The sequence below is a fragment of the Lissotriton vulgaris genome, unplaced genomic scaffold (genome assembly GCF_964263255.1).
Source record: "Lissotriton vulgaris unplaced genomic scaffold, aLisVul1.2 SCAFFOLD_4193, whole genome shotgun sequence".
NCBI classification, from domain to species: domain Eukaryota; kingdom Metazoa; phylum Chordata; class Amphibia; order Caudata; family Salamandridae; genus Lissotriton; species Lissotriton vulgaris.
Window position 1 is genome coordinate 75696 of NW_028244410.1, and position 72089 is coordinate 147784.

Sequence of the window (72089 nt, forward strand, 5' to 3'; positions counted from 1 at the left end):
AAGGATGCAATCCATGCCTATGCGGAATCGGATATGCCACAAGATCTCAGTCTGGCTAACAGGATGTTGTGTGAAATGGAATCAAAAGCGGCAGACAAGTCCAAAAGGATCAGGACTACCTTATTGGCATTATCCATTATAAATGTAATGGTATCTGATATTTTAAGTAACGCAGTCTCAGTTGAGTGTTTTGATTGAAAGCCTGATTGACGGGCATGGAAAATCTTTGATGACTCTGAATAGCTGGAAATTTCTACACCGACCCCAAGACCACACTCAGAGGCACCCTCCTCTACAGGCCACCAGGACCCCGTACAAAATTCAGCGAAGACATCACTGACTTCATCACCCCACACGCCCTCCCCTCGGAAGAATACATTCTACTGGGAGACCTCAATTTCCATCTGGAAAAGAGCAACAACAGTAACACTACCGCCCTTCTGGACAATCTCGCCAATCTTGGACTCAAACAACTTGTCAACACCCCCACACATTACGCAGGACACACACTCAACCCCATCTTCACTTCCAGCAAGCATATCTCCTTCACTCACACCACACCCCTCCACTGGACGGACCACAGTTGCGTCCACTTCATTTACAACAAGACCACGATCCACAACCACCCTCAACCAACTTTGCGAAGAAATTGGAACAAAATCACCATCGACCAGATCTCCTCATCGCTTCTTCAAAAATCCCCTGCCTATTCAACGAACCCTAACCAAGCCGCTATCAACCTCACACAATGGCTAACCCAAACCGCCGACAAACTAGCACCCCTGAAAAAACATCAAATCAAGCAAGGAAGCAAGAACGCCCCCTGGTTCAACGATGACCTTAAGAAATCCAAGAAGCTCTGTCGCTCCCTTGAGAAAATTTGGAAAAAAGACCCAAACACTATCACCCAAGCCGCCTTCAAAAACGCCACCCGCAAACACCACCAACTAATCCAGACAGCCAAGAAATCAGCACTCAAAGACCGACTAGACAGCAACGCTCGCAACAGCAAGGAACTTTTCAACATCATCAAAGAATTCACCAACCCCACCGCCAGCTCAAACGACATCACCCCCTCTCAAGTCCTCTGCGACTCCCTCGCCTCATTCTTCCATGACAAAATCACTGAGATACATAACCGCTTTGACAACCAACCCGTAAACCAGTCCACCCCACTCACCTCCGAACCTGTACCTCCTCCGAATAACCTTTTCGACTGGAACCCAATCACCACAGAAGACACCATTCACCTGATGAACCCCATGCACTCAGGATCCCCTACAGACCCATGCCCCCATCACATCTTCAACAAAGCAGACTCCATTATCGCACCCCATCTCCGAGATGTCATCAACTGCTCCCTCAACTCCGCCACTTTCCCAGAAAGCTGGAAACACGCCGAACTCAGCGCCCTCCTGAAGAAACCCACAGCTGACCCTACCGAACTCAGAAACTACCGCCCCATCTCGCTCCTCCCATTCCCTGCCAAAGTCATTGAGAAAGCAATCAACAATCAACTCACCGCCTTCCTCGAAAACAACAAATGACTCGACTCCTCACAGTCTGGCTTCCGAGCCAAACACAGCACCGAGACCGCCCTCATCGCAGCAACAGATGACATCCGAACTCTACTGGACAACTGAGACACAGTCACCCTCATCCTCCTTGACCTCTCTGCAGCCTTCGACACAGTGTACCATAGCACCCTGATACAACGCCTCAGAAACATCGGAATTCAAGAAAAAGCATTGGACTGGATCATCTCATTCCTCGCCGGAAGAACCCAGAGAGTCCACCTCCCCCCTTTTAAGTCAGAGGCCTCCGAAGTCATCTGCGGCGTCCCGCAAGGATCATCACTCAGCCCCACCCTCTTCAACGTCTACATGAGCCCCCTCGCAACCATCGCACATAAACACAACCTCAACATCATCTCCTACACTAATGACACTCAGCTGATCCTCTCACTCACCAAAGACCCAATCACCGCCAAAACCAACCTATGTGAAGGGATGAAAGAAGTAGCGGAGTGGATGAAGCGCAGCCGTCTGAAACTGAACTCGGACAAAATGGAAGTCCTCATCTTAGGTACATCCCCTTCTGCCTGGGACGACTCTTGGTGGCCAACGGCCCTAGGAAAAGCACCCATCCTGACTGACCACGCACGGAACCTGGGCATCATCCTGGACTCCTCACTCTCGATGACCAGACAAGTCAACGCCGTCTCATCACCAAGGGCATTTATTCCTGCACTATAGAATTAGACGCCACCAAATCTGCCTAGACTGGTGAGGGAGTCACCCATCTCTGTTGGTGGGAGCACAGATAGAGTGCACACAAGGTCCTGTAGATACAATCAGAGCCGTACTTTGATTAAAATTGAAGGTCACAGTCATGAGAGCAAGCAAGCGCTTTTACCGCTATTCAACACAAATGTAGGTAGCCTCTATTTAATTACAAACAGTATCTTGAACGTTGCAAACGAAAAATGGGCAAACAACCTAATCAGGCAGACAGCAAATTGCAGTGAAGACACAACCCCAGGACACTGAAAAGACACCTCAGTAAATGATGTGTGGAGTCAAGCAAGAAGTAACCCGTGTCCTCACACGGGACTTCCAGGGGCGAGAGGTCAGGCGATTGCTGCAGAGACAGAGTTTGACTGCGCCACCGGCAGTGGGCACACACAGGAGCAACTGCGTCGGGAAACGTTTCCGGACCCAGGACCTTGACTGGGGGCAATAAATGAAAGGAGAGAGGAATCTCAGTTTACAAGTATCTGTAAAAATAAAAAAAGAGGCCTCACACTTTCAGAACTCTTTCATTCGCAATCTTTGCTTCTCTCACAAGTGGCGAGCCAGGAATGAAATGTCGAATGGCGGGGTGGGATGAGATCTGGCGGGCTTACTTTAAGGAAGGATTGGCAGCAGTCCCAGCAGCAGTGTGCAAGTATAGTATGTGTGCAGTGCAGGACAGGTACGGTACAGTATAGCAAGTAGTATTTAGTAGTATCTTGTATGTATTTATAATTTATTATAATATATTAGCAGGAGTGGTGCAGGTCTTCTCTTACCTTAACGTACTCAACGAGGAGGACCGAACCGACTCTTACCCACGCGGCCCGATCCGAGTCCCGACTCCACCCTGCTCCTCACGTATGGCGTGCGTGCATGCTGCGTGTCACACACAGCAGAGCGGGGGCTGGCCAAAAATCATGTCCAGGGCCGTCATTGGTAGTGCTTTCGCGCGCTACCAGATTGACAGCCCTGGGACCCACTGTCACCCGCATGAATCAAGAAGCAAGGCCAGAAGGCCTGCCGCCCGCGTACTGCGCACGTCACCACCACTAAGCTAGGTGGTGGGGTGGGGTGCGTGTGTGCGCAGACTAGTGACGGACTAGTTCTCTTCCTGCCTCTGTCTTACTGCCCGGGGCCCTGCGCGAGTGCGAGAGTGCAGCACTGTGCTGTGCGCACGCAGCGCTTCTGTTTCCATTACCATTTATTCCCCGCAACTGCGGGGCTGGCGGCGGGGCCCCCTGAGCGCAAGACCCTGGGCAGCTGCCCATACCGCCCATGCCTAGGACCGGCCCTGTTGCTCAAGAGTGGTAACAAAGATATGGGCCTGTAGTTGGATAGATTATCAACATCGATGTTAGGCTTTTTCTTCAAAGGTTTCACTATAGCAAATTTCCATTCCTCCGGTACAATACCAGTAGAAAGTGATGAATTCACAATATTATTGATCACTGGGTTTGATGTAATAGGACCGGAGGACATGCGTCCAACGGGGAACCTGATTTGCAGGCCAGAATTGCCTCTTTGGTCTGAGAGAGGGTAGCCGCTTGAAAGGCATGAAGGCTAGGTCTGACATCTCCACTGTCCGACGTTTGACTGTCAATGAGCACTGAAGGTTTAAAAGTCTCGAAGTTCTTTTGAATGATCTTAATCTTGTTATCGAAATATATCGCAATTTCATTGCATAACTTCTGAGAAGGGGGAATTTCCATATGCAGACCTTTAGGGTCAGTAAAAGATTGTACAATTTTAAAGATTTCTTTTTGATTATGCTTTGCTGAGATTATTTTATTATGGAAATATTCTTTTTTCGCTAACCTAATGGTCCGATGATAGCGTTTCCTAAACGTTTTAAACACCTGTAGATTGAGGACACCATAGCCCTTTCTCCATCTCCGTTTCAACTGTTTAGACTGCAAGTGCAGTCCCTCCAGCTCTTTTGAGAACCAAGGGTCGTTATGAGTTTTTCTTTTACTATTTCTAGCCATGTGCTTCATCAGGGCTAATTCCTCGCCTATAGACAGGATCCAGTTATGAAATCGGCAAGAGTCCTCTCCGTGTTCGCCCGTAAGTGTAGGGACCTTGTTTTGGGCAATTGTAGGTAGAGAGGGATTTATGGCTAAATGATGCCATTGTCTCCTTGGGGCTCTTACATCATTCAACCTCCCTACATTGTCCTTAGTGGGAATCAGAAAAGCTATCGGAATAAAACAATGATCGGTCTAAACCTGTGGAATTGGATTGCCTGTCTGGAACGAACTAAAATTGGTGCAAACTGCATCCAAGGTGTGTCCAGCTCTGTGTGTTGGTCCCTGTACGGATTGTTTCATGCCCAACAAATTAACTGTTTCTAAAAAAGAATTCACCCCTGGACTATCATCACTTTCCAGGTGCAAGTTAACATCGCCCAATATTGTGAAGTTAGAGTATCTAAGCATGGCTTCGCTGAGACCATCTCCCAGCGAGTCCAGGAATGCCTTCCTATTGCCTGGGGGGAGATATAACAAAACTCCAGCAAAGAAAAAAGAGGTATTAACAGCACAGCAGAAGGCCATGTGTTCTGCTCCTCTAATCCCAGGTAAAGTAAAGATTCTCCATTGTACGGTATCCCTATGTAAGATGGCTACTCATCCCCCCTACCTCCTTCTCTGTCTTTCCTAGAGATTGTAAAATTTGGGGGTAATGCTATTGCAATATCTGGGTTAGAGTCTTCACTTAACCAGGATTCTGTAACCCATAAGAAATCTAAGTCATTATCCACAATCAATTCCTTAACATCAAAGGCATGTTGACCCAAGGAACGTGAGTTGATTAAGCCCTCCCAACACTCGCGTGGTGGCCAACTCCATTTACCCCTCCTTTCATGTTGGCAAACTCATAGAACGGTATCTGAGACTTACATTCGCGACATGTAATTGGGCCTTTAATTTTGTCAACTTCAATATAATGTTCACAATGTGTGTTAGGGTTCAATACATGCAGATAATTTGCTGAAAATGTGTTAGCTGGTAGAAGATGGACAGCATTGCTGGCACTGGTCGTGTATCGGGCATGGACGGGCTTGCCTTTGGCGTGCCATGGGCGTGCCGCCGGCGTTCCCGCTGCGGACGTCCGCTGCGCGTTAGCGCCGGTACCTCCAAAAATCCATTCCGCTCAAGAATTTGCAAATTTTCGGCAATTTTGCAAGATTTGCGGATTGCGAATTTGCCGGCGAAAATCCGCAAATTTCGCGAACAGAACGGATGTTTGGCCCGTGCTTGCAGCAAGGACATGCAGGCGGTCAATGCAGGCACCACTGAGTAAAGCAACCTGATGTAGCATACCTAGGCTCTTTGCCACAGACAGGCAAAGCATATCTAATTGTATGACTATGGAGCAAGCCACATAGCCCCAATTTTACATGAACTGCTGTCTGGACTCTGCCTGGCATAACAACAACACTACACAGCCTCGACCACTCCATACAACGAATAGACAGACATGTAGTTCTGCTGTAGTAGTTGTTGTAGACTGGTTTACCTGTTTGCCACTCACGAATTGGCCATAGTTCTTCCGTACACCGACGCTGATGATCCATCCATCCCAGTGAGTGACTGTAAAGAAAAAAGATATATTATTTAATCAATCATCATGGTATATTGGCAGTGAGTCCAAGGACATTTTGCATATTGGAAAATGCAACGTAGGGGCCCCTGTAGTGTAGTATCGGGTTCTCAAGGCCTACATGCTCCGAAGATAACCCACTTACATCGAAAGAACTGTTGACACGGAAACTGAAAAATTCAAAGAACAAGTTTATTAAGACCCCATGGGGTGGTGGTACATTCCTACAGCACCCTTCGGTAATGCAAGAAGTATCACCCCGAACATCGGTGTGACTCGCTCTTTTATACAATTTGCAGGTAATAAAACAATAGGCGGTACAAAGTTACAAAGCGTTATGTACATATATGGTCATCTTTGGAACACAGCCAGCTCATTGGAGGGGTTACAACTCCGCTGGTCAGTTTGGCAGCACATTCCTGAGGGGTGACTGGTCAGTGGGGACTGCGCATGTACGGGCTTGACCAGTACTAAAAATAGCCTGTTGCTGGGCAAACTCAAGTGGTCAGTGGCACGGACAACGGACTAAAGGCCATGCTGGCCACGAGGCCGCTTATGATCTAAGATGGCCGCCGTAACACACAAAATGGCGTTTCCGAGTATAGTCAAGTTAAGCGGGAAAACGTGTAGTTCAGCTAAGCGCTAACTCGGCCATCGCCAAATAACGACAGACGACCCTTTAAGCGTTTAGCTGAAGCTACCTCATAGTGAACATAATCAGGGTGTTCATCTTCAATATCGATTAGCATTATTTGGGTTACTTCTTTATGAAGCATCATTTTATCATGAGCAAGAGCTCGTCTTGATGGTATGCAAGCCGATAAGCACATAGAACATAAAGCAGGGCCACATTGAATACATAAGCATACACCAAACAGTATCCCCACAATGATGCATAAAATCGTTAACATTTTCCAACCCCAAGTGGTAAGCATTGACCAGAACCACCCTGAAAGAGTCCAAGTTCCATTATCCGGGTGTATTTCAGCAGCTATCTTATGCAATTTCGAAATGGCATCATAAACAGATGGTGAATTGTCAGGTACATATACACAACAGCTGCTTCCGATGATTCTACATGCCCCCCCACGGCCAGCTAGAACTACATCTAGAACCATTCGGTTCTGGAGCGTAACAATCCTAGAAATCTGAAGTTCTTCAGTAATATTCCCTAATGCCATGGCAGTATCATTTGCTACAGCCTCAACTACACGGGTCAGTCGTCGTATCTTTCGACTATTCAAAGCAGCCCCAACAAAGGAAAACAGTCCCATATTGAAGTCCACATACTGTTGCAAAGCAGTGTCCGTCTGGTCGATGTCGTCCAGAACAACAGCACGTTTAACACGATTCAGCACGAAATCATGATACAGAATATAGTCATTATGATACATTGGTGGGGCAATAAATACAGGGGGCAGTACAAAAGATACATAGCAAGTGCCTAACCATCCCAACGGGAGCTGATGATAACCTTTCGTTCCACAAATAAAATACGTATTTCGAGATGCTACAAACGATATACCATTCGGGCTGTCAAACGTGAGTTTAGTATTGCATTCGCTTTTCCCAACCGATACTGTGCCTTTATTGCGTATACACAAATCAGCTTTAGTGGCAATAACATTAATAACATGCGAGCTAGAAACATTTATGTTACGTTGGTTGCTGTAAACACGTGGGGCAGACACATTATCGGGGCGGTACTCCTCCCATTCAAATCGAGTACCCTCAGCTCGTGGATACCCATCCCGGTCATGGTAACATACTTTATTCAAACGAAAAGCACCCCCCCTTTTGTTGGCCATCTCAAAGTGAAGAGGAGAGTGTACCAGGCATTGCAGGATCCATTATGTGAGAACGGGAGTGGAATGAGTGGAGTGCCCCCTTTCTTCTGGTGCCCGGGCAACATCCCACACACCCAGCAATTAGACGTGTTTGTCATGTTATGTGTATGATGCAGGATTTGAATAAAGCTATTGTTCAAATAAGTCTGTCGGTGCCGTTCTTCATGGTAAGGCAAAGTGAAATGAAAATGTTCAGATGGAGCCGGGGTAGTCGGCAGCAAATGTTCACGTGCAGGCACCAAAAGTTCAACTACCCAAGCTATCACTGCTATTACCACAATCGTTAAGACAAAGAGGATAGCACCAAGTATTCTTTTGTCCCGTGATGCAGAAGACGCCATAGTTCAATTATTTTCCAAAGTCTTAAATAGTTCAGAAAGTTCACAAATTCTCAAATGTACATATGTGTGTATTACACCTAAAAAAGAAAAATACGGTGCTGAGCTCCGAGGTAGCCGTTGTTTTCTTCTCCGGGGTCAAGACGGGTGTCGCTACTCTTGGCAGAACTGATCCCCCCCCTTGAGATTCCCGGCTTCCGTTTCACAAACCCCAGAGCGGTAACCAAACAGTCTCGAAAACCCAAAAAATCTTCTTATCGTGGCCGCAGATTATAGCGCTCTCGTCCAGAAGCAGTGTGGTCCGGGAAGGCTCCCTCAACTTCGGCCGATGTCACAGCTGGGCTCTTTTCTTTCTCCAAAATCTCTTGGAAGTCGGTCAATACCGCAGGATTCACCAGATCAGGAGAGACACGACGGCAGTGTGTTGAATGTATCCACCGCTTCCTATTGGTCACTCGTACAGCTGTTCGAGTCGCCAGGAGGACCTGCTCGGGGCCTCTCCACCTCGGTTCCAAGCTGTTCGCCCTCTCAAACAATCTGATCATGACGTGGTCACCAGGGCGAAGATCATGGCCTTCTCCAGTAGAGTGGTCAGGGAGCGCTTCTCGAACCTGTTGATGAATAGAAAGCAAATCATTTGTTAATCGTGCCAAATAATCGTTCATCATTATACAAGGCACATCATGTATCAATCGCGGCTTAGGCACCCCCCAAATATTCATAGGCCTTCCAAACACCACTTCATATGGTGTGAGGCCTGTTCGAGAGTGGGGCACTGATCTGAGAGAGAGCAATGCTAGCGGTAAGGCATCCGGCCATTTCAATGACGTGGATGCCACAATCTTAGCCAGTTTTAGTTTCAACGTGGCATTATACCGCTCGACAAGACCTGCCGACTGAGGGTGGAACACAGCATGAAACTTCTGCTGGATCCCTAACCCCTTCAGCACATACTCCACAATTTTCCCGACAAAATGAGGCCCATTATCGCTCCATAAAAATTTGCAAACTCCGAAGCAAGGAAAATACTCCTTGAGCAAAACCTTAGCTGTTGTCAAAGCTGTATTATTTTTCGTGGGGAAGGCCTCAACCCATTTGCTAAAAGCACACACCACCACTAAGACATACTTAAGGTTATTGCAGCACTCAAGCTGGATGTAATCCATTTGAAGTACCTCGAATGGTGCAGAAGGTGGAACGAACCCTCCTTTCGGAGTATGGGTCCCCTTAGCAGGATTGTGCTGCAAACATATCAGGCAGGTCTGCACTACTCTCTTGGCAGTATTAGAAATCTCGGGATGCTCCCAAACTCGTGTTAACAGTGGAGTGATTGCAAGAGCCCCCACGTGCGCCAACCCATGTGTCATCTGGACCATCGTTTGCAAGTAAGCTGCAGGCAATTTCCATTTCTCCATGTCCTTGCTTCTCCAACACCCTTTATCGTCTAGCACCCCATCTGTTGCCCATGCCGCAAGTTCTGATTCAGTAGCTGATTTCTGAATATCTAATATTTCCGCTCTAGCATCATTCCATCGCTCTGCTTGGGATTTTGTCACGTACATGGGGGAGTCAGTTCGGGACATAGCCGTTTGTCTCGCTATGCTGTCCGCAAAGGCATTTCCCTGACCCACTTCATCGGTGATCTTTTTATGGGAGCTACATTTTATTATTGCTACTTTCTTTGGACAAAGCAACGCATTTAGGAGATCACGCACCAATTCTCCATGCATAATGTGTACTCCATGAGAAGTCAAAAACCCACGCTCTCTCCTGAGTAGACCGAAGTCATGTGCTATATATGTTCACACATAGGCCAGCACTCAATTCGCAGGCTCTTGTCAAAGCTATCAGCTCCGCTGCTTGAGCCGATTTCTGTGGTATTCTAGCTGTTTCCACCACTGTCTTAAGTGTCGTGATCGCATAGGCTGCGGAAGTCGTGCCATCTGGCAGCCTCAAACATGATCCATCAACCCACAGTTCCCCATCCACATCTGGAAGTGGCATATCCTGTAAGTCAACACGACCCTTTGTGTGTTCCTCGGTCAGGAAAACACAGTCATGATGTTTTTCTTCCTGACCCTCCTCGGCCGGATAGGGCAATAAAGTGGCAGGGTTCAGGGTAGCACATCTTTTCAGTGTGATATGTGGCGCCAACAGTGTAAGCTCATATCCTGTTAACCGTGCACTCGTGAGATATTGGGTCTTTGTTTGATTTAGCAGGGCATCTACCGCGTGGGGAACTAACACCAACAATTTATGCGATAACACTATTCCCTCACTCTGCCGTATCGCTACTGCTGTTGCTGCAACTGCTCGAAAACACCCAGGTAACCCTCGTGCTACAGGATCAAGGATGGCAGAAAAATACGCACATGGCCTCTGCTTGTCCCCGTGTGTCTGCACTAACACTGATAACGCGCACCCATCTTTCTCGTGTACGTACAATGTGAAAATCTTCGTGTAATCTGGTGTACCTAGTACGGGGGCAGAGCAAAGGGCCTGTCTCAATTGTTCAAAAGCATTTTGACATTCATCTGTCCATTCAAGAGGCATTGACGTAGCTTTGGACAGTAACGCTAGCAAGGGTTTTATAATGTGCGAAAACCCCATGATCCACTGCCTACAAAAGGACGTTAACCCTATGAAGGCACGTACATCTCTCTGTGTGCGGGGGACTGGTGTATCTAAAATCGCCTGAATTCGATCTGATGTTAATGCACGCCCCTCCTTAGACAAAAGATGACCGAGGTAGGTCACCTTGGGTCTACAGTATTGTAACTTTTTCTTAGAAACCTTGTGATTATTCTGTGCCAGAAAAGAAAGCAGCGCAATCGTACTCTCCTCACATTGTGCGTAAGAATCTGCAGCAAGCAGAAGGTCATCCACATATTGGATAAGGACAACCCCAGACTGTAGCTCAAAGGAATCAAGCTGTCTTTTCAAAGCCTGACTGTAGATACTCGGGCTCTCAGTGTAACCTTGAGGAACAAGACAAAATCTATACGATTTATTATTTAACGTGAAGCCAAACAGATATCTGCTATCGGGATGGACAGGGATGGAAAAGAAAGCATTTTTCAAGTCAATTACACTAAAGGTCGTTGCCGCTGGTGGTACCAGTGTGAGCAAGGTCGTAATGTCGGACACCACCGGGTATTGTGGGAATGACGATTTTGTTAATTTCTCTCAAGTCAATAATAAACCGATAGACTTTGTCATCAGTATCTCTCTTAAGGATCGGAAGAATAGGGCTGTTACAAACATTATAAGGAACCTCCTCCACCACTCCTGCAGTTATCAAATCTTGAACAATATGAGTCAGGGCAATTTCACCTTCCCTCGAAATCTTATACTGTGGCACCCGTGGCAGAGAGGCCCCCTCCTTAACAGTTATATGAATAGGTGGAATACGCATCTCCCCCACATCCGTGTCTGAGGTTGCCCATAACGTATGCGGGAGAGAGGCCAAAGCTGGAACGTCTAGTATAGTATAAAACCTATTTGGGTCAGGGTAATTGTCATTCAGAATGACCCGCACTCCCTCAGGAGCGCACCGTATCGTTGCTCGAAAATATTTAAGCAAATCAATGCCCAGGATATTATCTGGTGTATAGGGCGATAGCAAAAATTGACCAAAACTAAAAAATTTGTCAAGACAGAGTGCAAGGGGTTTTGACAATGGGCTAGGGGAGGGTGTGCCATCGAACCCTACACATGTTATCATTTCGCCAGACTGGGGAGCCCTCGGAACCAATTTCTTTGACAAAGCGCTACGAGTAGCTCCGGTGTCGACTAGGAATTGATCAGTAGAACCCCAAATGCCCGCTGTTACATATGGACCCTCCTGATCTACCGGCACTTCAATTGGTTCCGTACCCCATCCTACGCAGTCCTATGCATGCACATAATCCTGGTGCTCCACATTCTCACCCTCTGATATCTGATATTGGTTTCGTCTATCAAAAGTATTTCGTTCATCCTGGCCACGGCCCCTCTCCTCAGCCCTTCCACGATCACCTCCACCACCTCTCGCCCCCGTATAACCGCCCCGCGACCTACCACCTCCTCGACCACGCTGGCTACGTTGTTCACGAAGTACCGGACAATCCTCAGCCCAATGCCCAAACTCTTTACAATAAGCACATTGATCCTCCGCTATATCCGTACGACCATACGACGTATTTCCCCCACTTCGTCTACCTCTTTCATTCCCTCTACCTTGCGTTCCACGAACCTGTGCCAACATCACCTTCGTTTTCAATTCCTTCGCTTTTTTATCAACACTTTCTTTAGCCTCCAACTCCTGCCACTCATAATACTGAGCCATAGTCAACAAAGACGCAGGGGTTGCCGTGGCCCAGGAACTTTCACTCGATTTCAATCGCTTTGCAATCTCCGGCAGGAGATTAGCCACATACTTATCTACAAACAAATGCCGACCCGTATCGTCTGTTAAAGATTGACCACTGTAATCATGAAACGCCTCTTCGAAGCGTGTAAAGAAATCTGAAACCGTTTCATCTGGCTTTTGTTTGCACGAGGCTAACATAGTCCAATCGATCTTTTTAGAAGGTACGAGCGTTTTCAATTTAATTAAAATAGCTGCCGGGAGGTCTAAAATCAACTGGCAAGGCTTACATGCCGATTCCCTGTCTAAATCAGCTGCATTTATTTCTTTCCATGTACCCCCAAGTATTGTTTCATCATTATTTTTACGAATTTGTCTCCACATGTCAGGCGGAAGTATTAACCCAAAAAACAGGTCTATGTCAACAAGAGTCATCACACAAGACAAAATAGCCCCTTCCACCCCTTCATAGAACGCTGCCGGATTTTTACAAAGGTCAGGTAAAGAATTTTTCAACGCCATAACATCCGCTGTATTCCAAGGCGTATACACCCAGTTATATATAAAATACCCCTTCGCATCCTTTGACATTTTATCATCATCTGTACCTTCCCCTTTTGGTGGAAAATACAAAGGTGCGGCTTCATGCATAGGCATAACATGCATCGCAGAACTCTTATCTGAACCCCGGAGAGAACACTCCTTAGATTGCCCACTAGACTCCGGCCCGGACTCCTTATTCTTTTTCCGCTCCTCCCGCAATCTGGCAGTCTCATCTCGCAGCTGGATCAGTTGCTTGTAAAAGGCATCGACATCTGCAAAATCAAATAAACCTTTATCCAGATTCTCACGATGAACTGACACAGCCTTAGGTTCTAGCGTATCTGAAAATTGACGATATGCGGTAACAGCTTCATTTGCCAAAGTAGCCAAAAAATACAGTAATTCTTGTTCTGTCCAATTACCCCTTTCAATAACAAGTTCAGACTGAGAAACAAAATTCGTATTCACTCTATGAGCCCAACTACGTAAATGTGCGGATCTCTCCGCAGAAAACCTGACACCAGATACAGCCTTCTTTCCCGGCTTATCCTGTCCGTCCTCGTCCGAGTCTGCAGTTGGAGCCGTGGGCGAAACGTACGGAGGCGGTGATCGATCTAGCAATGAAAAATCATCAATTTCATTATTAAGGACAGCATAAAGCGGTCGACGAATAGGGAATTGACCAGTCGTTTGCAATTTGCGTTCCCGTTCCTCCCTCTCTTTCTTTTCCTGAGCCTCCTTTTCCTCAAGCTGTAAAGCCTTATCTCGAGCAGCCTTGCGCTGCTCTTTGTTCGCCAAGGCAACTTCACGTTTCATTCGCTCACGCACCGCTTTCTCCCACATTCGTACACAATCAAACATGTTTTGTCTAGACCTTCGTTGAAACAAACATTGCTCCACAAACTGTACTTTACGCAAATCGAACGACCCATGTAGAGGCCATTGCAATTCAGGATCCGATTTGGTGTACTTATTCCATAATTTACTGTACATTATAGGGGGAAGGCCAAATTTGATATACATGTCCCTATTTGGTGTTCCTTCTGGGGGAGCCGGCTGTGCTCCCGCTAACCTAATTGTGGTACCATTTCCAAGACAGCACATCCCTCGGAGTGTGCTTAAAACAGGCATGTTCAAAAAGTATCACGAAAGCGCGATACCGTAAAAAATGGCACTTACAGTACTTCACACAAACGTGCCGCTCAAAGGAAAAAAAACAAAATTAGAGAAACATCTCTACATGCCTGCCTATGTGAAGTGCACTACCGATATATATTCAAAGTTCACAAATTCACAAATGTTAGCTAACTCAAATCAAAGTCATAGGTCATAGAACTTCGGTAAGCGTCCGAGGACTACTGTACCGATCACAAATCATAGAACTTCAGTAAGCGTCCGCAGACTACCTTACCGATCACAAATCTTACCCAAAGCCTCAAAGGTCCAGATTCCAACTGCCAAGGTCTTTTAATCGAATCAGCCAAACGGCACTTTATCCAGCAACACAGACGATCGAAAACTCAGTCGGAGACCGGCGCCACCTGGAAGGTCAGATCGGAAGGAAAGGAAGAAACACCGTGGGTGCCGAGACTCGGGTCACTCAGTGGCAGCGCGCGTCCATAGCGAGTGTCCAAACCTTCGTCACGACCTCTCCTTCGGGCATCCGAGTCGCCGATGAGTCCCTTCGTGGTCCCCAATTTGTAGTATCGGGTTCTCAAGGCCTACATGCTCCGAAGATAACCCACTTACATCGAAAGAACTGTTGGCACGGAAACTGAAAAATTCAAAGAACAAGTTTATTAAGACCCCATGGGGTGGTGGTACATTCCTACAGCACCCTTCGGTAATGCAAGAAGTATCACCCCGAACATCGGTGTGACTCGCTCTTTTATACAATTTGCAGGTAATAAAACAATAGGCGGTACAAAGTTACAAAGCGTTATGTACATATATGGTCATCTTTGGAACACAGCCAGCTCATTGGAGGGGTTACAACTCCGCTGGTCAGTTTGGCGGCACATTCCTGAGGGGTGACTGGTCAGTGGGGACTGCGCATGTACGGGCTTGACCAGTACTAAAAATAGCCTGTTGCTGGGCAAACTCAAGTGGTCAGTGGCACGGACAACGGACTAAAGGCCATGCTGGCCACGAGGCCGCTTATGATCTAAGATGGCCGCCGTAACACACAAAATGGCGTTTCCGAGTATAGTCAAGTTAAGCGGGAAAACGTGTAGTTCAGCTAAGCGCTAACTCGGCCATCGCCAAATTACGACAGTAGTTGAAGTACAATTTGAGTTAAACAATGTGAAAAAAAGCAGAGAAGTAGACTTGAGTTGCATTTAGTGTGTAAAAGATTAAATAATAACTAAGAGAAGACATATGATTCATTTCATGCACAACAAACAAACAGCAATTCCTTTCATCATTGCTGTCCACTGCATGCCATTTTCTCATTATTCATTACCTGTTCCACTTTTTGTCCGCATCTTCTTCTGAAAGTGAGGCCCACAGGGCAGCCTCTCCTGTCAATTTCAGAAGTAACTGTCTGCGATCAGCAAGCATGTAGTCTGTAAATCTAGTCCCACTTCAGGGGACTCGTCTACGAAGACAAAGTTTCTTGATTCTGCGTAATCCAGCCATCTGCCTTGAGGGAAAGGGATAGGGGGAGTCTGGAGGAGGAGGATAGAGGAACATGATTGAGTTGTGAACTTGTGAACCTCTGGAATGCAGACTGCGGCACCTTCAAATCAATCAGGAAATAAGATGAAGACAGTGCTGCTGATGGACTTGTGATTAGGTGATTAGAGTGGTGTTGTGGTAAAAGTTGCAAAACAAAGAAAGACACACAGGAATAAAGGTGAATAAGGAATAAAAATAAGGAAGTCATTTTAAGGCCTTGGTGTCAGGGAAGTAGAGCTCGTCCTCAAACTCTGTGAATTGAGATGGGAGTAGGTCAGCTAACAGAGAAGAACTTCCGTCACCTAAGTCGGTGTCCTCTTCTTCCTGCGAGCATTCACGTATTTTGTAACCTGGTGGTATGAAGTGCTGATTCATCTTGATCATTGTTAACTTCTCCACATTTTTGGGCGAGAGGCGGGTCCTTTTTGAAGTTACAATGGCACCAGCAGCACTGAAAACACGTTCAGAAGACACGCTTGCGAGTGGCAAGACAAACAATTTAGAGCCAGGTTGGTGATCAGTTGCCATAGAGGCCTTTTCCCATACCAATAGAGCAATGGGTTATGATTAACAAAGACCTCTGTTGGGTCATCCAGATAGGCCTGCACCATCGACTCAAGGTTCTCCAGGGTTGCTCCACTTTGCGTACCATCTATGGCCTTTGCATCACTGGAACGAGCAAACCCTTGATGAGTTAGTCAATCCGTTTCAGACAATAATAAGGCTGGGCCTGGTGCAGGTGAGGATGATGATACGGTTGCGGGTGTCGTTAACGGCTGTGACGGGAAGTGACTCCCTTCGGCCACAGATTCAGAATTGGAACTTGTCGCCGGACGGCCTGCTGATTCAGTAGTATTTCTGCCGGTCCCTTCAATTTTCTGCAGCTCTTTTTTTAACCGAGTTGCTGACAGAGCTAGCCAATATTTTTACTTTGAAACATCTGCTTCATTAAAAGGAATGAATGCTTTGCTGGCCACAGCCTTTTTGTACTGTGGATCCAGAATAGTGGCACAAATGTAATGTTGTTCTGTATGTATTTTTTTAAGCCTTTTATTGTCAACTAGGCGGCTTAATATCCTCTCCGCCAACTGACATGTGTCTTGCTTTTCAACATCATCTCGGAACGTTGAAGACACCGCCTTTAGTTGGTGCTCTAGCATGCGCAACAATGGGATAGCTTTGCTCAAAGTAAAGTCCTCCCTGCTGACTTCACGCGTGAAGACCTCAAAAGGACGAAGCATGTCTGTAGGGCTTTTAACTAGCTTCCATTCCTTAAACTCTAGCCACATGTCTTTCATAGTAGAACCCAGTGTAAAGACATACTGATTGATTACAGCCCACTGCTCAGACTGACGCTCAAGTATGTAGAAGGCTGAGTTCCAACGTGTTACCACCTCCTGGATGAGTCCTCTGACTGGCAGTCTATGTTCACGTTGCATGGTCCTCAGCAGCTTCCGGGTCTTAAAAGAATGGCTGAAATGTGTGCAGATTCTTCGGCAGGTGGTCAGTAACTTGCTTACTGTGTTTTCTCTATTCAAGAAATCTTGCACAACAATGTTAATACTGTGCACCAAACACGGCACTCTGAAGTAGCCACCCTCATGCATGGCCTTAACTACATTACTGCCATTATCCGTGGAAACATAACCAATCATGCGCTTTCTTGGATGCAGCCATTCATAGACCTTACTCTGAAACTCATCGAAAATGTTTTGTGCAGTATGAGTTTTCTGCATGGCAAACATGGCTACGGTTGCATGTTTCCGAGTAGCTTGAAAAACTGTGTCCGGGTCAACACCTGCACGTAACTTGTCTGTAACCCCTGCAAAAGAGACCCAGTGTGCAGTGATGCACATGTAATCAAGGGCTTGGCAATTGGTCCACATGTCTGTTGTCAGGTGGATAGTGTGAACAGCACTCTTCTGCAAAGCTGCCCCAATCACCTCCAGCACATCTTGATGTAGTGCAGGAACCGCAACTCTGGCAAAATAGGACTGACTAGGAACCTTCCATTTAGGGCAGACTGTTGCCACAAATTCTTGAAAACCCACCCCTTCCACGAAATAAAAAGGGAGAAGGTCCAGAGCTAGCATTTTAGCTAGCTTTGCGTTATACAGACGTGCCGTTGGGTGGTTGCGTTCAAATGGCACCTCCGACCAAAACAAGCTTCTTATGGTGGTTTGGACCATTTTACATGATGAAGATGATGATGCAGACTTCTTCAAACCAGTTTGGCTCATTGATGTACTTTTTCGCATTGGTGTCTCTCCCAGACTCTTAGTGTGGCTCATACATGTTGCTGGGGTAGAGGGTGTGGGCGCTACCACTGCACTGCTGCTGCCAGGGGTACAGGATGCACCAGAAAAAATATCTATCGCTTCTTCACTTCCCCCCTCCCTGCACGATAAGCCCCTCGTCATCATCAGATGCAATATGATTGGATACATTTGGATTTGTTGCATTTTTTTGTGTTCCCGGATCTTGCTTAGGTGCGCCTCCCAAATGATAGTGTGGTGTTTCTGGAGATTACCTCTCTGGCCTCTGGTATCATAGTTGGTACCAAGCTTACCCCGATTAACTACACTTTTACAAATCAAACAAACGAATAAGTTTTTGCTAACACTAAAGAAGTCCCAAACTGTGCACAAGAGATGTCTGCTGGTGGTGGAGGTGCTACTTTCAATGCCAGATAAAGTGGAGGATGGGCGTGGCTGAATTTGACTATGTTTTGCACTTACAGCACAACTACTTGAGGTCATGGAGGTCGAGCTGGAAGGAGGTCCCTGCCGGCCCTTCCGACAAGAAAATATGGAAGCTGTAGGTCATGTTGGTGTAGTAGTTAACTGCGTTGGTGGTGGTACCAGTGCCACGCTGCCCTCATCCCGCTCAGCAGCAATTCGGGATAGGGTACAAATGTCTGTCTGCTGCATGCCCGCTGGGGCTGGAGTGCTGACTGCGATGACTGGGTCGTCGTCAGACTGTTCATCAATAGCAGCAGAATACATGACTTCTCGTCGTCATCATCACCCATACGTGGAAGCCTTGCGGGAACCTTCCTTTTAGGCTTAGAAGGGTGTTTGAAGAAGAACTTGTAGAAGTAGCCCTCCTTGACCTTTTTCTTGAAGGGGATCTGGAAGACAATGGATCATCATCATCAGGAGGAGTGGCTTCCTCAGATGATACCTCCGCTTGAATCTCGATTTCCTGATGTGCCCCTACTTCTGGAAGAACAAGCATTGTGGGCAGTTGTGCCGCTCCATGCGCCTCTAGTTGCGCCTCTCCATGTGCTTGCGCCTCTCCTTGAGCCTCTCTTTGCGTCTCTCCTTGTGCATGTACTTGCGCTTGTACTTGCTCTTGTACTAGTTGCACCTGTGGTTGTCGTTCTGGCTGTAGTTGTTGAACACTCATCAGATGAGGTACACCCACGGTTGATTGGATGCTACTTTCTTGCGATGAGCCAACATCACTGGTCGATGGTGATTGAACAATTACAGTGGCTGCCTCTGCAGCACTCATGGTCTTGGACCTGAGTTGGCCTGGTGGTACTGAGCCCAATGAAGCGGAGGTGCTGCTCCCAGCTTGGTCCCCGGCGGACACCGCTGCTGCTGCAGGCGTAGTTTTTTTTCCCCAAAAAAAGGTGTCTGTGGTCACATCAGTCTCCTTGGTAGGTGGTGCCACTTGCTTCTTCTGCTCCTTCTTACTGGCAGTGGCACTTGCAACTTTTTCGTAGAGGCGCTATGGCCACCTTTCTTTGGGCCCATCTTCTTCAGATGTCAGAACAGCAGGCCGCAGTTGCACGAGTTGCAGAGTTGTCTGTGGCAACACGTGATGTGAAGTGACGTTGTGCTGCACACACCGCTGCAGGACTTCTTCTTGGCACTGATGTGCACCTAAAAGCAAAGGAAGACAGAGGAATATCAGTTAAATAAATGTTGCATATGTTGTGCTTCAATTATTATTTGCAACTAGGAATTGCATTTATTATTATTACAACAACACACCCAAAAACGGAAAGACACAAAATAAAAATTGCAATTCTAATCCAAAATGGATGTTTAAATTAATAGAAGAGAGACCACACAGAAAGACTTGGTCCATGCACCACTCACTACCCCTAGGACTAATGGATGAAAGCAAGGCAAACTGGGTGCAGGCCTGAGCACACTGCCTGGCTTCAAAATGGGCCCTTGACCCCCAGCCACATGGCCAGGCCCTACCTGGACCAAGCCTCAAAATGCCCCACCCCCCACATGGCCAGGCACCAACCCACACCAAAAAGTCAAAAACACACAAAAATCACCACAATCCAATACCATCCATGCCCTCAATGATGTTTACATTCAAGACACCTCACTGAAAGACTTGGCCCTTGCACCACTCACTACCCCTGGGCCTAATGGATTAAAGCAAGGCAAAGTGGGTGCAGCCATGAGCACACTGCCCGGCTTCAAAATGGGCCCTTGACCCCAAGCCACATGGCCAGGCCCTGCCTGGACCAGGCCTCAAAATGGCCCCCACCCACATTGCCACGCCCCAACACCACCCCAAAAAGTCGAAAAATACACAAAAATCACCACAATCCAATACCATACATGCCCTCAATGATGTTTACATTCATGACACCCCACAGAAAGTCTTGGTCCATGCACCACTCACTAATTCTGGGCCTAATGGATGAAAACAAGGCAAACTGGGTGCAGGCCTAAGCACACTACCTATCTTCAAAATGGGCCCTTGACCCCCAGCCACATGGCCAGGCCCTGCCCGGACCAGGCCTCAAAATGAGCCCCACCCACATGGCAGGCCCCAACACCACCCCAAAAAGTCGAAAAACACACAAAAATCAACATAATCCAATGCCATCCATGCCCTCAATGATGTTTACGTTCAAGACACCCCACAGAAAGACTTGGTCCATGCACCATTCACTACCCCTGGGCCTAATGGATGAAAGCAAGGCAAACTGGGTGCAGGCCTGAGCACACGGCCTGGCTTCAAAATGGGCCCTTGACCCCCAGCCACATGGCCAGGCCCTGCCTGGACCAGGCCTCAAAATGGCCCCCACCCACATGGCCAGGCCCCAACACCACCCCAAAAAGTAAAAAAACACTCCAAAGTCCCAAAAGTCCTCAAATACAAATATCCAGCAACAGCCACAAAAAGTAATCCTTCGTGCTCCAGATCCAAATGAAAAGTGACCAGGACATGGACAAAGCACTGGGAGGAGCCTGCTGGACAGGAACAGGAAGTTGGAGACAATGGGGCACTTCCTTCCTCCCCCCCCCAAAAAATTGACTCCTTGCACAAAAAAGTGCAGCCAAATGTCAATCTGAGGAGTTATTCTGATCAAAATCATCATTTTCAGAAGGTTTATGCTGCCTGCGGTGGATTTCTTGTGCAGAATTGCAATTTTTGCAAGTTTGGAAAGCGAGCTGTTCAAATCTCCCGCCGGATGTCAGCTGCGCGCCCCATCTACGTGTTCGCACTTGTTTACTCCAGGGATACGTGATCGCGGGCCCTTATGACGTACTCGCGTTGTCAAACTCTCGCTCTGCAAGATAGCGGGTCACGATGACGTACACGCGGTCGAAAAACTCTAGCGCAATCAAGCATCAAGATCCAAAATGGCGCAGCATACGCATACCAGGAGAAAAACAATTCGGCGGACTCAAAATCACGGTAAGTCAACGCAGCGCGCGCGATATTGAATTTTTCAAGCGCGACCAAGCAAAAAAATCCGCCAGCTTGCGAATTGCAGATTTTGGGGCAAATTCACAAGATTCGCAGATCGCAAAATTGCCAAAAATCCGCAAATTCCGCGAGCCGAACGGATTTTATGCCCAAACTTATACAGGACTACAGACACTTCTAAAACGATTCTTTTTATTTATTTATTTATTTATTTATTTTAGTGTCTTACAGAGCGTGAACTTGACCTGTGAGGGTATCAGAGTGCTTTACAGGGTATACAAGGTCTACAAACCAACATAAAATGCAGAGAAATACTAACACATCTTACCCTTACTCCTACATGTACATGATTACAATCATAGTCATTTCATTTCATTTTTCTTTATTTCGGCGTTATTTTGCCATAAAAGATTGTGACAATAACATTTAATTTAAAACCATCCAAAATCCATTTAACACACTATAATATAGGTGATATTTAACATTTTAAAAATACATATGTTTAAAAGTCATAAAATATTACTACATAGCTGTCTGACTGAATCAGTTCATAACACATACAACATCCCATAGCTTTACAACTGTAGGCCTTTTTTCTTACGAATGGAAAAAATACAGTGGAGGTATCTGCTGACACTAAATACAACAGTCTGTGCTGTGTCAGTTTTCATTATTCTAAATGCCAATATACATGACCTGGTTGCTAAAAGTTTACACAGGGGTTGAATCCACTTTCTTCTGGCCAGAGTATATGCTGGGCAGAAGAAGAGGATATGCATGTTGTCCTCCCTGTGATTACCCTCACACAAGGAACATGTATTTCCTACAGTTGCAATATCGTTAATATTTTTTCTAGACCAACGTGCAAGAGTTGTATTAGTCATAAGGTTGCCATACCTGAATTTCAAGAAAAAGGTTTTTTGCAAGTGGGGGGCTCAATTTCATTGAGAAACCTCTCAAATAAGGGTACATCCTTAGGTTGAAAGGTACTAACCAGTGACCCACTGGTATTACCGTTAAATACTTGATTATTCATATAGCCCCAAAAAGGATTCAGGATCTGGACATTCTCCAGAAAATGTACTCTAGGCACATTTTAACCCGTGTAAATGAGTGGCTAGATGACAAAATGGTCCTTACAAAGTTCCAGGCTAGGTTTAGGAGCAAAGTGAGCACTATAGATCAAGTCTTTAGGCTTTGTTGCCTTTATTGGAAATACGTTCACATAAAAAGGGCCATTTGTATGTCGCCTTTGTAGACCGTAAGGCGGCATTCGACCTAGTCTCGCGAGAACTCCTCTGGAGGTCCCTACATAATGCAGGACTACCTAATTGTTTGTTATCCCAGATAGTCAAGTTACATGCTGGGAACTTTGCTAAAGTTAGGTGGGGCCCGAATGGTGAACTCACCGAGGATATACCAATTGAACGCGGTGTGCGCCAGGGCTGTGTTTTGGCCCGACCCTATTCTCGTTGTTTGTGAACGATATTCCCGAATACCTAGATCTCTGTTCGAATGATGCTCCGAAGCTGAATGGAGAGAGGGTGCCTGCGTTACTTTTTGCGGACGATACCATTCTTATTTCGCAAACCAAGAAAGGTCTCCAGGCACTACTCCATTCATTTGGTGACTACTGTAAAAAAAAGGGGTTAGAAATGAATGTAACAAAAACAAAATGCATGACTCTGAGTCCCATTAAAACCGACAAAGGATCTTTATTTTGAATAGCCAAGGGCTAGAATTGGTCGAATCGTTTTCTTACCTGGGGTCTCGCTTGATTCTAAATTTACGTGGAGCCCACAGATTGAAAATAGTAAGGTATTATTTGCACAGAACACTAAACCCATCCTACATAAGCACAACTTAAGTACTATTAAAGCAGTACTACCAGCAGTCGGGCTTTTCAAACACAAAGTACAACCAGCAGCCCTTTATCTGGAGGCCAATGTCAAAGAATGCCTTTGACATTTTGGACAATAAATTCATGCGTAGTATTGTAAGAGCCCTGAAAGGTACGCCGTTGGTTCCCCTCAAAATAGATCTGGATTTTAGGAGGACCGAGCACTATACTATTGTACGGCCGCTGATGTTCTGGGTCAGATTATGAACAATAACAATTCCCAACAGGTTTCAATTTGAGACAGTTAAGTAATGTATGTGGTCTGCATTACATAAACAAGAAACCAGGAGGCTCATATGGTTTGAAAGCTTGTTATTCACCATATTAAAGGAGGGTGTTACACATGGAAATACAGTTAAACAGCACTGTACAAAGAGAATCATGTGACAACCCGAGGGCACTTGGTGAGTGAAGAATATATACAATTTGTGAAAAGTGAAGACGTAAGTGCTGAGAGTGAGCAGCGTGAACGGTGCAAAGTGACAAGAAAGTAATACAGTGATGGCTCCGCAGGGTTAAGTTAAATTCACTTAAATCGTTGAACAAACAGTTTTACAGGAGCACAAAAAATAAAGATGCGCTCTAAAATTGCGCTGTGATGTCGACGGCGTTTCGATCCCTGTGAGTCGGGATTGTCATCAGGACAGGGTTGTCGATGTAAGGCAGTGCTGGGGGGAACAAAGGATTGAGTAAAAATCGTCGGTCTCCCTGCTCCTCCACAGGCAGCGCGTTGGGGATTCTGCACACGCGCTGCCTGTGGAGGAGCAGGGAGACAGACGATTTTTAATCAGATCACCTCTTAAACCGGAGGTTACCCCCGGAGTTTAAGCATACCGAGGAATATAGCATTACAGGCCCGGCTACAGCGATTCTTGATTATACAAGAGATAGGTGACATTAAGCACCTGAATTAAGATCTGTGGCTCCTCCAAGGCAGGGTGGACTTCCTTGAGAATTTAAACAGAAACTGCATGAACAGTAATACGTAGAAATATTGGTATAAATACCTGAGCAGTGTCGCAACGCCATATGAGGACGCAACTTTGCAAGTTGACTCTGATTAATTCCTGAGCTTTTTTAACTTAAGAGAAACAGCCCTGAAGAAGGTGCCCATCACCAACGCCGAAAAGCTGCGTCGACTCTTGTTCTCTTGAACAATTTTAATTCATTGATGTGTAAACTTTTTTATGAATTTTCCTTATGAATTTTATTATGTAGTGAATTTGTATTGTCATATGCAATTGTTTTTGTGTATATTCATATTGAAACTATGCAGAATAAACGTGTACATGTTTTAACCATATTTTTGTCTAATTAAGCAACCTGTGGCACAGTTCGTGTTCTGTCTAAATTGTGTAGATACATTACTAAGACTATTGATCATTGTTTCCAGACTTAGTTCCCTTGACATAAGAAGGTTCTATGGTTTTTGTGGTTGTCAGATAAACATAAGGGTAAGTGTGTTCACACGTCCTATTTGGGACACATATATCCTGCTGGACCCCTACACTGGTCTTCTAGATATATGCTACAGGGACACTCAGATTATTTTAGCAACACAAATCTAAGCCACAGTAAGTGTTACTAAACTACCTTACCAATCCAAGGCATCAAAACCAACAGTAAGAGCCGCAGAACAACTCTTACCAAACAAATGGTTGTCCAAATTCTAACTGCCAAGTTCTGAATGACCTAACGGTCTTTATTTTACTCACGCCAAAAAGGTTCTCAGTCAGGGGTGACATCATGTGGAGGATCAAAATCAGGAAGACCAGAAATATACCGGGCCCCATAGACAGAGAATCCCCAGAATCTCTATGCACAGAGTACCTCCTTAGTAGAGTCCTGTACTGTCCTCCTCAGTAGATTTCTGTTTCCTGACAAGATCACTCCCTCAGATAGCCACTTCTGATGAGGTCCATATTGGAGTACCATTCTGTAGAACAAAACTACTTCTCATGGGTTCCACTGATACTTAGTCCTTTTAAACTGAAATTGGCACAGAAGCTGAAATATAAAAGATAATTTTTAATAAACTCAAATGAGTGAGACTACGTCACACAGAAGCCTTAGCAACGGAATGAGGCAGTCTGAGGAGTACAGAAAACAGAGGCTTTATATATGCTAAGGGTTACATACTCAGCATAAGACCAAGGGGCAGTCCAGGCTCATGTAATCATGCAAAATGACTAAGATGGGCATACAAGATCTGCTTGCTCAACAAAGTGGGAGGAGAGTTATTTCTCCATACAGCAGCAAAAATAGCCTCACAGTTATACTAGAGAAGCAGGTGCATTCTACTAGCTAGGCCCCTCTGGGCATGTGTGAAGGTGGAAGATGCTAAACATAATTTGTCTCTAGGCAGACTACAAGAGCAGTAATTAGAAAGGTAGGACAGAGCACATGCAAACAAAATGGTTGCCAGAAATAGAAAATGGCTTTCACAAAGCCGATAAGATAACTTCTAATTACAAGATGGCTTCTGCTAATGCTAACTCATTGCTGCCAATTTACAACACTGAGGCCGATACGAGATCACAGCAAAGCTGAGACCAGCATCGGTCACGAGAGACGTGGGACTGGAACTCCTGGACACCGTGCATATTTGCAATTGCACCTACTTCCTGAGCTTTTCCGAAGTTGTGCATTGGGCTACTTGTAGTCCCAGCCCTGAGCACCATCTGCACCGAAGATCGTGGGCCTACAATCCACGAGAGTTCTGTGGGCCCGCTTCTAGCAATTCTGCTTGAGGCTCCTTCACGATCCCTGGCCCGTCGACTGGTGGCTCCCCACAAAGGCAACTCTTTTGTTTCTTGGGCGTTCCTGGTTGCTCAAGATGTGCCCTGACTCCCCTCCAAATGGTGAGTCCCTCAGACCTTGCTAGTCTGCACCAAAGCCGATCTTTACATTCTGAGTGGGTTGCTATTGCCAAGGCTTGTTGGGTCCAATCCGGATACTGACGCTGCAGCACTCGACATCCGACATGGGACCACTCGAATTCAGATCCTGGTTGTCATCGACACCCCCTGGTCCTCATGGCTGAAGAGTCAAGCTTCACCTCCTGCTCCTGAAATCACCCGACATCGGCTGGCATCTTCTTGTTGCCTCCCTGGTCACTGGCAAGTGACCCAGACTCTGTCTACTCTGCTTTCAGGTTCTTCAGATTTTCGATCCATCTTGGATCCACCTGGACTCTCTTCATCTGATCGCCTGCCGCACTTCCTTGCAGCTCTTGTGACGAAAGACGACACGAAAAGACAGCTATGCCCACACCTTCCCTGGGTAAGGTAACACGAGTACTTTGGTGCTCCCATCGGTCTTGACTCTCGAACTGTCCAGTACTGAAGGGGTTTGTTCCTAGTCCACTCCTAAGTGTCCTTATTCTTTCAAAATCTACTTGCAACTTTCTCCATAGAAGTCAATGGTGATTTGCGGCTGTGTTTAGACACTGCACGCTTCCCCCGTATGTCTCCTGTGTCCCAACCTTGGGTGGTTCCTGGTTTCCCCAGCCGTTCTACAGGCCCTAGGCCTTGTCTCTATGTTCACAGCGGTACTTATACCACTTTCCTAGTATATGGTTTGTGAGGCCCCTAGGCAAAACGTATACTGTGCTAATTTACTGTGTGCTAATTAAGTTTAACTTGTGTACTTTTACCTCTAGCCTCATAAAGAGATTAGAGGGCTGTCTTTGGAATAAATACATACATTTTCTATATATACCTGGTGTGGTTTTCCTTTCTTTTGAGCATTCATGAGATTATAGACTGGTAAAACAAGCTGCTTTACATTCCTTCAAGACTTAGCATGAAGGCTGCTCTCCACAGCTACCAATAGGATAGCTTTCTATAAAGGTTGTCTTTAAACCTACCATCAATAAGGGTCATTTGGACTGGTGCAAGGTGCCCACTAGAATAGTGGACAGCATATGCCAGGCCAACTTCTCACAGTGCACCTTAGCCGCTTCACTGAGACTGCAACTCTGCTGCCCAAGGAGACAATTTACATCAGGCTCCTGCTGGTATGGGAGCGGGAGACACCCCAGATGGGGCGGCTGCAGGGCAGGCACTGGCTACACCGGCAAGACAGATGTGAGGCGGGGGTCGCACTAGTGGGTCAATGGGCTCTGAAAGCATATCAGTGAGCATGGCAGCAGGCACTTTGCTGGCGTAGTGGGGCTCTCGCACTCACCTGGAACGCATGGCTTCTCCTCCTGCTTCCGGGACCAGTGGGGGTGAGGTAAGACCAGTCTCTGGTCAACGCCCTTCGGGCGGTGTTGCACCTGATCTCATGTTCAATCATGGGTGGCTGTAGACAACTTGGTGGGGGAGCTGCCACCAGGCTCACTTTCTCTCCCCAACCCGGGGAGACGACGAAACACAGAGCAGCGGCTATACGGGGTTTGCTACCTGCCTCGTCGTCAAGGTTGTGTTTGGCCTCAGGCCCACATGGTGAGAAAGAACGGACACAGACAGCCAGTAGTAAGGTGTGATAACTGGCCTTGAGCACGTGCACCTGGGCCCTTTTATTAGCATGCTCACATCACTCATGATGCCTGTGAGGGATGCGTGTGGGGGTGCCAGTGTGCCCACTCCCATAGGGGAGTGGTTATAAACTCTATGCCTGTTGAGACACTAAAACGTGCCTCGCAGGACATAACATATAAAAGGCAGGTGATGTGCAGTGGGATCAATCCATGGAGATGATGGCTCGAGTTCTTTGGGCCCTGCACGAGGTATGGAGGAGGTTTCTGACTTGGCGTATGTCCCTTTTGCAGCATCAGCTCAATGCTGATTCATCGTGCAGGACTTGGCTAGACCATTGTGCCTAGGGAAACGTTCTCTGCAGCATAAGAATTGTAAACACAGAAAGAAAATATTTACATTTTAATGTACAAATAGTCGTTGTCTACTGAACTATTTGACCAGCTTTCTCTGGACAAATTTTTATTGACCACCAGAGAGTTTAAAAACTTTCAACAGGCTGCTAGCTGCAGCTATTGAGTTCATATAGGCCAGCTCTACTCAGGAGATAGGCACTAGTATCCTCTTGTTCTTGGATGGAGAAGGCTGGTGCTACCAGTTGTGGCAGATATGGATAAGGACAGAATTTCTAGAGTGAGCCAGAGGCCATTCTCTTCACTGCTCGCACGGGTAGTTAGGATAGGAATTCTTCTATGAAAGACTTTATTTATTTCTATGAAAGGATTTATTTTCTTCTAAATCTCCCCGCATATTGTTTCCTTTGTGCTGTTCACTCACGGTATTATAAATTATAAAAGGCAAATATATGAGATATTGGTACTGAAGCTTAGCTAATGCTAATATAAATTTCAGGATTCTCATTCCTAATTTTTCAGCACTTTCTTTGCTTGTGACATACTTTGTAGCAGAAAAGTAACGAGATTGTCCGTATGCCAGCTTTGGGGTTCTTTTGCCTGTCTCGAACCTAAATTTCAGGTCTTTCAACTGAAACTCTTTGAAGCCCCGCCCTATTTCAAATTCCCATGAAGTTCTCCCACTTGTCATGGTTGAGGTTTTAGCTCATTCTTATCCTGTAAAATATGCTCACAAGCACCGATACACAAAATGTATCTAACTTCTGATCCACATGTCCCCTATTTTACTATACTTCGTGGAGTAGCCAGCGATATTTTTGAATGCCTACAGTCTGCAGCCATTTAAAAGCACTGTTGGTATGAACAAGGTAACACATTGTCGTTTTATGGGCTTGTGGAACCATCATTGGAAGCAAGGTTTGACGATTACGGGGCAGATTTATGTTAACTGGCGCATCCCGAGGGATGCGCCAGTTAACATGCCCCACAGCTACGCCACCCATGGTGCGCCGCATTTATGATGCGGCGCACCATGGGGCAAAAACGGCACAGATGCGTCACGCATCTGTGCCGTAAAAGTGACGCATTGCTGGAGTTGTGTCGCAAGCGAGACGCAGCTCCAGCAAGGCTCGGGGGTGCCCTATCTGACCAATGCTGCGTCAAGCCTTACGCCTGCTTCAAGCAGGCGCAGGGTTTTGACGCAGCATTGGCCTAAAAGTGACTGAGTGAAATCTTATAGATTTCACTCAGCCACTTTTGCAAGGCGCACCTGCCCCGGAACGCCCACTCTGCGCCGGAACACCCACAAGCGGCGCAGGGCTTTACAACGTGACGCATCTGCCTAGATGCGTCACGTTGTAAATCGGTCGTAGGGATGCGCCACGTTTGGCGCATAAACAACATAAATCTGCCCCTACATATTTAGCACTTTAGACAGCTCACCACAATTCCTCAAAATAAATGAAAGCATGCTTTCAAGAAGGCGCTCCGGCCACACACCGGGTGAAGGGGATTTCTGAATGCAATGGTCTGATCCCCCCAGTGAAAGTCCAAGAAGTAAAAATGCATTGGAATGCCTTATGGTGACCACTTTCACAAGCACTTTATTAGCATTTATGTTTTATCAAAGTTGCATGAAAAAGCGCCATTTACCTTTTGTGTTTTTAAAAAATTTCTCGGAGGACTGTTGGGGGAGTGGTGGTGGTGGTGTGGGGGGGGAGGGGTATGGAGAGAACACCCAACAGCTCAACCCCCTTCCCCCCCCAACAAAAAAAAAACCTTTAAGCCGGTCAGGCTCGTACGCTTAAGCACGCTCGCCACAGTGCACTCACTCGCCAACTTTTACACCTCATCACTTTATAATGTCACCAGCCGCCACTGTCGGAATCATCCACGCTGATGCAGACTCGTTTTAGCAACAGTTTGCTTTTCATATGTGTTAATGGAACCACATTTTTTGTGCCGGCATAAGAGATGTAACTTTTAACACAACAATCCTAAATGTAAAGCGCTCTGATACCCTCTTGGGTCTAGTTGCGGTACATAAAACTTTATAAATAAATAGCTCATATACTATTGAAATGCTCTAAGATAGGTACGACAAAACGGCCAATACACTTTGTCTCCGAATTGCGCTCTGTGTTGTACAATCATAAGCAAATGCACAATAAAAAGAATTTAAGGCCAAAAAGCTTTGCTTTGACAGGAAGTGACATAACCACATCAAGTCTTTACGAAATGGACCACTCGCAATAGAGCATAAGGAGGAACTAGTGAATGGCGACAGATGTGCACATCGAAACTTTAAGAACAGCACGACTGCCCTGAATTTAGAAGCGTTTTCACAGTCAGACAGTGCGTCCAACTGAAAAGACGGAAACAAGGCGAACATTATAAGAGGTTCCTCTAAGATAGGGGATTTCGGCCCTTTGGACAGGCAGCAAGATGGAGACCTGGTTCTGTCTCGTGCTGTTACTCGGTGTGGCTTCAGAGTCTTGCTCTGCGCCTGCGCCAGATGTCTTGAGGAGCGCTCACGCTGGAGATGCTGACGTGACCACTGGTTTCGACAGGAGCCCAATGGACGAAGCGTATCTGTCGGATCTGCAGAAAAGTGAACCAATACACACACAGGTAAGCAAAATGAAACAGTAGTGTTAGTAATGAAACATTAATGGCAACATTAATATCATCACAATTCCTGATAGATTAGTAGTAACATGTACATACAATTGAGTGCTTTCTATGTGTATGACGTTGCTGCAGAATTTAAGACTGCTCTGCAATCTGAGAGTCAAGTGCTACAATAGGGTGTTTGGTTCCCAGTGAAGGACAAATGTGACATGTTATTTGTGCAGGCCTCACAGATACTGCCTCATTTTCAACACTCTGACACTGTTGTACATGGCATTTAGCTACTCGCAAATTGCGACTCGCAATTGAGCGCAATTTGCGAGCCACTAAATGCCCCAGTCGTACATCTGGACCAAAGACCATTGCTGAGGTGATATTTTCTTTGTATTTCTGAAGCAGAAAATGACACATGAACATGGTAAACGTGTAGACCTAAAATAACCATACACTTTCCTGCAGCGTTTCATGAATTATTGCAAATGGAAAATGTGCGGCCAGTTATGGAAACTGAAGCATGCCTAAATTAATCATTATTTTCTAGCAAATTAAAACTCATCTACATATACCACTACTTCTTCCTGTAATCCAATTACAGCAAATTGTTTGGTAGGCAACTGTAGCCGTACATTGAGAACCTGAAAGCCAGTGTGTTACAGTGTGTGGCGGTCAGCATAGCTTGAGGGTGGGGAGGCGGGCGCGGAGGTCGTAGGGGGTAGAGATTGCTGGAGGGAGAGGGAACATTTAAAAGAAATCACTTACCTTGCTGTCGCCGGTTCCCACGTCACTACTCCTGATATCCTGGCTCTGACTTCAGCAACAAGAAGCAGGCAGCCAGGCTCTAAGCCAATCACAAACCTGCAATGCAGTGTTGTGATTGGTCTGAGAGCTGTGACACGGCGCTCATCCAGGGACTGGAGGGGTGAACATGTTCTTCATGCAGGCTGTAATGCAGCCTGCATGTTGAAGTAGGAAAGTGCACATGACTGGTTTTGGTGGCCTGAGAGGGCCAATCAAACAATCATTGCACACTTAGGAGTGGGCAAACCACTCCTTCACTTCCCTACTAGCAGAGCAGCCCTACCCATTTGCCCACCCGCAAAGCAGCACAAACATAACAGCATAATAACTAAAAGTTATTATCATTTTATGTTTTTGCATCTCACTCTGTTTGAAAGCAATGGGCTTACTCTCCTCCACCATAGCGGAGAAGACGCCACTGGTGTTACAGCCAAGCATCATTGTTCCACCTGCTTCTACTCAGAGTCTTGAGCCGAAACGGGTATGGTTTCACGCTACTGCAAACTAAAACTGCCCACTTTCCTAAATTTGCACTTCTCAAGTTAGTAAAGTTTTATACAAAGGTACACAGTTGCACCGTAGCAACTTCAGACGTCCCTAGACTTTAGGGGACAATCCTTCAGTGGCTCATATATTTGGCTTAATTCTAATTCCATTATTGGAATAAACAGGTATTTATTCCTGCATCGGAAGTACATGTGATGCTTTTATTGCACTCCTGTGTTTTTTTGGGTGCTAGATTACTGGACTCTCTAACAATGAGGGCCTAAGGAGGAAGACACGATCAAGCAAATCTTTAAGCAAATGATGAAAATGAACATTACCTCTGACACTAAAACTCTTATTTTGTACCTAGGTACCTAATGGGAATCGCATAACGAAAGGATTTGGAGTTCCAATGGGAGAAGCAATTGTTTTGTACAAACGTAATATTCGTACAACTAAAAAGAAACCGCGGGGCCACCCTGGTGCATGGGGGTTTTCACTTCTTCCTGCCGGAAACTGAAGCAACTCAGATGTCCTTCGGCTAAGGTCACCTCTCCGGGGCCACCTAGAGAAATCTCCTTTTATTTTTTCCTGTGTCGATTTTATGTTATATGCCGTTTAACTTTATTTCAAACTTATTGTTAATCTTTTTTATAGCAATAGTGAGAAGCTGCATATTTGTTACCAGGCTACATTGTATAGTGAATTCGACAGAGATCTGTTTGTATGTAACATGGCTCAAAAATAAAGGCTGTACGGATTCACCAAGCAACCTGTATCCTAACTTGTGGGCTCTGGGTGGTTGATGCATTTGCAAGCAATTACAAATACCATTGGTTTGTGTGATCAGTTACATATGCATGTAGGGAAAAGGGCACTAAGTCCATCTTCCTCTCCTCCCTTCCACATTTGCCCTAAGCAAGGCCAAATTGTCTTGCAATGTTTCTCACTAGATATAGCTCTCCAGACAATAGAAGGAAAGAATCCTCTAGCTGCAGTTCTGTTACTTTTGTTTTTATGACTAATGCCAATCTCCTGTCAAAATAGTATGGTGATCTTGCTAGTACCCCTAATTAAAACAATGTTTCTCTGGACCCTGAGTCTCCAAAGAGCGAATGCTTTAAAGTTTATCTTACACGTAGACTAAGCATGGGCGTAAAATCTGTTCCGCTCGCGGATTTTGCGGATTTTCGGTAAATTCGCATTCTGCGAACTCTCGCAAATTTGCCGAAAATCCGCAAATTCTCACGCGGTGGATTTTTTTGCTTGGTGATACAATATTGCGGCGCGCGGCGTTCACTTACCGTCATTCAGCGATTGCCGAGTTGTTTTTCTCTATATTTTGCGAGTGCTGCGCCATTTTGGATCTTGCTGCGGGATCCCGCGGGAGTTTGGCGACCGCGATTACGCAATCGCGGCTTGCCACCTTGCACAGCACGCATCGCGAGAGTTCGCAATTGCGAACACGTAGATGCGGCGGGCAGCAACAATCTCGCACTCGCGAAATACGGAATTTGCAATTCTGCACAAGAAATCCATCAGCAAGCAGCATAAACCTTCTAAAAATGATGATTTTTATCAGAATAACTCCTCAGGTTGACATTTGCCTGCTCTTTTTTTTGCACGGAGTCCATTTTTGGGGGGGGGGGGTGGAAGGAAGGAAGTGCCCCACAGTCTCCAACTTCCTGTTCCTGTCCAGCAGGCTCCTCCCAGTGCTTTCTTCATGTGCTGGTCTCTTTCATTCGGATCTTGACCTGGAAGGATTACTTTTTGTGGATGCTGCTGGATATTTGGATTTGAGGCCTTTTTGACTTTCTTTGGATCACTTTTGGATTAGAAATTTCACAAGTAAGTTTGTTTGGGGCATTACAGTTGCTGCAACTACAATTTTGGAATTTTCGATTTTTGGGCTGTTGTTGGGGCCTTTTGCCCAGGGGTAGTGAGTGGTGCATGGGCCTAGTCTTTCTGTGGGGTGTCTTGAATTTGAACATGATTGAGGGCATGGATGGCATGGGATTGTGGTGATTTTTGTGTGTTTTTCGATTTTTGGGCTGTTGTTAGGGCCTTTTGACCAGGGCTAGAGAGTGGTGCATGGGCCTAGTCTTTCTGTGGGGTGTCTTGAATTTAAACATCATGGAGGGCATGGATGGCATGGGATTGTGCTGATTTTTGTGTGTTTTTCGATTTTTTGGGGTGTTCATGGGGACAGGCCATGTGGGTGGGGGCCATTTTGAGTGCTGGTACAAGCAGGCCCTGGCCATGTGCTGGGAGGAAAGGGGCCATTTTGAATGCAGGCAGTGTTCTCAGGCCTGCACCCATTTTGCCTAGCTTTCATCCATTATGCCCAGGGGTAGTGAGTGGTGCATGGGCCTAGTCTTTCTGTGGGGTGTCTTGAATTTAAACATCATTGAGGGCATGGATGGCATGGGATTATGGTGATTTTTGTGTGTTTTTTCGATTTTTTGGGGTGTTCATGGGCCTGTCCACGTGGGTGGGGGCCATTTTGAGGACTGGTGCAGGCCGGGCCTGTCCATGTGGTGGGGGTCTAGGGGCCATTTTGAAGCCAGGCAGTGTGCTTTGTTGTGCCATAGGCCTGCACCCAGTCTGCCATGCTTTCATCCATTATGCCCAGGGGTACTCAGGGGTGCATAGGCCTAGTCTTTCTGTGGGGTGTCTTGAATTTGAACATGATTGAGGGCATGGATTGCATGGGATTGTGGTGATTTTTGTGTGTTTTTCGATTTGTGGGCTGTTGGGGCCTTTTGACCAGGGCTAGTGAGTGGTGCATGGGCCTAGACTTTCTGTGGGGTGTCTTGAATTTAAACATCATGGAAGGCATGGATGGCATGGGATTGTGCTGATTTTTGTGTGTTTTTCGATTTTTTGGGGTGTTCATGGGGACAGGCTATGTGGGTGGGGGCCATTTTGAGTGCTGGTAAAAGGCAGGCCCTGGCCATGTGCTGGGAGGCAAGGGGCCATTTTGAATGCAGGCAGTGTTCTCAGGCCTGCACCCATTTTGCCTAGATTTCATCCATTATGCCCAGGGGTAGTGAGTGGTGCATGGGCCTAGTCTTTCTGTGGGGTGTCTTGAATTTAAACATCATTGAGGGCATGGATGGCATGGGATTGTGGTGATTTTTGTGTGTTTTTTCGATTTTTTGGGGTGTTCATGGGCCTGTCCACGTGGGTGGGGGCCATTTTGAGGACTGGTGCAGGCCGGGCCTGTCCATGTGGTGGGGGTCTAGGGGCCATTTTGAAGCCAGGCAGTGTGCTTTGTTGTGCCATAGGCCTGTACCCAGTCTGCCATGCTTTCATCCATTATGCCCAGGGGTACTCAGGGGTGCATGGGCCTAGTCTTTCTGTGGGGTGTCATGAATTTGAACATGATTGAGGGCATGGATGGCATGGGATTGTGGTGATTTTTGTGTGTTTTTCGATTTTCGGGCTGTTGTTGGGGCCTTTTGACCAGGGCTAGTGAGTGGTGCATGGGCCTAGTCTTTCTGTGGGGTGTCTTGAATTTAAACACCATGGAGGGCATGGATGGCATGGGATTGTGCTGATTTTACTGTGGTTTTCGATTTTTTGGGGTGTTCATGGGGCCTGTCCAAGTGGCGGGGGGTCTAGGAACCATTTTGAAGCCAGGCAGTGTGCTTTGTTGTGCCATAGGCCTGTACCCAGTCTGCCATGCTTTCATCCATTATGCCCAGGGGTACTCAGGGGTGCATGGGCCTAGTTTTTCTGTGGGGTGTCTTGAATTTGAACATGATTGAGGGCATGGATGGCATGGGATTGTGGTGATTTTTGTGTGTTTTTCGATTTTTGGGCTGTTGTTGGGGTCTTTTGACCAGGGCTAGTGAGTGGTGCATGGGCCTAGTCTTTCTGTGGGGTGTCTTGAATTTAAACATCATGGAGGGCATGGATGGCATGGGATTGTGCTGATTTTTCTGTGGTTTTCGATTTTTTGGGGTGTTCATGGGGACTGGCCATGTGGATGGGGGCCATTTTGAGTGCTTGGTACAGGCAGGCCCTGGCCATGTGCTGGGAGGCAAGGGCCATTTTGAATGCAGGCAGTGTTCTCAGGCCTGCACCCATTTTGCCTAGATTTCATCCATTATGCCCAGGGGTAGTGAGAGGTGCATGGGCCTAGTCTTTCTGTGGGGTGTCTTGAATTTAAACATCATTTAGGGCTTGGATGGCATGGGATTGTGCTGATTTTTATGTGGTTTTTGAGTTTTTGGGGTGTATAACTGAACTGATGTTCCTCTGTCTTCCATTGCTTTTAGGTGCACAAGACTCAAGAGAACCACCAGTGCCAGGAAGAAGTCCTGCAGCGGTGTGTGTGTGCAGCATAACGTCACGCGACGTCACGTCTGGCCATAGACAACTCTGCAACTCGTGCAACTGCGGCCTGCTGTTCTGACCTCTGAAAAAGATGGCCCCAAAAAAAGTTCCCCGTAGCTCCTCTAGCAAGAAAGTTGGCAGTAAGGAGCAGAAGAAGCAAGTTACCAAGGAGACTGGTGTGCCGCCCGCCATATTTTTTGGGAATAAAAAAAAAAGTACGCCTGCAGCAGCAGCGGGATCTGCTGGGGACCAAGCTGGGAGCAGCACCCCCGCTCCATTGGGCTCAGTGCCACCACCACCACACCAACTCAAGCACAAGCCCTTGAGTGCTGCGAAGGCAGCCAGTCTACTTGTTCAATCACCATCGACCAGTGATGTTGGCTCATCGCAAGAAAGTAGCAGCAATGTCCCTCAATCAACACAGGTTGTTGTAACTCATCTGACGAGTGTTGAACAACCACAGCCGCAACAACAACCACATGTGCAAGTACAAGCCCAAGTACATGTGGAAGGAGAGGCAGCGCAAGGAGATGTGCAAGCAGAGGTGCATGGGGGGGCACAAGTGCCCACAATAGTTGTTCCTCCCGAAGTAGGGGCACATCAGGAAATCGACAATCAAGCCGAGGTATCATTTTAGGAAGCCACTCCTGTAGATCATTCATTGTCTTCCACATCCCTAGCAAGGAAAAGATCAAGGGTGGTGTCTACATCTTCTTCAAGCCCACCTCCTTCTGATGATATGGATCTAACTTGGGAACCACCACTGCCGTCTGAGAGTGAGGCACACCATGATCTGACAAAGGTAGCTAAGCGTAAAAGGAAGGTCCCCGAAACTCTCATAGTTATGGAGTGTGATGACGCTCAACAAGAAGTGGCGTATACTCCTGCTGATGAAGACTCTCACGACGACGACGCAGTCATCATAGGCTTCACTCCAGCCTCAGCGGGCATGCAGCAAACAGACATTTTGACCCTAGCCCGAAAAGCTGCTGAGCGTAATGATGTTGTCGACGAGGAGGCAATGGGAACACCATCATTGGAGTTAACTAGTACACCACCACCTACCGCTTCCATATTTCTTCCTCACCAGAAGGGACATCCATCCACCTCGACCTCAATTAGTGGTGGTGAAAGTGCACAACGTACTAAAGTTCGGCAATACACATCCTCCACTTCATCTGGCATTATCAGCATGACCACCACCAGTATCGCCTCCTCCGGCCCCCACAGACATTTCAAGTCCGCAGTTTTGGACTTCTTTAATGTTTGCCCAAAAAAGGAAAACATAGCCATTTGTAGCATTTGTAAGCTTGCAGTTAGTGGTGGTAAGCTTGGTACCAACTATGGGACCGGAGGCCAGAGAGGTCATCTTAAGAGACAGCACGCTGTCCAATGGTTTGCGCACCTAAAGGAGATCAAGGAAGCCCGAATTGCAAGTCAACAAAACGTTGATGTTTCATCTGATGATGACGAGGAGGAAGAAGCGTCAAACACTTCACTTAAACCCAGTACCCCTGTCAGCACACCCCCTGTGAGCCACACTAAGAGTGTGGGAGAGAGTGAGACACCTATGCGAAAAAGTTAATCAGCGAGCGTAACTGGGTCGAAGAAGTCATCATCATCATCCCGTAAAATGGTCCAGGCCAACATTAGAACTATGTTGTTTTCAGAAGCGCCATATGAACGCAACCACCCACTGACGCGTCTGTATAACACTAAGCTGGCGAAAATGCTAGCTCTGGACCTTCTCCCTTTTTTCTTTTGTAGAAGGGGTTGGTTTTCTAGAATTAGTGGCAGCGCTTAGCCCTAAATGGAAGGTCCTAGCCGGTTCTATTTTGCCAGAGTTGCGGTTCCAGCACTACATGAAGATGTGCTGGAGGTTATTGGGGCAGCTTTGCAGAAGAGTGCTGTTCACACTATACATCTGACAACAGACATGTGGACCAGTGGCGCAGGCACTGATTACATGTGCATCACTGCTCACTGGGTCTCTTTTTCAGGGGTTAAAGCAAAGCTAAACGCAGGTGTTGACCCGGACCAAGTTTTTAAAGCTGCTCGGAAACATGCAACACTAGCCATGTTTGGCTTGGAGAAACGTCATACAGCAGAAAACATTTTGAATGAGTTTAACATAAAGGTCTTTCACTGGCTGTCCCCAAAAAAATGCAAGATTGGTTATGTTTCCACGGATAATGGCGCCAATGTAGTTAAGGCAATGGATCTGGGTAACTATTTCAGAGTGCCGTGTTTGGCGCACTGTATAAACCTGGTTGTTAAAAAATTCTTGAGTGAAGACAGTCCAGTGTGCGAGTTAGTGGCCACCTGCCGAAGAATGTGCAACCATTTCAGCCATTCTTTTAAGGCCCGGAAGCATCTGAGGGGCCTGCTACATGAACGTCGAATGCCAGTGAAAGCACTCATCCAGGAGGTGCCAACAAGTTGGAACTCAACCTTCTACATGCTTGAGTGTCTGTATGAGCAGTTTTACGGTACTCGATCAGTATTTCTTAACACTGGGTACAGCTCAGAAGGACCTGAGGCTAGATGTGGCGCAATGGAAGCTAGTTAAAAGCCTGACAGACATGCTTCGTCCTTTTGAGGTCTTCACGCGTGCAGTCAGCAGGGAGGACTGTAATTTGGGAAAAGCTATCCCATTGTTGCGCATGCTGGAGTACCAACTGAAGGCGGTGTCTTCTATGTTTCAAAAAGATGAAGAAAAGCAAGAAGCTTTTGTTTTGGCGGAGAAATTATTAGAGCGCCTACTTGGCGATGAACGTCTTCAAATGATCCACTCAGAACAGCATTACATTTGTGCTACTATTCTGGATCCACGCTACAAAAAGGCGCTGGCAGGCAGAGCATTCTTTCCTTTTGGTGATGAAGATGTTACAAAGTACAAACGTTGGCTAGCCTTATCAGCCATGAGGTTTGAAAGAGAACGGCAGAAAATTGAAGGAAAAGGCAGTACAACAGCATCAGCAGGCCATCCCCAGTCAAAAGAATCCACTTCTGCACCTTTGGCTGTGGCAGAAGTGACCTCTCAGCCGTTAAAGACACCGGCAACCGTATCATCTGCACCAGACACAACAGTAACATTGGGTGAAGAAGAGGATTGGCTAACTCTGCTTGGGTTTGGTTCTCAAAAGGTCCCAGTAAAAAGTAAGCAAAGTAAAAGAACAGTGGAGAACTTTCAGTCGATGGTGCAGGACTATCTGAATGACTCAACAGAGGTCTATGTTAATGCTGACCCATTGGCGTATTGGCATGGGAAAAAAGAATTGTGGGCACAGATCTCCAACCTGGCTATAATCAGTGCTGCTGGTGGCATTGTAACTTGCAAACGGACCCGCCTCTCGCCCAAAAATGAGGAGAGGTTAACAATGATCAAGATGAATCAGCACCTCATACCACCAGATTACAAAGTACGAGAATACACGCCGGAAGAAGATGAGGAGGACAGCAACTTAGATGAGGGAATTTCTTCTCTGTTAGGTGACACTGACCTACTCCTGCCTGAATTCCCAGAGTATGAGGACGAACTCTTATTCCCTGACACCGAGCCCTGAAAATGAGCCAATGAATCAATAACTTTCTTTTTCGTCCTCATTCACTTTTATTCCTGTGTGTCTGTCTTTCTTTGTTTTGCACAGTTAATATAATTAAAACTTTAATCACCTAATCACAAAAACAAGCCCATCAGCTGAACTGTCTTCACTTATTTGCTTATTGATTTGAAGGTGCCGCAGTCTGCATTCCTCAGGTTCACAAGTTCACAAGAACATGCTCCTCTATCCTCCTCCTCCAGACTCCTATTTCCCTCAAAGCAGAGGGCTGGATTACGCCCAATGAAGAAAGACTCTGCACTTGTGGGGGTGTTCTACTTCTTTGCGGGTGAGTTGGTGAGTCTTGGGGCATTGCTGGGAAGGTCTCATACCGGATAAAACTGGTTTTGACCAAATCAGACTTGAAAACGTTTTAGACTTTTTGCTCACTATCATGTTTTCAGGGGCCTGTTTGGGGGGCTTCCTGGTGTTTGTGAGTGGGTTTCGGGGTCTGGGAGCACTGCTGGGTATGGATACTTTTGATTGCAAGAGGTTTGAAGCAAATCCATGGTGGCAGAGAGGAGTTAGGGCCCAGCTGCAGAGCGCGCGCGGAGTGATTTTGGAAATTGCCATGAAAATGACTAAGCCCCCATTTTTGTACTTTTGCTTTTTGGCTGTTTGGGGGTCTGCTACTTGTTTTCGCCTGGGTTGACGGCTCCGGGGCCATTGCTGGGAAGCTCTAATACCGGATAAAAGTGGTTTGGGCCAAATCGGAGGCAAAATTCTTTTTGCATTTTTGCTGACTTGCTTGTCTTTGAGGTGCTCTTTGGGGGGGTTCCGGGTGTTTGTGGGTGGGTTTTGGGGTCTGGGAGCACTGCTGGCACAGTCTAATTTTGATTGCATTTGCTTTTCAGGAAATCCATCTTGGAAAACGAGAGTTATGACCTAGCTGCACAGCGCGTTTGGACAGAAGGCCGAAAAATATTGTAAGTATGAGATTTTCCTTTTTGGCTGTTTAGGGGTGTTGTGCTTTTTTGAGGGTGGGTTGGCGGGTCTCTTAGGGCATTGCTGGGAAGGTCTAATACCGGATAGAAGTGGTTTGGACAAAATCCATGAGGAAAAAGTTTTTGCTATTTCTGACATTTCGCTCAATGGAGCGTTTTCGGGGGCCTGTTTGTGGGGCTTCCTCGTGTTTGTGGGTATGTTTCGGGGTCTGGGAGCACTGCTGGGTATGGATACTTTTGATTGCAAGAGGTTTGAAGCAAATCCATGGTGACAGAGGGGAGTTAGGGCCTAGCTGCAGAGCGCGCGCGGAGTGATTTTGGAAATTGCCATGAAAATGACTAGGTCCCCATTTTTGTACTTTTGCTTTTTGGCTGTTTGGGGGTCTTCTACTTGTTTTCGCCTGGGTTGACGGCTCTGGGGCCATTGCTGGGAAGCTCTAATACCGGATAAAAGTTGTTTGGACCAAATCGGAGGCGAAATTCTTTTTGTGTTTTTGCTGACTTGCTTGTCTTTGAGGTGCTCTTTGGGGGGGTTCCGGGTGTTTGTGGGTGCGTTTTGGGGTCTGGGAGCACTGCTGGCACAGTCTAATTTTGATTGCATTTGCTTTTCAGGAAATCCATGGTGGAAAACGGGAGTTATGACCTAGCTGCACAGCGCGTTTAGACAGAAGGCCGAAAAATATTGTAAGTATGAGATTTTCCTTTTTGGCTGTTTGGAGGTGTTGTGCTTTTTTGCGGGTGGGTTTGCGGGTCTCTTGGGGCATTGCTGGGAAGGTCTAATACCTGATAGAAGTGGTTTGGACAAAATCCATGAGGAAAACGTTTTTGCTATTTCTGACATTTCGCTCAATGGAGCGTTTTCGGGGGCCTGTTTGGGGGGCTTCCTGGTGTTTGTGGGTGGGTTTTGGGGTCTGGGAGCACTGCTGGGTATGGATCCTTTTGATTGCAAGAGGTTTGAAGCCAATCCATGGTGGCAGAGGGGAGTTAGGGCCTAGCTGCAGAGCGCGCGCGGAGTGATTTTGGAAATTGCCATGAAAATGACTATGTCCCCATTTTGCTACTTTTGCTTTTTGGCTGTTTGGGGGTCTTCTACTTGTTTTCGCCTGGGTTGACTGCTCTGGGGCCATTGCTGGGAATCTCTAATACCAGATAAAAGTGGTTTGGACCAAATCGGAGGCGAAATTCTTTTTGCATTTTTGCTGACTTGCTTGTCTTTGAGGTGCTCTTTGGGGGGGTTCCGGGTGTTTGTGGGTGGGTTTTGGGGTCTGGGTGCACTGCTGGCACAGTCTAATTTTGATTGCATTTGCTTTTCAGGAAATCCATGGTGGAAAACGGGAGTTATGACCTTGCTGCACAGCGCATTTGGACAGAAGGCCGAAAAATATTGTAAGTATGAGATTTTCCTTTTGGCTGTTTGGGGGTGTTGCACTTTTTTGGGGTGGGTTGGCGGGTCTCTTGGGGCATTGCTGCGAAGGTCTAATACCGGATAGAAGTGGTTTGGAGAAAATCCATGCGGAAAAGCCTTTTGGCACTTTTTGTAACTTAGGGTTCGTTAGGGTTAGCCCTAGCAGCAGGATTGCATGTGTTTCGGGGGGTTCTAGATTTTTGCAACTGAGTTCTGGGGTCTTAGAGCACTCGTTGGAATGTGTAATTTTGGTTGCAAGTGATTTGAAGAAAATCCATGGTGGGAAAGGGGGGATTTGGCATAGTTAAAGAAAGCGTTTGCCACTATTCTTAACTTAGGGCTCGTTAGGGTTAGCAGTATTTGTATTGCACGTGTTTGGGTGGGCTGCTGTTTGTGGGGGGGTTTGCGAGTCTTGGAGCGATGCTGGGTATGGATAATTTTGCTTGCTTGCAAGTGGTTTGAATACAATCCACAGTGGGTAAGGGGGGATTCGGGCCTACTTTTACTTTCAAAGTACGTTTTGTCACCAGTTTTCTACTAGGCCTCGTTTTTTGAGATCTGATTGGGGGTCTTCTACATTTTTGCGAGTAGCTTTAGTAAGGGTCTGGGTGGGAGCTGTAGGAGAGTGGGGTTTGCTATCCTATGGTCACCCCAATTTTTGCTTTTTGCTTCACTGGTTTTCGACTAACTGAGGCTGTGGGCCTGCTAATCAGACCCCCAGCCTGCTGTTCTCTCTCTAAATTCACATACATGTACTATAGGTACATAACCCAATTGGAAATGGACTCCTTGTCCGCCCCTGTACCATGCACTATAGGTGCTCAGGGCACAGGTGCCACCAAGGCCTACCAGGGGCTGCAGCATAGCTTTTGCCACCCCTGGCTGGTTCTTAAATTGACACAACTGGCTGATCACTCAGCTGGGGCAAGTTGGTGTAATCACCGCTTGCTTAGATATAGTATACCTATATCTAAACCTATATATCTGGACACATATAAACCTGTGAGCCACTCCTATGGAAGGCCTTATCAATCCTGGAGGCAGAGTGCATGGTTTAATGTGAGATGGAGCTCTAGCATGAGCTGAGCCTGTCTGCATCTGTCGGGAACAACTCCCTAAGCTGTTCCGGGATAATGCCAAACCATATACTATTAAGTGGATTATAATCCTCGCGGTTATATAGCAACTTTGGTTTGGCTTTATCAAAACATGTCGTGTAAGGTGTCATACGATTTGGAATACTATCCCCTCGACAGCCCTGTCGACGGGGATAGCATTCCACCCCTCTAGAGGGAGAAGACATGTTACTTTACTGAAACGCGGTTGATTCTTAAAAGAGCATCAGATCCACAAAATGGATGCTTCTGCCACAGACACAAGTCTGACCTCCTGCTGCTGACCAAAACTCAGCAGAGGAGGCCTGGACAAAGGCTTTCCTGTCGCAGGGAGGTGTTACCAATGTGTATGTATCAAGGACCCCCTGAATTAACGAATCATACAATTCCTAGGCCAGGGAAATAAGCATGATTGAAAAGTAACAACCTAGAACATTTGGCGGTACAAATCACATATAGATCAAAAAAAGATGTAGAAGTAAACTACAGCTGGCTAAAATACAGGCTTTTATTAAACAATTAACACAATTAAAAAATCGTTCATATAACATCAAATGACAATTATAAAATCACATTATATACTTGACAATTACACATTGTTAATTCATAAACAGTTTTTTTATAAAAATATAGGGATAAGTGGCATGAAAATTCGGTCTCTACGCTCGTTTCGGCGGCCAGCGCCTTCTTCCTGGAGCAGCCACACAATATTAATGGTTCGTTTTATCAAAGAGTTGCTTAAAGATAAATTTTCGTTCTCTCATTCGAATTCTTTTGATGGTAAATAGATTAAAACTGATTGTTTCGATGATTAGATAGTTAATCCCGCCAACCGGAACCCTTTTATGATGGTATTGGATAAAATTCGTTCTTGGGTATTTCTCCTAGACTATACCTAGTTTTCTTTGGGTTTGGTCAAATAGATTTCAAATTGATAGCTGGTCTATTGTTGGTATATTTTTCTTAAGGATCTGATAACCTAAAAAGAAGAAGGATGCTTGTCTTTTTCAGGTTTCAGGTGTAGGAAGGATGTTAGTCCTTCGATGTATTCAGAGCAAAGCTTGCCGCTCATCAAGACGTCTCATCCCGCCACCGGACATAGGGAGCCTTGCCGACCAGTTACAGGCAGGGAGATCTTTTAAACTTTGCTCTGAATACATCGAAGGACTAACATCCTTCCTACACCTGAAACCTGAAAAAGACAAGCATCCTTCTTCTTTTTAGGTTATCAGATCCTTAAGAAAAATATACCAACAATAGACCAGCTATCAATTTGACGCTGTCGGCTTCAAGATCAGAGCAAACAACACTTGGCAAGAGCAATCCACGCGGGATTAGAAGATTGCTTCTCACCCGGACCAGAAGGGTCAGAGCGGGTGCTCCTTTTCAGAGAAGTGGGTGCAAGTCTGGAGCAACCAGAATCACAAGTCGTATTTAGGTTTTCGCTGGCACAGGGCCACAAGCCAGCTGGCAAGTGACCCAGCCAAGGCATCGAGCCAAAGAAAGCAGAAGGGCCCCATGCCGCACTCGTCGAGTGTAGAGGGGTGAGCTTCAGTGCAAAAGTGGCTCAGGGTTGGGGCTTCTCAAACCCCAGTGTACAGCTTGGAGGGTCACTCGTGGGCTGCACTGTCAGCGTCTTGTGGTCTTTTCAAGATGGCGTGCCCCACGCTTCCGGTCACATCCATGGGTCTCAGCTCTGCAGGGACTGTAGCTCGGGCTGTAAGAAGGCAGGCAAGCTTGATCTCGTTGATCTCTGTTGCTCGAGTTCTGGCGGGAACTGCAACATAGCAGACATTGAGGTGCTGGATGGGGCCTGTTTGCACAGGGTGGTCACTGCTTGACCACAAGGAAGATTCTTCAGTCTTCTATGTTGAGTAGGATGTCGAAGGGTCTAGAGTTTCATTTCAAATGTTTCATCAGGATAATCTGAGTGAGTTGGCACTGCTCCCATTCTTATACCAATCTAGGGGGCTGGATTACCTGCTAGGTCCCCTCCTATGGGTGGGACCCAGGAAGGGGGTGGATACACCCCTTTCCCTTTGATCCAGGCCGCGCTGGGACTGGGGCTGGTCTGCCCCAGACCGGTTTGGCCGGATTATGCAAGGGGAAGACTTGTGCTCCCCAGGCAGTGTCTGGTTTCTTTCAAACCTCCCTGCTACAATCCACTATCTCCTGTCTGGGATGGTGTAACACCTCCCTGCGCGCTCATCAAGACGTCTCATCCCGCCACCGGACATAGGGAGCCTTGCCGACCAGTTACAGGCAGGGAGATCTTTTAAACTTTGCTCTGAATACATCGAAGGACTAACATCCTTCCTACACCTGAAACCTGAAAAAGACAAGCATCCTTCTTCTTTTTAGGTTATCAGATCCTTAAGAAAAATATACCAACAATAGACCAGCTATCAATTTGAAATCTATTTGACCAAACCCAAAGAAAACTAGGTATAGTCTAGGAGAAATACCCAAGAACGAATTTTATCCAATACCATCATAAAAGGGTTCCGGTTGGCGGGATTAACTATCTAATCATCGAAACAATCAGTTTTAATCTATTTACCATCAAAAGAATTCGAATGAGAGAACGAAAATTTATCTTTAAGCAACTCTTTGATAAAACGAACCATTAATATTGTGTGGCTGCTCCAGGAAGAAGGCGCTGGCCGCCGAAAAGCGCGCAGGGAGGTGTTACACCATCCCAGACAGGAGATAGTGGATTGTAGCAGGGAGGTTTGAAAGAAACCAGACACTGCCTGGGGAGCACAAGGCTTCCCCTTGCATAATCCGGCCAAACCGGTCTGGGGCAGACCAGCCCCAGTCCCAGCGCGGCCTGGATCAAAGGGAAAGGGGTGTATCCACCCCCTTCCTGGGTCCCACCCATAGGAGGGGACCTAGCAGGTAATCCAGCCCCCTAGATTGGTATAAGAATGGGAGCAGTGCCAACTCACTCAGATTATCCTGATGAAACATTTGAAATGAAACTCTAGACCCTTCGACATCCTACTCAACATAGAAGACTGAAGAATCTTCCTTGTGGTCAAGCAGTGACCACCCTGTGCAAACAGGCCCCATCCAGCACCTCAATGTCTGCTATGTTGCAGTTCCCGCCAGAACTCGAGCAACAGAGATCAACGAGATCAAGCTTGCCTGCCTTCTTACAGCCCGAGCTACAGTCCCTGCAGAGCTGAGACCCATGGATGTGACCGGAAGCGTGGGGCACGCCATCTTGAAAAGACCACAAGACGCTGACAGTGCAGCCCACGAGTGACCCTCCAAGCTGTACACTGGGGTTTGAGAAGCCCTAACCCTGAGCCACTTTTGCACTGAAGCTCACCCCTCTACACTCGACGAGTGCGGCATGGGGCCCTTCTGCTTTCTTTGGCTCGATGCCTTGGCTGGGTCACTTGCCAGCTGGCTTGTGGCCCTGTGCCAGCGAAAACCTAAATACGACTTGTGATTCTGGTTGCTCCAGACTTGCACCCACTTCTCTGAAAAGGAGCACCCGCTCTGACCCTTCTGGTCCGAGTGAGAAGCAATCTTCTAATCCCGCGTGGATTTCTCTTGCCAAGTGTTGTTTGCTCTGATCTTGAAGCCGACAGCGCCAACGGTGAGAGCCTGCGAGGGACAGCTCTTGACCCGCTCCTGGACATCACAGATGCCCCAGAGCCCACGGGGCAGCGGAGAGAAGCTCCTCGACAACCACCTGATTGCGCCCGACATTGCCTGGTTCCGTCCTGGTTCCACCCTGGTCACTGCTGAGTGACCCAGACTCTGTCCCCTCTGCTTTCAGGTACTTTATGACTTTGATCCACCCTTGGATCACACCAGACACTTCTCCTTCACATCGCCTGCAGCATCTTCAGCTTCAAGCACCAACAAACTGCGTGACGAAACCCTACGCCACTTCGACCCTATGCACCCGCTTCCTGTAGGTGAGGTAACTCAGCAACGCCGGTGTTCCCACACTGGTACACACCTCTAGGGTCTGTGTCTAAAGTTTTGTCCTTCTAGGTTCAGCGGAAGTATCCTTAAACTCTATTTGTGTAACTTTTACGCACCCTTGACTTTGCATTGGAGCATGCGTGTGCTTTAAGCACTGCACCCGAATCCCGCGGGCTTTTCCCGACTTCAGCATTGCTAGTCCCGACTGCTCCCAGCGATTCCCTAGGCCCTATGCCTAACCACTGTTCGATTGGTATCTCTTATACCACTTTCTTAATATATGGTTTGAGTGGCCACCCGCCCTCATCCATAATTGTGCAACTTTCATATGTTATACTGTGCTTTTGATTTAACGCTTGTGCCCCTTTGCTCATAAAGAGTACTGGGGATTATTTTAGTAATAAACACATATATTTTTATAATATATACTTGTGTGGTGTCCTTTCATATGATATTACAGGATTGTGATTGGTAAAACAGCTCGCTTAACACGACCTCTTGAGTTTAGCCTTTAAGGCTGCTTAGTCCATGCTACCACTAGGATAGCTTGTCTATAAGGTTGACTTACAACCAGACACCATAAGGGATTGTTTGAACTGATACAAGGTGGTTCAAGAATTGGAAACATCATATATCAGGCCAACTTCTCACATTGGTGTGCAGCGGTGCGGATTTGAGCTTGCTGTTGTTTTACCATTGCAATCTTTTTATCAAATTGAAAGATCACATAAAGTACCCTAGGTACATATAAATCAAAAGCTTAGCATATTTAAGTTCTACTGAACTTAGTAGTTGTAGATTAAAGGGATTAGCACACCCTGACTACAACTCACTAGCAAGGTACAGTAGGAAAACACTTAGTGTAGGTAAGTGCACCACTTGCACCTCACTAGCAGTCATGTCTGGAACAGGAGGAGCTTCAGGCTCTTCACCTGTGAGGGTTGACCTTACCAAGGAAACCTCCAGCTATGACAAACTTAGCCATAAAGACTTGAGTGCCTTATGCATTGCAAGAGGGCTAAAAAGGGGTCACAACCCCACCATTCCTTCCCTGATAGCCATCCTGGAAAAGGATGACTTAGATAAGGCGAGTACAGTTCCCTTAGATGCAGGAGATGGAGTGAACACCCCTGAGAATGAGAAAACTCCAGAGGAGGAAGAAGAAGAGGAGGAAGAGGAGGAAGACTCAGAAGTAGATGAGTCTGATCAGAATCAGAGGGGTAACCAGGTTGTAGTTGCTAACCTTAACCAGGCCAAATTAGACCTACATGGGAATGGAGAGGGCCAGCACCTCCCCAGATCCTATACCATAGTACCTTCAGGCAATAGAAGGCTGAGATCTCCCTCAGGGGACTCTCATATTTCTAGTGTCTCCAGGGAATCTCAAAGGGGAATGACTTCCCCCCAGAGAAAAGAGCATAGGGCCAGAATGAGGGCTGTCCAACTCCAGATAGAGAGGGAAGAGATAGCCCTGGCTCAAGCTAAACTTGCTTTAGCAAGAGAGCAAAAGTTGTGTGGATTAGATTCCACTGGTGGCAGCAATATTCCTAGAGAGAAAGACAGGAGCTCTGACAATAGAAACCTGACACAAATTGTGCCCCCCTACAAGGAAGGGGATGACATCCACAAATGGATGACTGCTCTTGAGAGAGCCTGCATGGTACAGCAGGTTCCTCAGGATCAGTGGGCTGCAATTTTATGGTACTCCTTTTCTGAGAAAGGGAGGGATAGGCTCCTCACAGTTAGACCTGAGGATGCCAGAAACTACTCTGTCCTGAAGAGTGCTCTTATTGAAGGGTTTGGCCTAACCACTAAGCAATACAGGTTGTTGTTCAGAGACACCCAAAAAGCATTGACTCAGGACTGGACTGATTTTGTTGATTGCGCCACTAAGGCTCTGGAGGGTTGGCTGCAGGGAAGTAAAGTCTCAGACTATACAGGATTATACAATCTTATAATGAGAGAGCAGATCCTTAATAACTGTCAGAACCAGCTGTTGCATCAATACCTTATTGACTCTGATCTGACCTCTCTCCAGGGTGGTGACCAGAAGAAAACAGACCAGAAGGGTGGGGATAAGAAAGATAAAGAAAAAGACCAGAAGTCTTCTTCAGGCCCACAAAATTCTAATAAGGAGGGTGGTTCCCAAAATGGTAACAAAAAGAAGAAGAATGATGGCCCAAAGAAACCTTGGTGTAATACCTGCAAATCAGTTTCACACTGGGGCAGTGAATGCACCAAGAAAAATCCAGTTCCTACCACTGCAGCTCCTAAAGCACCTGCACCCCCTAGTACAGTCAGCAGTGGTAGTGCACAACCTAAGGGGATAGTAGGGTTAACCTTGGGTACTGAGATGGAATCTGGCCTAGTCAGAGTCCCTACTCAGGCTGTTCTGCTTTATGATGTGGACTTAGCTTTGTCCAGTACTGTGAGCCCCAGTAACCTGGGCAAGTATAGGCAGACGCCTTTGATAAATGAGAAACTGTCTCAGGCCTACAGGGACACTTGTGCCAGTGTCACTATGGTGACACCTGACTTTGTGGACCCTGGACAGATTGTACTAGGTGAGAATTACTTAGTGACCAATGCAAGCAACTCCACTACTACACATAGTGTGGCTGTTGTAAACTTCTCCTGGGGAGGGGTAAGTGGCCTAAAGAAAGCTGTTGTGAGTGCAAGCCTCCCAGTAGACTGTCTGTTAGGCAATGGTCTTGAAAACTCAGTTTGGTCAGAAGTGGAGTACAGGACTTGGAGTTCTGGACTTTTTGGTTCCGTCCAGAGGTGTCAGGGAACAACACCCAAAGACCCCGGAGTTCCACCTGCCTTAGTGCGCAAATGAACAGAAACACGGGCTTCTCGATGGTGGCGTCAAAGACCAAAGGTTTATTACTGCAGGGACACAGAAGTCACAGAAACCACACATGGGCAGATTCTAGGAGCCTGTTCGATTTGTACAAAGAGGGTTGCTCCTTATATACTAAATTTTTAGCTGGGGGCGAATTCTTTACATGTAATACATTCTCGAAACCTTTGTGTCTAAAACAATAAATATTTGGCGTTACACAGTAACCATCGATAATATCTGATGCCAAACATTACGAAGAGGGGTTCCCACTAGTTCATCACAATCCCTTGTCAATATTGCATTCAAGAGCCGGACCGCCTCATCGTAAATTTCGTTACCTCCCCCTAATAAAGATTCAGAAAGAAAGGGACGGAGCCAGGTGTGGAAGATAGAAAAGTGGGATAAGGGATGTTTGTGGGTTGTAAATGGGCAAGGCTACCGGCTTCGGCCGCCTAATCATGATCGGGACAATGGACACGAGAACCAGTTCAGTTGGGCTGGCCTCGGGCAGAGGAGGCAGCCTTTGTCGAGTCATGTAGCTACAGCGTGATCTGGTTAAGGTGCACGTGTCATGAAAGAGGTGAATCTCCGGCTAAGGCTACGTGTCCTTAATCGAAATGAAGTGATCAGAGGTTATTGCGTATGTGAGGGCAAGAAACACAAAATGGCTGCCATGATCTAAGATGGATGCCGTGGGTGGATCAGAAATGTGTTCATAACAGGAGTACTCTTGCTCGTAGCATAGCGAAAACACCAGGATATGCTAAATGGATCATTTGCGGTTCGCTGATACCAATATTATGTATTTCCGACAACATTGAAAACACGGGTTCAAATCGTCACGGAACCTCAGACCCTCCTTTTGCCCTTACATAGGCAATTACTCAGTCTATGTCAGAATCTAGTTCTATGCTCATCAGGTCAGTGACATGCTGTTGTATCATCATCCTTTCTCGTGCCTTTTCTCCAAACGCAGGTGGTTTCCTAAAACAGGTTGCAGCACAAAGGCTACACAGGGCTGGACCACACTGGATAATCAGGCAGCATGAGAAGAGGAATACTAACATGACACCAATGACCATTAGAACCTTCCATCCCCACGCTGAGATCAGAGTCCAAAACCATTCCATGAAGGACCAGTTTCCCTTGTCTACATGAATAGAGTCTGAAATCTTGTGTAGCTTAGAGATCGCCTCGTAGACTGTTGGAGCATTATTAGGAATAAAGACACAGCAGCTCGATTGGATCATTCTGCATACCCCACCTCGATCTGCAAGTATAACATCTAGAACCATACGGTTCTGCAACGTCATGAGTCTATCTGCCTGAAGCTCAGCTGTCAAATTGCTAAGGGCACCAGCAGTTTCGGTAATAGTAGATTCAACTACCCGTGTTAGCTGACGTATGTTTCTACTATTGGCCATAGGCCCCCAGAACGGAAGGAAGCCTTTGAAGAAGTCTCCAGCTTCCTGACCAGCGGTATCTTCCTTGCTGAAGACACCTCTCGCTACTCTAGTCCTGTGGTAGTCAGATGAAGCAGTGTATGTTGGAGGCAACAATCGAGCAATATAACATGAACCTGAAAAGTCAGCAGGTAACCATGTATATGCTCGGTCTCGACAGATGAAGTAGGTACCCCTAGCAGTAAGGAAGGCAGGGGAAGAGTTAGCCGGAAACACATAAGTCTCTACGCACTCACTCCTCCCTAGCTGAGCTCTCGGATTTCTCCCATTACCTTGCAAACAGACCTGACCTCGGTGAGGTACGACCCAGATTGGAGTTGAGCTTTTACGCTTGCTTTCTCCCAAACTAAGGCGATACTCTGAAGAATTCCAACTTAAATATACTCGCAATTCGTCTCTAGGGTATGATGGAGTATTATTGACGTCCTTGATCATGTCAATAATTACCTGGACTAAGGCTTTGTTGGCAGAGTTATATTTAGTGGAACGTGGTGGACGCGGAGGATAGGTTTCAAGGGCATAAGCAAAGATGGTTTGAAGGGCCTGAAATGATCCATTGTAGCTGAAAGGCAAAACCAGATAGGGAATGCCTTTATCCATAGTGTGGGGTATCAAGCCACACACCCAGCAGTCTGTAGTGTTAACTACCAGTTGGTGTTGGTGCAAGAGCTGTATAAAAGTGTTGTTAATGAATTCTGAGCGTCGAGCTTGCTCATGTTCAGGAAACGAGTGAAAAGAGTGTATAGAGGAAACAGTAGAAGTAACAGGATTAAGGGGAGGTACTGTAGTTACTGGCACAAAAATCAAACTTATACCGAAAACGATTCCACCCACCAACGTTATCAAAACAATTAAAAATTTAATGGCACATTGCATCAAAAAGCATTTGCTGTGAAGAATTCTGTAAAGTCTGTTTCTGCGAACATAAATCACATTTTCTCGTTGCAGCGCAGGAAGCTCCATCTTCTACAATCCGCTCGCGACCACTGATGATGTGTACGTAGATGAAAATGCCTCTATCAGCCCTGGGAGTTCCCAGAACCAACAGAAAGATCGACCTTGTGTCAGACCCCCGCAGATTCAACTAGGCACACAGCCACGACCCTACGGCTACCCAGACGGCAAGGCAATTTTAAAAACAATAGAACAATAGCAAACTTTCTGGCTGAAGGCAAAAGTTCAATATTTCAAAATATCACAATAGGCAGTTGCCTGCTTTATTTGTCCATTTTACGAGGTCGTAAATTGTATCTTTGCTTAGCAGGTACTGTTTGATCGGCAAATAGCGTATCACTGGTAGCTGTTGCAGTGTTCAGGTTCGCAGGTGATAAATGTTTTTCTGATGCAGGGGACAAATGTTCAGAGTTCAAAGGAGTCTTTTCAGGAGGAGAGTCAGATTTCGGAGTGTCAGTAATCAATTCGGCATCGCTGAAAGGGATGAACTTTGGTGTGCGTTCAAATTCGGAGGCACCAATTCCCTTCTTCACCCAGTCGTCGTAAGGAAGTGGCAAAGGTACACGCTTAACATGAGATGCGTGCACCCAATGCTTGCGACCAGCTACACGAACTGCTGTTCTCGTTGCAAGCAGGACCTGGAAAGGGCCGATGTATCTGGGCTGAAGATTCTTCGTCCTCGCGAAGTTCCGGATTACAATTTGGTCGCCGGGTTTCAGCTGATGCCCTGGACTCTCCGGAGGCTTTGGCAATGTATCGAAAACCTGTTGGTGAATAAGACTCAATTTAGCAGTCAAGTCGTAAAGATAGTCGATCAACATAGGATATTCTAGAGAACAAAACTCTTTAGGTCTCGGCACACCCCAAATATTTGCCGGGCGGCCAAAAACGATCTCATACGGGCTAAGCCCCACTCTAGAATGTACAGTTGCTCTCGTTGATAATAAAGCCAAAGGAAGTGCGTCTGGCCAGGACAAACCTGTGGAGGCTTGAATTTTGGCTAGTTTTAGTTTGAGGGTGCCATTGTAACCCTCAACTAAACCAGCAGACTGGGGATGGTTTGCACTGTGAAACTTCTGTTTTATGTTCAGACCGGCACACACACTCTGCATAACTTTCCCTATGAACTCACTTCCGTTATCTGACCATACAATCCGTGGCATACCATATCTAGGGAAATATTCTTTGAGAAGAATTTTGGCAGTTGATAGGGCAGTATTGTCCTTTAGTGGGTATGCTTCGATCCATCTGGAAAAAGCACAAACTACCACCAGGACATATTTCAGATTATTACAGCGATCCATGTGAATGAAGTCTAACTGAATCACTTCAAAGGGGCAGGAAGGAGGAGCGAAGTGACCAGCAGGAGTTGGAGTTCCCTTGCCGGGATTATGCATCAGGCATACGATACAATTTTTCACCACTCTCTCTGCACATTTATTGATCCCATCATTCTTCCAGACTGGAGCCAACATCTTACAGATTCCTTTAGAACTTATATGCGCTACTCCATGCGCCATCGTCACCACTGCAAGCACATACGCATCAGGCAACATCCAACGCTGCTGTTCTGTCAAATCAATCCAACACCCATTCGAATCCAACTTGCCCGTACTCTCTCTCCATACACGTTTTTCCTCCTCAGTTGCCTCTTTCTGAATCTCTTTCACACTTTCCATTGTATCCTCACACATTCCAGATTCAGCAATCCACCTTGCGGACGTAGCAACATACATTCTACTCATCATGTCTCTAGCTGTCTGTTTAGCGGTCTCATCAGCAAAAGCATTCCCACGACCAACATCATCCGAGATTGCTTTATGAGCACTGCACTTCACAATCGCAACTTCAATCGGCAAGGTTAGAGATTCCAACAGATCGTTAACTAGCTGACCATGTTGAATCTTAGTCCCATGGGACGTAATGAAACCTCTTTCTTTCCACAACCGGCCAAAACTATGGGCCACGCCAAATGCGTACTCACTATCTGTAAAAACATTCACTCTCTTTCCCTTAGCTAAAACACACGCTCTGGTTAAAGCTATTAATTCTGCAGCTTGGGCAGAATTCTGACTCACTCTTGCAGTCTCCACAATCGTCTTCAAGGTCGTTACTGCGTAAGCAGCAGTCACATCACCATTCTCCAATTTAAAACATGACCCATCCACATACAACGTGCCATCTGGATCTGATAATGGAGTGTCCTTTAAGTCAATACGTCCTTTTGTCTCTTCCTCCGTTCTAAAACAACAATCATGTGGCTCGAAATCACTCGACTCTTGATTAGCCGGCAACAGCGTTGCTGGATTCAATACATTACATCTTTTGATCTGAATATGACTCGCTAGTAATGTTAGCTCGTAACCAGATAGTCTCGCACTGGTAAGGTGTTGTGTCTTGGTTCGGTTCATGAGTGTATCCACCGCATGAGGAACCATGACCACTAGCATGTTGTTCATCACCAAACCAGCAGATTGTCGAATGGAAGCTGCAGCTGCCGCTGTAGCTCTCAAACAACTAGGTAACGCTCTAGCTACCGGATCCAATGTTGATGAGAAATACGCACAGGGGCGTTGTTTATCACCAAACTTCTGTGTCAGAACACTCAACGCGCAACCTTCTCTCTCGTGAACGTAGAGCGTGAATGGCTTGCTGTAATCGGGTGTACCCAATACAGGAGCTGAACACAATGCTTTTTGTAACTCAGAAAAACTCTCTTGACATTCATCAGACCATGGTACCGGACTCGGAACATTTTTTCCAGTCAAAGCTACCAACGGTTTTGCTAAAAGAGAAAAATTTGGGATCCATTGCCTACAGTAAGAGGTAATACCTAAAAAGGCACGTACTTCTCTCTGTGTGCGGGGAACACTCATCTGCGTAATTGCTTTTATTCTCTCTGGAGTCAACTTCCTTCCCTCCTTTGACAAGAGATGACCTAGGTAGGTCACTTCTTGGCAGCAGTATTGCATTTTTGAAGGTGATACCTTGTGATTCAAATTAGACAGATGATGCAATAACGAAACCGTAGCTGCTTTGCAAGTTTCCTTGTCATCGGCAGCCACTAGAAGACCATCTACATACTGCACTAGAGCAGAGCCTGGAGGAAGGACAAAGGAATCTAACTGACTTTTTAATGCTTGACTGTAAATAGATGGGCTCTCACAGTAGCCCTGTGGAGCGCGTTTAAATCTGAAACTGCGACCTCCTAGACAGAAGCCAAAAATATCTCTGCTTTCTTCGGCTATCGGAATGCTGAAAAAGGCATTTTTCAGGTCGATGACTGAAAACCAAGTAGCTGTAGCAGGAATCAATGTTAACAAGGCAGTAATGTCTGGAACCACAGGAAACTGCGGGACCACAATCTTATTGACTTCTCTGAGGTCGATGACAAACCTGTACACTGGAGGCTTTGTGGGATCAGTTTGTTTCAAAATCGGTAATACAGGACTATTACAAACATTTCCTCTAGTTTCTTCAACCACACCTTTCTTAATTAAATCTTGCACAATCAATAAAAGTGCACGCTCACCTTCACTAGATATTTTGTATTGAGGAATTCTTGGAAACTTCACATTTGCTTTCAAAGTTACTACATATGGTGGTATTTCTAAAAGGCCTACATCATTAGGACCAGTCGCCCAAAGAGAATCAGGGAGTGAACGCAGCTCTGGCGGGAGTGCATCCATTGACAAGTACATCGGAGAGGTGATTCTTTTACCCAATGTAAGCTGTACCCCTTCCGGAGAACAGTACAATGTCGCATATAGTCGTTTTAACAAGTCTAAACCAAGCAGATTTTCATTACAACCCGTCGTCAAAATCAGGGGTGCTTTCAATTGACACGGTCCAACAGAAATAGACAAAGGGCCAGATATGGGGTTGTAAACAGGGGCGCCTGAAAAACCTACGGAAACATTTGTTGAGCCAGACAAAGGTGCGCCAGGGAGTTTCGCATGAATGATAGAACTTTTTGCGGCACCAGTATCCAACAGAAACGGTTCGACTACACCTGATGTTGCTACTGCGACATAAGGCCCACTCTGATCCACTGGAACTGATACTACTCCCTCTCTCTGTCCATGGCTGTCCTAGTACCCATTTTGCTGAAATCCCTCATCCGCTTCACAATAGTCTTCAACAAGATATTGTTGAGATCTATTTTGCTGGGCTGACTGTCCATTTCGCTGATCAAAGTGATTGGAAGGACGATCATTCGTCTGTGGAGGCATAGCACCTCGCCCTCGACCTCTAGAATTCTGCACAAAACTACCACGACCTCTCTGAGCTGCTGCTGCATTATTTTGCGCTAAGATCGGACACTCATTCTTGTAGTGACCCTCTTTCTTACAGTATGCACACTGGTTCCACTGATATTGAGGCCTCGTGAACTATAATCTGTTCTTTGATACGAACCTTGCTGCGTGTTTGTCTGATTCGTGCGAGGCGGATACGCCTGTTGCAAAAGAACTTTAGTTTTTAAATCTTTCGTTTTCTTGTCTGATTTCTCTTTTTCCTCTTTATCCCTATTTTCATAATACTGTGCAGTTGCAAGTATTTGCGCAGTTGTAGAAACAGCCCATGCACTCTCTGAATCCTTTAATTTATTGCATAACTCAGGTAACAAATTATGCACAAATTTATCGACAAACAGTCTCTGTCCTCCTTCTGTGCTCATATCTTGACCACTATGATCTACAAAAGTCTCTTCGAACCTCGTGAAGAAGTCGGAGACACTTTCGTCTTTCTTCTGCCTGCATGCGGATAACTTGTCCCAATTAACACGCAATGCGGGCATCAGAGTCTTCATTAAGTCTATTATCCTACCTGGAAGATTAGCAATTAGGGGTTCGGGTTTTGCACCACCTGTTTGCTGACCATCCGCTGCAATGATAGCTGCCCAATCACCACCTAGGGCAACTGGATGATTCTCTCTACGAATTTTAGCCCAAATTGGTTGCGGAACTACATTACCAAATAACATATCAATGTCCGCTAAGTTCATTATGCAAGCCTCAACTGTCTGTGTTAATTCCTTAGAGTATCCAGCAGGATTCTTACGCGGGTCTGGCAAGGCCTGTTTTACTGCTAGCACTTCGGCTCGCTTCCACGGAATGTGTATCCATACTCTCTGGAATTGCGCCGGAGCAGCTACAATACCATTAAGAGCATCAGCTTGCACAGCTTCGCGCCAAATTGGAGGAACCTCCCTCATTGGATATTGGCGACTCAGCTTCGTCTTACCTTTCTCTAAATCTCTTGGTGAACGAAGAGATGGATCATTTCTAAAACTTAAGATCAGTTCCATCGCTTCTTCTATATTTTCACCTACTATCATACCTGCAGCAAACTCTTTCTGAACCTTAATTAAGTCTTCTAAATTCGATTCAACATCATCTTCTTCTATCTCCTCACGTAACAGCGAGCACATCTCATCAAAGACATACCGTTGCGTTGGTTCCTTCCACTGCATAAATGTATCTAGCACGTCTCTCGTACTATATCTCCTACTCTTCGAAATCCATCTGAGAGCCGTGGAATCTAAAATTCCCCGTTCCTCAGTGCTTGGATGCTGGCTGCGTCTCTAACAGAGTCAGAAGTAGGAGTCTTAATTAGAGTTTTATAGAAAGGAGACAGAATATTAGAAACAGAATCAGTGATTCTTCGACGAACAGAAAGTGGAGTCAACACACTCGCAGACGTAGAGAACACAGTAGAGGTAGGAACAGATAGCGGAACAGTAGAAGTATCGAGAAAAATAGTTTGTGGAGCAGTAGGTGTAAGCGAGACAGATACAGGTATAGAAGTCGGCAACCCAGGAGGAGGAGGAGCCGTAGGAACATTCACATTAACCACTGGAGGTACAGGAACTTGATTCTGAGGGGCAGGAGCAGGAATACCAGGTTGTCCAGCAACCGGCAATTGAACATTCGGTAAAGGTGGAGCCGTAGCACCTTGTGCATACGGTGGAGGTGACCGTAACAGATAAGACAACAGAGGATCGTTTTCGGGGTCCTCTAGTATCTTAGCTGTTTTCGATGGCAAGGCAGGATAGCACTTGTCGATCGCTAAATTATGCTCTCTAATGGCCACCTCTATGGCCTTCTCACACTCGTTATCTTGCAGCTGCTTAGCCGCTTGCTCCAGAGTCAACTCTTCTTGTTCTTTCTGTTCTTTCTTTAACCTCTTAATTTCTCTCTGTTTGGATTCCTTTCGCCAGTAACGGAAAGAATCAAACATTGCCGGCCGGGCTTTCTTCCTAAACAATTTCGCTTCTAAATTATCAAGAATTTCGGGTTCAAAACTACCATGCAGTGGCCAACTAAGGACACCATCTTTCTCAGTGTAGCGGACCCACACCTCATTATAAGATATAGGACCCACACCATGTTTACAGTACAAGTCATATAAGGGAGTCCCAATCGGAGGAACCAGACATGAGTCCTCCAATCGTGAGTCACTGTTGCAACCAAAGCACGACAACATACAATTTCTCCGACTTACCATTTTTCAGTCCGGAACACAAAACAAACAAAACACGAAACAGATATGTGCACCTGAACCAAGATCTTTTAGGCCTACCAAAACGAACTGATGTATCGATACCCAAACTAAACCAAATAGATTATCGTAACCAGAACAACCAATGATAATCTTACGAAACCAAACCAAGAACCAAAAAGGATTTTAACAACCCTCACGAAGTCAACCACTAAATACTTAACTGAGGCACTGAAGACGTCACCAAGGAGAAACCCGTCACGTTTCGCTGTACTAAGGACTGCACCTCGGGTCCAAGACAGGGCGACGGTCAAGGCAACGGCCCACTGCAGCCGTCCTGAACGGGAACCCTCGTGGAAGAGAACTTCGGGCCACTTTTGCGATATGCCGGGATCGATGAAGTGGGGCGCCTCCCTCAGGAATCTTCACACGAAGCCTCTCGAACTCTTCAGGCTTTTGGACCGGTACCGAATGACGTCGCCCCACATTGGGCGCCAATTGGAGTTCTGGACTTTTTGGTTCCGTCCAGAGGTGTCAGGGAACAACACCCAAAGACCCCGGAGTTCCACCTGCCTTGGTGCGCAAATGAACAGAAACACGGGCTTCTCGATGGTGGCGTCAAAGACCAAAGGTTTATTACTGCAGGGACACAGAAGTCACAGAAACCACACATGGGCAGATTCTAGGAGCCTGTTCGATTTGTACAAAGAGGGTTGCTCCTTATATACTAAATTTTTAGCTGGGGGCGAATTCTTTACATGTAATACATTCTCGAAACCTTTGTGTCTAAAACAATAAATATTTGGCGTTACACAGTAACCATCGATAATATCTGATGCCAAACATTACGAAGAGGGGTTCCCACTAGTTCATCACAATCCCTTGTCAATATTGCATTCAAGAGCCGGACCGCCTCATCGTAAATTTCGTTACCTCCCCCTAATAAAGATTCAGAAAGAAAGGGACGGAGCCAGGTGTGGAAGATAGAAAAGTGGGATAAGGGATGTTTGTGGGTTGTAAATGGGCAAGGCTACCGGCTTCGGCCGCCTAATCATGATCGGGACAATGGACACGAGAACCAGTTCAGTTGGGCTGGCCTCGGGCAGAGGAGGCAGCCTTTGTCGAGTCATGTAGCTACAGCGTGATCTGGTTAAGGTGCACGTGTCATGAAAGAGGTGAATCTCCGGCTAAGGCTACGTGTCCTTAATCGAAATGAAGTGATCAGAAGTTATTGCGTATGTGAGGGCAAGAAACACAAAATGGCTGCCATGATCTAAGATGGATGCCGTGGGTAGATCAGAAATGTGTTCATAACAGGAGTACTCTTGCTCGTAGCATAGCGAAAACACCAGGATATGCTAAATGGATCATTTGCGGTTCGCTGATACCAATATTATGTATTTCCGACAACATTGAAAACACGGGTTCAAATCGTCACGGAACCTCAGACTCATGCAGAAATGCTAGGGATTTCAGCACATGTCCTTGCAGTGACAAGGACTCAGGCTAAGAAGCGCCTTCCTGAACCAGTGGTGGATCTTGGAACAATAGACCAACCACAACCCAAGAGAAAGAGCAAGAGGGTTAAGGCTGTGCCTTCCCACTTGCCCCAGGTTGAGGATCAGACTTCACAGGAAGCTGATTCTGCAGTCCAAGAGGAGACTGTCTCTGAGGAACTTGAGCCTGATCAGGTTGAGTTTCTGGGGACAGGGGGACCCTCAAGGGCAGACCTGTGGCAGGCCCAATTAGATTGCCCTTCACTTGAACCCCTCAGACAGCAAGCTGCTGCTGAGGCTGCAGGGAATGCTCAAGGTACCCATAAAGTGTATTGGGATGATGGGCTCCTTTACTCAGAGGCTAGAGACCCCAAGCCTGGTGCCACCAGGAGGTTGGTTATACCTTTGAAGTTTAGGGGCTTCCCTCTAACCTTGGCCCATGATATTCCCCTTGCAGGACACTTAGGCCAGAACAAGACTTGGGACAGGCTTTTCCCTAACTTTCACTGGCCTCATATGTCAGAAAATGTCAAGGAGTTTTGTTGCTCCTGTGTCACTTGCCAAGCCAGTGGTAAGTCAGGTGGCACAACAAAGGCCCCCCTGATACCACTACCTGTGGTGGGGGTACCCTTTGAAAGAGTTGGAATAGACATTGTGGGTCCCATGGATCCTCAAACAGCATCTGAGCACAGATTTATACTGGTGGTAGTAGAGCATGCCACCAGGTATCCAGAGGCAATTCCCCTGAGGACCACAACAGCACCTGTTGTGGCAAAAGCCCTCATTGCAGTTTTCTCAAGAGTGAGCTTTCCAAAGGAGGTTCTTTCAGACAGAGGTACCAACTTCATGTCTGGATACTTAAAGGCAATGTGGAAGGAGTGTGGAGTAAACTATACGTTTACCATACCCTATCACCCACAGTGCAATGGGCTTGTGGAGAGATTCAACAAGACCCTCAAGGGAATTATAAAAGGATTACCAGAGAAGCTTAGGTGGAAATGGGACACCCTTTTACCCTGCTTGCTCTTTGCTTACAGAGAGGTCCCACAGAAGGGGGTTGGCTACAGCCCTTTTGAACTTTTGTTTGGCCACCCTGTGAGGAGCCCACTATGTTTGGTGAAGGAAGGATGGGAGTTACCTCTCAAAAAGCCTAAGCTAGATGTTGTGGACTATGTACTTGGTCTCCGCTCCAGGATGGCTGAGTATATGGAAAGAGCATCCAAAAACCTGGAGGCCAGTCAAGAATTACAGAAAGCTTGGCATGACCAAAAGGCTGTTCTGTTTGAGTTCCAGCCAGGGCAGAAGGTGTGGGTGTTGGAACCAGTGGCCCCAGCAGCACTCCAGGACAAATGGACTGGACCCTACCCTATTATTGAGAAAAAGGGAGAAGTCACCTATGTGGTTGACTTTGGAACCCCTAGGAGCCCCCACAGGGTGCTCCATGTGAATCGTTTGAAAGCATTTGTGGACAGGGAGGAAATGAGCTTGCTCATGGCCACAGATGGGGATCAGGAGGAAGAGAGTGACCCTCTCCCAGACCTGCTTTCCCAAAACCCTGATGATAGTTCAGTTGATGGAGTAGCCTTGGCAGGCAGCCTCACTGAGCAGCAACAGGTGGACTGCAGACAGGTGTTGCAGGCCCACAGACACATGTTTTCACTCACACCCAGTCAAACTAACTGGTGCACCCATTAGGTGGACACTGGTGACAGTCTGCCTGTGAAGAATTGTCAGGCTCAGTCGTTCCTGTCTTCGGGATGGTGCTGAAGATGTATAGGTTCCACCTCCCGACATCCCTGGTGTCTAGCTAAAAGCATACAGATCACCAAGGCAGTCGAGCGAGGGAGGGAAAGGAAGGGGACAGCGGGGAGGGAGAGCTGGAACAACAATACAAGTGCACTAAGTATACACACCATGGACTGACATAGATCACAGCATTATCTTCCTTTACCTCTATACATCAGTACCTCTAAGTTCCTACCTGGAAGGAAAAATTATGGTGGCCTCAATACCAGAAGAGATAAGGGAAATACCAAAGACCAGACCTATCATAAGAAAACAAAGAACAAACTAAGAACACTGAAATGTTAACACAATACCATGTAATAAGTTTTTCGCATCCTACCAGCAATAGCAGGTACAGTTCTTAGGTCTGAGGTTCCCCTGCATCCCCTGTGAATCTCTCTTCTGAGGTTGAGACAAAATCAAAAAGGTTGTGGAGAAACAAATGAAGATGAGGGCAGATGAAACTGTTTATAAGACTTAATCAGTTCGATACCCTTTTTTCTGTACAGATTCCTTGTACATTTGCAATGTTTCCGTTAATAAGCAAACTGTTCTAAACCCAGCAGTACCTGCTATTGTCCCTCCACTAGACAGATAGCATAGTGATAGGTATACCAATACCGTCTTTCAGGCAGTTTAAATGTTCGTGAAAAAATGATGGAAAAGCAAAAGAAATGAGGTTCACAATCTTCAAGTGTTCAAAGTAGCAAACCCGAAAGCGGAATCTCTAGCTCCACGAGATCCCAACACAAATAGTCTGAAAACAAATATAATGCCCAACAACGAGGAGGAAAGCGAGGAGGAAAACTCGAACCTCGCTGCGGTCCAATGACACTGTAGGAAGTACCCAACCCAACACGGGGTACAACAGAATATACACAGGAAACAGATGTCCACTTACTACCTCCGAAGCTGAAGGCTCACCGTACATGCCGGGATACCAGTGGAATATTCGGCAGCGTTCGTCTTCCGTGATGCATATTTATTTCCTGGTTTGAGCGTGCAGTCGTGCGTGACGCTCCTGACGTCCTGAGCATGTCGGGAATAGTAGTTCCGAGTCCCGCATGAACACGAGGGAAGCAACAACATAAACAAAGTCAGAGGCACATATGTAGATCGTGACAGTACATCCCCCCTTCACGAGGGACCCTGACTGGCACGGGGTTTATTCGGGTACAAACGATGGAACCTCACCACCAAACGGGGAGCATGCACCTCACACTCGGAACCCATGAATTCTCCTCAGGGCCATACCCCTTCCATGACAGCAGATATTGCACTCCACCCCGCACTAACTTGGAATCGAGCACCCTCTGAACCTCATATTCATAGTCCTGCTGAACCCACAGAGGCGAAGGGGCCCTCCGCACAGGACACTGCGAGGGCTTCAAGAGAGACACGTGGAACACAGGATGTATCCTAAGTTGCGCCGGTAAGCGCAATTTCACAGCCACGGGGTTGATGTGTTTCACTACACGGTGTGGACCAATAAACCTAGGGTTAAAAACGCTATGTCTCTTGAATCGTATGCGCTTGGTGGACAACCACACCGAATCCCCAGGACTGTATACAGGGCCAGGTCTACGCCGCCTATCAGCCTGAACCTTGTACCTGCTTTTGGCTCTTACAAGGTTCGCACGAGTGGCAAGGAGAATACAGCGAACTCTCAGTATCCTTTCCCTGACATCAGGCAGTCTGGCATCGGTAGGAGGAAGCAGCATCGGATCAAACTGGGGAGGATGCCCATAAGAGCTGAAGAAAGGGGTGTGAAGTGTCGATGAATGTTGTGTGCTGTTGTACGCTATTTCCGCCACCCACAACCAATCCACCGAGGCATCAGTGTTGTCCTGCACATAACAGCGTAGATATTGTTTTAGAGTCTGATTAAGACGTTCTGTTTGTCCGTCTGTTTGTGGGTGAAAGCTAGTGGAAAGAGAGGAAGAAATCTGTAAGGCTGTGCACCAGGTCTTCCAAAAGCGAGCGGTGAATTGTGTACCCCTATCTGAAACTATGACTCTCGGGAGTCCATGTAAACGGACTACATGAACCAGAAGTATTTGTGCCAACTGGTCTGCTGTGGGAACTTGATTACAGGCTATAAAATGACCCATCTTTGTGAGATAATCAATCACTACCACTATGGCTGTTTTACCCTGGTCTTTTGGAAGGCCCACTATGAAATCAACAGAGAATTGTTCCCAAGGCAGTTCAGGAGTGGGCATAGGAAGCAACAATCCTTGGGGTGGTTGCCTGTCGGATTTCATCTGGGCACATTTGGAACACTTTTTCACCCATCTTTGCAAATCAGGTCGTATAGAGGGCCACCAGAATTGTCGTAACGCCTTCTCCAATGTTTTGACTTACCCGGCATGTCCCGCACATGGTGAGTTGTGGCACCAGGAAAACACTGTTTTATGCAAAACGATGGTAGGGTTTAACACTTGTGACCCCTTCATAGGAATACCATGTATCATTTTCCAATCCTTATGATGTCGGAGCCACGTTCTCCACACACAAGTTTGTGTCCCATGTCTGACTTTCGTCAGGAAGTCGTCAGTGTGTGTCGCGCAAACCACCTTAGATGGTTCGATAATGGCTCTCTTTGGCGTGATGGCATGCAGCGTCGGATTCTCCTGACACGTTAAGGCATCCGCCTTCCTGTTATTCACCCCTGGTCTGTAGGTAAGCATAAAATGATATTCCTCGAAATACAGCATCCAGCGTAATTGCCGAGGAGTAAGATGTAGAGTGGCTTGCATGAATTGCAGATTTTGGTGGTCTGTGTAGACGGTAATTTGGTGACGTTCTCCCATAAGCCAATGTCTCCATTCCAAAAAGGCGTCTCTTATAGCCAGGAGTTCCTTCTCCGCTATTGTGTAATTCATTTCTGCTGAGTTAAGCTTCCTGGACATAAACGCTATGGGGTGAAGCTGTCCGGTGTCCTCGTTTCATTGGGATAATACCGCTCCCAATGCGACCTCCGATGCGTTTACCTCCACCATAAAAGGGAAGTCCGGGTTGGCATGCACGAGGACGGGAGCCAAGGAAAACGCGCTCTTCAGCTGAGTGAACGCATTTTGAGTGTCTTCGTTCCTTACAAACGGAACGTTTTTCTTGGTAAGACGGGTCAATGGAGTTACCATCTCGGAAAATCCTCGGATAAACCTGCGGTAAAAATTGGCGAAGCCCAGGAGACTCTGAATGTCTTTCACCGTTTCTGGCTGAGGCCATTCCTTCACCGCTTGGACCTTTCGGTTGGCCATCACCTGACCGGATGGTGTAAGCATGACTCCCAAGAACTCCACTGTGGTAACATGGAATTCACATTTAGTGATCTTACAATATAACTGGTTGTCTTGCAAAGCCTGTAAGGTATTTTTTACATGTTCCACGTGCTCCTCAGTAGAATCAGAGTAGATAAGAATGTCGTCTATGTAGATTACGACGTATCGGTCAAGATGTTCTCGCAACACTTCATTCAAAAAAAATTGAAAGGCTGCAGGGGCGTTACAAAGCCCAAAGGGTATCACAAGATATTCGTAGAGCCCATACCGCGTCTTGAAAGCCGTTTTCCACTCGTCTCCTTGTCTAATACGAACGAGATGGTAGGCTCCCCTTAGGTCAAGCTTGGTATAAATCTTTGCCTGTCGTACTTGTTCCAGTAAAACAGGGATCAATGGCAACGGGTATTGATTCCTTATAGTTATTGCATTAAGCGCTCTATAATCAATGCAGCATCTCTTCTCTCCGTTCGCCTTCGGAATAAAGAAGAGAGGGGAAGCGGCAGGGGATCTGGATGGCCGAATAAATCCTGCAGCTAGATACTTGTCCAGATAACTTCGAAGATGCTCGTTTTCAGGAAGAGTGAGAGCGTATATTCTACCACTAGGAATCACGGCATCCGGGAGAAGGTCGATTCGACAGTCATATTCCCTGTGAGGCGGGAGGACCTCTGCCTGTGCATCACTGAAAACGTCTATATAGTCGTGGTAGACAGTGGGTAAAACCACTTCCTTCTCAGCTGCTGTGGCTATATGTTGCAAGGTAGCAAGTTCTCTGGAGGGTTTGTTCTGAGGTAAGATACAGCTAGTGATGCAGTATTCTGAATCGAACACCACCGTACCGGAGGTCCAATGTATCGAGGGTTCATGCTTTTGCAGCCATGGAAGACCCAAGATCACCCCATATTGAGGGGCTCTGATGATGTTAAACGATAGGGATTCTTGATGGTATCCATCGTAGATGAGTACATAATCAAGGGTATGTTGTTTTATGGGTCCGGCTTCCAACTCCTGACCGTCCACAGCATATACCGTTTCTGGCACGTCTTTTGTCACAAGACTTGCTCCCAACATCATGGCCACATCATAATCCATAAAACAACCAGTGGCTCCTGAATCCACCATAGCTCCTATTTCCTTCTCCTCGGTATTAATCACCAGAGACATGGCAAGAAACACATGGTGTTTTTCGTATGCAGTAATAGGAGTTAACGAAGGTATGATGTTCACGCTCGAGGGTTCCCCTTCTTTCACCCTCAAGCTTTGGAGTTTCCCGACTCAGTTTCCGAAACTCCAGCAACCGATTGCCCGGGTCGAATTCTCCCGGTCTTTGGTTTAACCGGGCAATCACGGAGATAATGCCCTTTCTTCCCGCAATAAAGGCATAACCCCTGTTTTCTTCTATGGTCCCGTTCACTCAACGTCAAGGAGGCTCTCACCACCCCTATCTCCATGGGTTCGGCAGACGTATTGGTTTTGTCGCCCTGACTCACAGGATCAAAAGGTGGTAATGGACGATCTTTCAGTTTATGATCCCCTTTTCGGTCTCTCAATCTATGGTCAAGTCGAAGAGTCAGCTCTACGAGCGCCTTACATGTGCTTGGCCGAGGATCGATGTGGGCCAAAGCGTCCTTAAGTTCATCGTTGAGTCCTTGATAAAACACTGCTGACTGTTTAGACTCAGGCCACTCGGTTTAGGCTACCAACCGACGATAGTGATTAAGGTATGTCAGCAAGTCAGCCGTGCCTTGCTTCAATTGCAAAAGATCCTTGTCGGCAGAAAATGTTTCTGCCCTTCTATCAAATGTTTTTTCGAACTCAGATCGGAATTCATCCCAATCATATAAAAGTGGATCCTCAGGTTTTACTATGGGAACTGTCCACTGTGCTGCATCTCCCCCTAACTATGAGATAACGAATGCCACTCGAGCTTGGTTTGTGGCAAACATTTTAGGTTTACACATAAAGTGCAGCAGGACTTGAGTCATGAAAACTTGGACCTTCTTGTTATCACCCAAGAAGCGCTCTGGGGGAGCCAATGGGATTTGGGCAGGCATTTCTACTACCACTGATGTTTGTGGAGCCTGATTCCCGCTAGAATTAAAGGGGTTCCCTTGTAGCCTGTCCACTCTAGCCTGTAATTGGGTCGTTTCAGCCCTTGAATCAGCTACCTCCTGTCTAGATGCGGCAAGTTCCGTTTGTACCAATGCCAAGGCTGCCATAACATCGTCAAGGGAAGCCATATCTAAACCCCAGCACAATCAAGAAGACAATATAACTTGGGCCGATTATTCTGTCAGGCTCAGTCGTTCCTGTCTTTGGGATGGTGCTAAAGATATATAGGTTCCACCTCCCGACGTTCCCGGTGTCTAGCTGAAAGCATACAGATCACCAAGCCAGTCGAGCGAGGGAGGGAAAGGAAGGGGACAGCGGGGAGGGAGAGCTGCAACAACAATACAAGTGCACTAAGTATACACACCATGGACCGTACATAGATCACAGCATTATCTTCCTTTACCTCGATACATTAGTACGTCTAAGTTCCTACCTGGAAGGAAAAATTATGGTGGCCTCAATACCAGAAGAGATAAGGGAAATACCAAAGACCAGACGTATCATAAGAAAACAAAGAACAAACTAAGATCACTGAAGTGTTAACACAATACCATGTAATAAGTTTTTCGCATCCTACCAGCAATAACAGGTACAGTTCCTAGGTCTGAGGTTCCCCTGTATCCCCTGTGAATCTCTCTTCTGAGGTTGAGACAAAATCAAAAAGGTTGTGGAGAAACAAATGAAGATGAGGGCAGATGAAACTGTTAATAAGACTTAATCAGTTCGATACCCTTTTTTCTGTACAGATTCCTTGTACATTTGCAATGCTTCCGTTAATAGGCAAACTGTTCTAAACCCAGCAGTACCTGCTATTGTCCCTCCACTAGACAGATAGCATAGTGATAGGTACACCAATACCGTCTTTCAGGCACTTTAAATGTTCGTGAAAAAATGATGGAAAAGCAAAAGAAATAAGGTTCACAATCTTCAAGTGTTCAAAGTAGCAAACACGAAAGCGGAATCTCTAGCTCCACGAGATCCCGACACAAATAGTCTGAAAACAAATTTAATGCCCAACAACGAGGAGGAAAACTCGAACCTCGCTGCGGTCCGATGACACTGTAGGAAGTACCCAACCCAACACGGGGTAAGACAGTATATACACAGGAAACAGATGTCTACTTACTACCTCCGAAGCTGAAGGCTCACCGCACACGCCGGGATACCAGTGGAATAATCGGCAGAGTTTGTCTTCCGTGATGTCTTCCGTGATGCATATTTATTTCCTGGTTTGAGCGTGCAGACGTGCGTGACGCTCCTGACGTCCTGAGCATGTCGGGAATAGTAGTTCCGAGTCCTGCATGAACACGAGGGAAGCAACAACATAAACAAAGTCAGCGGCACATATGTAGATCGTGACAAGAATAAAATCTACAGGCAACCTGACCATGTCAGGGATTGTATAAAGGCTGAGGTGCAAAAGATGTTGGAGCTTGGAGTGATTGAGCCATCAGAGAGCCCATGGGCTAGCCCAGTGGTCCTTGTGCCAAAACCTCATACCAAAGATGGAAAGAGAGAAATGAGGTTTTGTGTGGACTACAGAGGTCTCAATGCTGTCACTAGGACAGATGCACATCCCATTCCAAGAGCAGCCGAGCTCATTGATAAATTGGCTTCTGCCAAGTTTCTGAGCACATTTGATTTGACAGCTGGCTACTGGCAGATCAGACTAGCTGAAGAGTCAAAAGCCAAAACAGCATTCTCTACCCCTAGTGGACATTATCAATTTGTGGTAATGCCCTTTGGTTTGAAGAATGCACCTGCCACCTTCCAAAGGTTGGTGAATCAAGTCCTTCCTGGGTTGGATGACTTTTGTGCAGCATATCTAGATGATATTGCTGTCTTTAGCTCCATCTGGGAGGATAACCTAATCCACCTGAAGAAGGTTCTGGAGGCCCTGCAAAAGGCAGGCCTGACTATCAAGGCTACCAAGTGCCAGATAGGGCAGAGCAAGGTTGTGTACCCGGGCCACCTAGTAGGTGGAGGTCAGGTTCAACCATAGGAGATCAAGATCCAGACCATACAGGACTGGGCTCCTCCAACTACCCAGACACAAGTCAGAGCCTTCTTGGGCCTGACTGGGTATTACAGAATATTTGTAAAGAACTATGGGTCCACTGTGACACCATTGAATGACTTGACATCCAAGAAGATGCCAAAAAAGGTTCAGTGGACATTTAGCCCGTCAAAAGGCATTTGACGACCTGAAGAAGGCCATATGCTCTGCACCTATCCTGAAGAGTCCTGACTACTCCAAACAGTTCATTGTACAGACAGATGTTTCTGAGTTGGGGGTGGGAGCTGTGCTTTCACAACCTAATCAAGATGGTCCTGACCAGCCCATTGCTTTTATTAGCAGAAGGCTGACCCCCAGGGAGAAACGTTGGTCAGCTATTGAGAGGGAGGCCTTTGCTGTGGTTTGGGTCCTGAAGAAGTTGAGGCCATACTTGTTTGGAACTCACTTCTTAATTCAGACAGACCATAAGCCCCTCTTGTGGCGCTAAATCAGATGAAGGGTGAAAACCCCAAACTACTCAGGTGGTCCATTTCCCTACAGGGGATGGACTTTACAGTGGAGCACCGCCCAGGGACTGACCATGGTAATGCAGATGGTCTCTCCAGGTACTTCCACTTAGAACATGAAGACTTATCTGGTCAAGGTTAATTTTAATGTCCCTGCGTTTGGGGGGCGGGGGGGGGGGTTGTGTAGGAGAGTAGGGTCTGCTATCCTATGGGCACCCCAATTTTTGCTTTTTGCTTCACTGGTTTTCGACTTACTGAGGCTGTGGGCCTGCTAATCAGACCCCCAGCCTGCTGTTCTCTCTCTAAATTCACATACATGTACTATAGGTACATAACCCAATTGGAAATGGACTCCTTGTCAGCCCCTGTACCATGCACTATAGGTGCTCAGGGCATAGTTGCCACCAAGGCCTACCAGGGGCTGCAGCATAGCTTTTGCCACCCCTGGCTGGTTCTTAAATTGACACTACTTGCTGATCACTCAGCTGGGGCAAGTTGGTGTAATCACCCCTTGCTTAGATATAGTATACCTATATCTAATCCTATATCTGGACACATATAAACCTGTGAGCCACTCCTATGGAAGGCCTTATCAATCCTGGAGGCAGAGTGCGTGGTTTAATGTGAGATGGAGCTCTAGCATGAGCTGAGCCTGTCTGCAGCTGTCGGGAACAACTCCCTAAGCTGTTCCGGGATAATGCCATACCATATACTATTAAGTGCATTATAATCCTCGCGGTTATATAGCAACTTTGGTTTGGCTTTATCAAAACATGTCGTGTAAGGTGTCATACGATTTGGAATACTATCCCCTCGACAGTCCTGTCGACGGGGATAGCATTCCACCCCTCTAGAGGGAGAAGACATGTTACTTTACTGAAACGCGGTTCATTTTTAAAAGAGCCTCAGATCCACAAAATGGATGCTTCTGCCACAGACACAAGTCTGACCTCCTGCTGCTGACCGAAACTCAACAGAGGAGGCCTGGACAAAGGCTTTCCTGTCGCAGGGAGGTGTTACACCACCCCAGACAGGAGATAGTGGATTGTAGCAGGGAGGTTTGAAAGAAACCAGACACTGCCTGGGGAGCACAAGGCTTCCCCTTGCATAATCCGGCCAAACCGGTTCTGGGGCAGACCAGCCCCAGTCCCAGCGCGGCCTGGATCAAAGGGAAAGGGGTGTATCCACCCCCTTCTTGGGTCCCACCCATAGGAGGGGACCTAGCAGGTAATCCAGCCCCCTAGATTGGTATAAGAATGGGAGCAGTGCCAACGCACTCAGATTATCCTGATGAAACATTTGAAATGAAACTCTGGACCCTTCGACATCCTGCTCAACGTAGAAGACTGAAGAATCTTCCTTGTGGTCAAGGAGTGACCACCCTGTGCAAACAGGCACCATCCAGCACCTCGACGTCTGCTTTGTTGCAGTTCCCGGAGGAACTCGAGCAACAGAGATCATCGAGATCAAGCTTGCCTGCCTTCTTACAGCCCGATCCACAGTCCCTGCAGAGCTGAGACCCGTGGAGGTGACCGGAAGCGTGGGGCACGCCATCTTGAAAAGACCACGAGACGCTGACAGTGCAGCCCACGAGTGACCCTCGAAGCTGTACACCGGGGTTTGAGAAGCCCCAACCCTGAGCCACTTTTGCACTGAAGCTCACCCCTCTACACTCGACGAGTGCTGCGTGGGGCCCTTCTGCTTTCTTTGGCTCGACGGGTTGGCCCAGTCACTTGCCAGCTGGCTTGTGGCCCCTCTGCTGGTGAAAAACTAAATACAACTTGTGAT

General features: G+C 46.6%; 1 long non-coding RNA gene across 1 annotated transcript; it reads left to right on the top strand.

Annotated features, from left to right (window-relative positions):
* The first annotated feature begins 30416 nt into the window (after positions 1–30416).
* On the top strand, positions 30417–32761 carry LOC147667566 (uncharacterized). The gene is made up of 2 exons (XR_015304168.1): positions 30417–30705; positions 32360–32761. It is a non-coding gene; the product is annotated as an uncharacterized LOC147667566 (long non-coding RNA).
* Positions 32762–72089: the final 39328 nt, after the last annotated feature.